Source organism: Pseudorasbora parva, chromosome 20 (genome assembly GCF_024679245.1).
Source record: "Pseudorasbora parva isolate DD20220531a chromosome 20, ASM2467924v1, whole genome shotgun sequence".
NCBI classification, from domain to species: domain Eukaryota; kingdom Metazoa; phylum Chordata; class Actinopteri; order Cypriniformes; family Gobionidae; genus Pseudorasbora; species Pseudorasbora parva.
The window spans coordinates 30,702,739-30,774,827 of record NC_090191.1 but is presented as its reverse complement, the minus strand read 5'-3'; positions in this window follow the sequence as shown (position 1 = coordinate 30,774,827).

Below are 72,089 nucleotides of genomic sequence, written 5' to 3'. Positions count from 1 at the left end.
AGTTCTCACCACAAGCTCTCTCTATTTGGCTGTAGATCATGAAACTGTTACAATGCCTTAGAAGTCTGTCTGAAATCAGTTTCGTGAGGTGCTTTCATGCACGAAACGCTGCCTTACAAGCCATTGTCTCATAAGGCAAAGAGTCAGCTACCTAGGTTTATGGACGCAGCGGTGCTTGTTGATCACGTCTCTTGTGCAGTAGAAAATACATGGCACAATCCCCAGACCAATTTTCAATCCTAAAAGACAACTTTAATTCTGCAAATATACATTCAATTGATCAAATGTGACCATAAAGACATTTATAATGCAGAGGTGTAAAGAGTACCTGAAAATCACACTTGAGTAAAAGTACAGATTACTTGCAGCAAAAATGACTCCATTACAAAGTACAACTCACCCATTCCAATACAACTCGAGTAAAAGTCCTAAATTATCTGATTTTAACAGTACTTAAAGTATTTTACTCATACTATAGACTTAATGATGAATTAGTCCTCGACTCCTGAGAGACATGTCAGTGAAAATAAGAAAATTGAATTGTAAGATGTGAAATCCTGTTTATTTTCTAAAATCTAAATAAAACTGAACACCTCAATATTGCATTAAATCAAGCTCTCTAAAACATAGAAACATTCTTAAGTCTCAGTTAAGCTCAAGTGCACAAAAAGGTCATAGGTAAAACAGTATCCTTAAAAACGGTCTTGTCAATATAGCGGGTAAATAAAATAATATTGAGTACAATTAAATAGTCAAAGCCTTCTTGCACTGGATGTGCTGGTTTCGGTCTCATCACCGGCTGCAGTCATGAACTCATCTCATAAATCAAACAATTGTGACTCGTCAACTCCCTGCTAAAGCACCTGCATTAACATGTTGACATGTTTGGGAGAGTAAAGGCAAAACACACAATATAGTACCTTCAATGCCCTTAGATGGCGATATTGCTTCTTTAATGCAGAAACAAACTGCTGCAGAAAAAGTTAGGTGTCATGCAAAATATAAGGTGTAACTGGATGTGTTGGAGTAAAACGTACATTTACTTGTTCAAAAATGTAGTCATGTACACTGTAAAAAATTATATGTTCAATAAGTTATGACAACATATGTTTTTACATTGTTTTAACTCATCAAAATAAGTTAAGAAATGTTAAACTTGTTTTTATTAGTTATACAAGATGTAACTCATTTTTTAAAGTCAGTTTAACTTAATTAAGGTTGAAATAACTTAAATATCCAAGTTGATTGTACTGAAAAAGTTAAAAATTTGCCTTTTTTTTTACAGTGTAGAGAGTAAAAGTTGCTAATATATTTGATACAACTACAAAGAAGCCAAAAAGATACTTTAGTACAGTAATTGCATTTACTCAAATACTTTACACCACTGTTATAATGTCACAAAAGGTTCTTTTGAACTTTGTATTGTTTTATTAAACCACCATGTCTAATATGTCCCTCTAGTGGCTGATACAGGCAGGCTTTTATTCTTCTTTTGTGGTTTTCAATTTGAGGGTGCAGTACAGGGTCGAGGGGGGGCAGTCGCTGCTCTTTCAGGGTGAACAGCCGGATCTGTGAGCACCGGCAGAGATAAGCACCTGGAGAGCTTTTATATATTTTTTAAAGTGTCCAGTCAAGAGGAGAGAGAGCGATTTGGTAGCACAGAGGGCCCTAAATTCCTTCACTCATGTCCTTCCTCATCCTTTTTGTTCTGCTCTAAATAATTAGCCTTTATGTTTGGCGCACAAATGAATGCCGTGTGGCTAATGATGTCTTAAAAACACTGATAGCAAATAAATGAAGTATGAGTGAAGACTAAGAAAGTAGCAGTTAATGGATTAAAACAAAAAAGAATAGATTAAAGTAGGAATGTTAATTGAACAGTTAATAAACCGAAGATGACGAGACCTTCATTCTCTGTTCGGTGTAGATGGTAAGGGTAATAACCCTTTTCTTTGCAGAGGCAGTGAGTCAGCAGTAATTACGAGCCCTGGCTTTGACTCCCCTGACCCTTAAGTTCTCCTCTCGCATCTATAAATAACAACATTGATGGGTCAGCAGCATCACCCACATGAGTACCGTCACAGTATAGCAAATGAGATCCCATGAGCTATGTGTGAGAGAGAATGAGTGTACATTTAATGATATGGAGTCTGCAACAATAAGTGTGTGTGTGTGTGTGTGTGTGTGTGTGTGTGTGTGTGTGTGTGTGTGTGTGTGTGTGTGTGTGTGTGTGTGTGTGTGTGTGTGTGTGTGTGTGTGTGTGTGTGTGTGTGTGCATACGCAGCACATGTGACCCAGGGCTGAATGTGTTATTAATACGTGTTTAAATTTGTAATTCAGTGTGAATGGGCTACCAGTCAGGCCATAAGTGTTAGTGTCAGGGTTGTAACAGAGAACTAATGTCTGCACGGTAACTCCCTCCACGATCGATTCGCATGCAGAGAGCCTGATAAAAGGATCGAGCCGGGCCAGGCAGAACCTCAAGATCTGCTGTAAAAGCAGTTGAAGTGTCAAGTGTGCTGGCGAGAGGGGGGGTTGATAACTTATGTTCGTCCTTGCTGTTTCTCGCCTACTTGTTAGTTGTGTTCTTGGTTTTCTGTTGGATGAGTGATTAAGCTAGGGTTCCCAACATTGGTCTGTAACCTTTTATGTTCCAAAATGTTTACAATCCTGCACCACACTTAGTGCTGGGGAAAATTGTATTGTGATTAGTCGCATCCAAAATTATAGTTTGTGTTTACATAATGTGTGTGTACTGTGTATAATTCTTATGTATATATAAATACACACATGCATGTATATGTGTGTATATGTTTATGTATCAGTTTTTGTGGTCAAGAATATCTTGTATGTACCATTCCAATGAATTTAAGGTCTGGACTCAGAGGTGCCAATTCATGAGTGTAAATGATTCTTCAAACTCCCTCCCAACCATTCTTTCACAATTTGAGCCTGATGAATCTTGACATTGTCATCCTGCATCCTGGAATATGGCAATGATTGGTCTTCCTACATGGTGGTTTAAGAAATGAAAAGCTACACACTCCATCAATTAGGGTTAGGGTTGCAAAATGGCTGACAATTTCCAAAATTTTCCATTAAATCCTGGAAATGTACACAAAATTCAGGAAAGTTTCTGGAAACTTTGCAATCATAGGGTTAGGAGAACTGTTGCAAAACATGTAACATACTACAAACATGACAATCACTGCAATAATGATCTAACTCTTTTGGCTTAGGCAGAAAGAAATAGCCAAGCATTTGCCTATTGAAATCCAATCAGCGACGACTTCTTTTTTTTGGCTGGGCAGTGTATATTTATATGTGTACACACACGGACAGACGGACACACTCGGGTGGACACACTCGGATGGACGGACGGACGGACGGACACACACACACACACACACACACACACACACACACACACACACACACACACACACACGCACAGACCCCAATTTTAATCATGATGTACAGTAATTCTGTGGTGATGTATTACAGACACGTTTATTTGGTATTTAAAGAATCAGTGCTGCCCTCAGACTTATGAATTTACTCGCATGTCTCATTGTGTTTCAGATAATGATTGTTTTATTGACAAGGCCCTTGTGTTTACGGAGAGAAGCTGCTGGCTTTGTTTGTCGCGCTGAAGTCTCAAGGACAGGGATGGATTTTAGTCCAAGTCATTAATATGTATTGGAAATTATTGTCTTCTTTGTTGAGAATTCTAACCGCTTTGAAGGCCACTGAAGTGTTGAGGAAGGTTAGAGCGCTTAGTCATGTTCTTTCTCTGGCACAAAGGTGCTCGGTATTAGACTTTCTGCCCTGATTCACAGGGCCTGGATCATCTCATTCTGTCTGTGGGATTTTTTTTTTTCCCTTTCTGCTTTTGGCTGCTGGGTTGTAGACCCATTCCACTGCCCTGACAAGGAGTAGAGAAGAAAAATTATATCCAGTTTGAACAGTTTGTGCCCTATAGATATTTGGAGGGATATAAACCTTTAATATAACCTGATTTAACTTGTGTTTAATCAATTCATAAATCTCATTAGTTACTTTAATACCATTTTCTGAGTTAAATGAGCTGTATATAAGAAATGTATTTCAATGAATCATAAAATGGCGCTGATATGTCACTAGACATTTAAAAACAGTAGTCCGGCCAGGATATTGTCATTTAAAAGTTGTTGTTGCAGCCCTCAACTGATGTTAGTGTTGACATGTTGTGTTTTAGCCTGATGCTCCACCCTCTACCTATCGACCAATCACGAAGTTAGTAGTGTTTCAGCATCCAGGTTGCCAGCTCTGCTCTAGTTACTACAGCTGAAGCTACAAACCTTCCTGCTGGATCCTGCAGACTATCTGGCAACCTCCAGTCCGGGTCGGAGGGGAGAGGGGATAGTGATTGCAGTACCAGTTTTGGCCACAACCTTGCATACACTTCCTTTAAGTGCCTTTTGTGATGTCTTAAATCTTCCTCTTGATTTTCATTCTGTCTGCGTTTGTATAATCTGTGGAGTGTTGTTGAAGAGAATGTGTGAGTGCTTCCCCCCCCCCCCCCCCCCCCCCCCCGATGAGGTGTGATATAGAGATTGCTTGGGACATAGGTAATTTTAATAACCCTACAGATCCTTTCCACAACTGTTTATTAATCTGTACAATCGCAAACAGAGAAGACAACCTCCTTGGATTCATTATTTCCAGAATTAATGAAAAGTGAAAGCTTTACATGGACACCAGTCTGGAAAAGGCTGATGTTATATTTAATTTATATTCTTCACATACATAAATGATCACAAATGTAATCCTACTTTTGTGTAAATGACATATTTATATTGCTTTATATATTAAAAGGTGCATCAGTAATCAAGACAGCACTCTGAGGAATGAGAGCTTAAACATAGATTTCCCATGATGATCTTGCTGATTTGTTGTATTATGGAGGAATTTTTAAAGAACATAAGTAATGTGTATTGTGAGACCAGTTTATAAAATCAATCAGTCAATGTTATATGAGCTAATTTTATAAGCACAGTATCAGAAAATGGCCGTATTAGATGTTTTAGGTAAATCAATACATTTCAAGGAACACAATTTTCCCTCAAAGTACCAGAATATAAAAAAACCATACAATACAATTGAATATCAGTGGATATCGGATACTATTAAATGAGAGATAACACTATTAGACATACAAGAAACACAATGTACATATGCCTAATTTACAAAAGAGGTATGTGCTGAAAAGAATGGCAATGTGCAACACTATTTTGCCGCATTTAACGCCTAGTTAAGCGAGTGGTTCATAAATAAGACGCAGGTTTTGCAATGTGAAGTGGCGCGACTGTTGTTAATTCAACCCCATAATATATCAAAAGTAAAAAAAAGTATGCAGCGAGAAAGCGAGAGAGCAAATGTACATAGAAGAGAGAAAAAGAGCAGTGATCTTCGGCCCGCATCTCTTTAGAAATAAGCGGCAAACATTTAAATGGATATGTCAGTTTGAAGATGGATAGGACTCTGTTAATGCATTTTCTCTCACACGGCGAGGAATTAACTCTTCACCGACTCTCCCGCCCCAGATTGAGGCTGTGTAATGAACCTTAAACAGAAAGTGCCGAATGTGTTTATCTTTCTTTTCCGCCTTTCCACCGCCCAAAATAAGAAAAAAAGGCAGGGAGAGCTTGAGAAAAACGCCTTGACACAGCTGTGACTGATTGAAAATGCAGTACTCAAAGCCCATTTGAGCCACACAACAGAAACTCGTCCTTTAACTCATTCCTGTGAGCTGTGAGAAAAAGTGAGGTGTGGAAATGAGAGCATGTGTTCTGAAGATGCATGGAGGGAACCTGTGAAGGATATCCAACAATTCGAGAGAGTGTGTGTTGGTTTGTGGGATAGATATGTATTTTCCAGTCTCCACAGGGGTTCAAATCAAATCTGTGTGTGTGTGCGTCAGGCCAGACAGATTTTGGTACTGGGGATGTGAGTGGTTTTGAAATGCATGGCTTCTCCACGGCGGCCACTGGTCATGTCTCATTTCCGGATGAAAGCAAAGACACCCCCACCCCGCTGTCCTCGTCCTTCCCTTTAAAAGCTGGACGCTAAGGCTTCCCATCAGAGCAAGGAGGCCCAGCTCCTCTTCATCTGTGTGTGAGGGAGGGGGGTCTATCTTCTCTGTCCCCCCATCAAGCTGGCCCCCTGCTGGGTCTTTGTCCCGTTTCAGGATCTTTTCTCCAGCGGTGTCACTTCAAACGTCCCTTGCGATGCTTTGTAAAAGTGTGAACGGTTTCAGCATGGGAAAGCACATTCTGCTCTATGGCAATCTATGTGTGTAAACAAATGTGAATGCCTTCAGACTTTTACCGCATTCTAAACTAGGATGACCAAAGAACTCCATGTGACAGTATAAGGTGGAATCTTCCCCGTACTAAGCCACTAACATCATTATATGCCAAAACAGGTTTAAGGGGGATACTTAAGTTGATTTTGCATTGTTAAACCTGCAATATAAGTTATGATTTTAAAAGTAAAAACACTAGAACTGTCAAAAAGTTAAAATTAATTAAAATTAAATTATCACAATTAATTTCAAGTTTTTTTTTTGTAGGGAATATTTGAAGTATTTATATTTTATATATCTATTTTATATTTGTCTTTTTTTACTTTTAGTTTTAAAATGAATGCCATCCACACATTTAAAACATCTTGTTAAATTTATGGTAAAAAAAGACAGCTGTGGTGGCCAGAAATTAACCATAAAAATGGGTATTCCGGGAAGCCATAGTAGCTGACAATAAACAGTAGTTTGTTAATAAAACATGGACATTATTCATATATAGATGCAGCACATGGTCACATACAGACAAAACACCATCAGGGTAACAAAATGATAAATATACGTTTGATATAAATATAATAAATTTCTTTTTGCATTGTTTTATTCTGCACATAAAATAACATTACACCCATACATTATGTATAAACAATGCAGTTACAAAATACTGTTTTCATGGTTGAAAAGACTTATAGATGGTAATTTTTCTGAATTGCGCACCCTGCACATTCCCATATTTCTTTTCTGCACTCTTGGCAGTTAAGCCTGTCCTTATAGACAGCTTTGATTGATATTGGTGCTAATTATTGCTTCTCTTGCAAACCATCCTCCACAGTTTGTACCTCTGCATGGTTCTTCCATCCATTAAAGTTTTTTAATGTGCATATTGAATATTTCTTTTTGTGTAACAAGATAACTCCTCATCTGTCATTGACCAGTATTGAACGGCTTAATGAATGTCTTTGGCTATAATCACAAATAATGCTTTGACCCTCTTTTGCATTAAGCATGAACAGCCTTATTGATGCTTTTAGCAGTAGTGCATTTGATCAGACTGATTAAAGGGATAGTAGATCATTCAGAAATGAGAACTTCTCACTCTCACATCATTCCATTCCTTTATGACAAAAGGAGAATATTTGAAGAACTGTACAGGTCGCACTTTCATTCTACATCCTGCAGTGCACCAGTATGTGCAAACATTCATTAAGACAGTCAATTTTAATTTCACGTTGTTAACTCTAAAATATATAGTAAATAACACTGTTAGACATTTAAGAGAGATTTTACAGTAACTTACTGGCAACACTGTTGCCAGTAAGTTACTGTATTTGAGATTTACAGTACAATAACCACATTTCAGTTTACAGTAACTACATGTTACTGTAATCATGTAATACAGTACCATTACTGTAAACCTTGGTTAATAGTACATTAATCCTAATCCTATTCAATTATTAATTCTTACTGAATTAGTATATTTTTTATTTATTTTTTGTATCTGACACAATTCTTACATAATCCAAACAGACACACATATTATGAAATATGAAACTCTTTATTTAAAACATTGCAATTGCTTACATTTAAACATAATAATAATAAAAATAATAATAATTAATAGATTTTATTTTTAACAAACTTTTCATTCCGAATCACAAAGTGCAACAAAGGGGGAAAAAAAGGGAAAAAAAGAATAACAATTAAAAATATAGAATACTACAAACAATCAACCAACACAGAAAACTGAACAGAAACAGAGCTGATGGTGGAAGTCTCTGTAAGCTCATTTGTAAACATGAGTGATAACACAATCACTGAAGAATGCTGAAACTTTGGCGCAAAATAATATACATAAAAAAATAAACATGAAAAACAAATTCATTTTTTTACACAAGTAGACTCAAGTTCCATGTCTGTGCCAATTTTTGAACGAGGAATCAGGTCCATTATGGCAAGAAGTCCCTCTAAATAAGAATGATATAAAGTTAGTCATACAATTTGAGTATACACATTTTTTAATTTAGCAAAAAAAAAAAGAAATCCTATTACAATTCATCATAATGTTAAAACAGTACCTAGCTTAGCTAACACCTAGCTAAACGCGGTCTTGCATTCATGAACTGTTTTATGGAAGAGGTGATTCACTGTTATTAATATTTTGAAGAATGTACTTTGTAGTGATGCTGAACTTGATTGTATATTACAGAGGTGTTTTTGTTATTTAGCTTAATAAAAGACACTAAAGAAAACTGTCAGTACATAATAGGAGCAGCACAAACTACATCCTCCAAAATTATCATATTACTGAATCACCTCAACACGATATCACTATCTATTTAATCAAAAACAACATTGTAACCTTTTTTTGCAGGATGGATTACATGTATACTGCATTAGCTTTAGTTAGGTATCCTCAAACGTAAAAGTGTCTGTGTATACTTTACATATCCTATTAAAAAGTGTCTTACCTAGTCCAAGTTTCTCCATTCAAATTCCACTAGGTGACGAAGGAAGGATGACACTCTGTTGTTGATTGCAGTCGTCTTCCTGTTGACAACCTCCCCTGTCTTCCGGCTCACTCCAGTTTTGGCGGTGCATTTTGTTCCCTCATCTGGGTTTATCCTAACGAAAAAGCTTTAAGCAAGAGAAAATTAAGTGAATTAATAAAGATATTTTAGATTTCTTCACCCTAAGTGCCTTTGCTTTAAATGCTTTTGGTAACACTTTAGAATAATGGTCCATCATTAAATGGATATAAAAAAGTAAATTATGTAATTTACTTACCCTCAAGTTGTTCTAAACCTTTTCAAGAATGTTTGTAACAAAACAGATTGAGGCACCATTCACTTCTATTGTAGGAAAAAAAAATACTATAGAAGTGAATGGTGCCTCAATCTGTTAGGTTACAAACATTCTTTAAAATATTTTCTTTTGTGTTCAGAAGAACAAAGAAATGTATTCAGCAAAATTTATGATGCTGCACGGGTTCCTAATCTAAAACGTAAAATAAATCCTGTCGATACGAATGTCAAAAATCTGAAACTAAACTGTGTATAAATGAAATGTCAAAAAAATAAATAAAACGACGTTATTTTTGCAACTGTGGCCAACGTAAATTTACTAACTTCGTTTTAATGTAAAGCTTAATATGCTCGATAAAAAAATCTTGATTTTGATCAGTAACGTTAGCCTATAATTCAATAAACTCACTAAGTCTTTTTTATTTATTTATAAAACGTTAGGTTTACCTCAATTTTTAGCACCAATGCTGAACCAAATGACATTCGTTATGCTGTCTGGGCCGTGCGAGCTCTCCTCGGGTAAAATTTACGATGCTGCACAGGTTCCTAATCTGAAAAACGTAAAATAAATCCTGTCGTACGAATGTCAAAAAAAAAAAAAAAAAACGAAAAACGAAAAATGTAAGTTAGTCTATACATGAAATGTTGGGGGGAAAAAATAACTTTTTGTATAAATAACGTTTTGATGTAAAGCCTATAATATGCTCGATATTTTTTTCTTTTTATTTTGATCGTTAACGTTAATTCAGTAAACTCACTAAGTCTTTTTAAAAATAAAACATTAGGTTTACCTGTATGACCTATATAGCTTTAATGTAATGTTGTCCGGGCCGTGAGCTCTCTCCTCGGGCAAAACTTGCGACGCTGCTGGTTCTTGATATAATTCAATAAACTATTTTTTTAATGAAACGTTAAGTTTACCTCAGTTTTTAGCACCAATGCTGACAAGGTAAAATTGGGGTGCAAACTGCGTCTAGTACAACCACTTAAACGTACCTTGCTTGTTTGCTGTTCTCCTCACGGGGGATGAAAAAATCTTCTCAGGGTGTCTGGACCTGGACACAGCTCATATGTTGTCTGGAGCGCTCTCCTCGGGTGAAACTTTTAACGCTGCACTGATGGTTCCTAATCGAAATCTTAAACAAATCCTGTCGTTTCAAATTGTGCCTAAGAAGCCGTTGTGGTGAATACAGTACTGTACTTTATTTTTTTAAAATACAGTGAATCACTGTATTTGGTGTTTGACGTCACAGAAAATTCCCATGATGCAACTGGAATTACAGCTATTTACTGTAAAGAGAATTTACAGTATTATACTGGGTGATATATTGTAAATAACTGTACAAATTACAGAAATGTCTAACAGTGAATAGTGATGACATCTTACACAGACCCCCATTAACCCTTTGAGGCTCTGACGAGCTCACAATAATCTCTTTCCTATAGAATGTGCAATCCATTCCCTTAAATATTACAGCCTCTAGTGAATAAATGTAAAAATATGCCCCCTTCTTTGGTATTTCCCCTGCCAGCTGTCCTGGAGTTAATCTCTGTGGGTAATGACCAGAATTTGATTTACCCCTGAGGAAATTTATTAATTTAATCCTTATCTCTTGTGTGTAATAGATCTGTGCTCTGATTGCTTTGGGCAGCATTTGACGAGATTAGATGTTGTTCGCATCGTGTTTCTGAGGATCTAGCTTGTAGAACGGGACCGCCATCGGTGTGGGTGGAGGGGCTGGAATGTTGTCCTGTACAATTTGATGAAGAAAAAATAATCTTGGCCCTTTGAATATAATGAATGAAGCATTTATATAGCTCTTTCATGTGTACTACTGTACACCCAAAGCACTTCACACTCATGTCTCTCCTCAACAACCACCAGTAATATAACATTACAAGTGTGCACACATTAAAACAAAACTGATAGAAAATGTTGCAGTATAACGTCATTATGATACTTTGGTGTAGCGGTTAAAAAGTGCAGTGACATTGATATTATATAGCCAAAAGTCATGTAGGAACAGAAAGGGCCATCCCCAAACTGTTCCTACAAAGTTGGGTGCATGAAATGGGTCCAAAATGTCTTGGTATGCTGAAGCATTAAGAATTACTGGAACTAAGGGACCAAGCCAAATCCCTGAAAAACAACCCCACACCATAATTCCCCTCCAACCAACTTTATACTTGTCACAATGCAGTCAGGCAAGTACCATTCTCCCATTCGTTGAATTGCCAGACAGAGAAGCGTGATTCGTCACTCTAGAGAACACATCTCCACTGCTCTTGATCATTTGATGATGCAAGGCTTGGATGCAGTAGCCTAGAAATCTAGATGCACCCTACGGCAGCAAATTTAATTTGCCCGCAAGTGTCGTCTAGGAACTCTCAATACCATTCTGAGCTGTGTTCCTCAAAATCTGGACGGCTCAATCACATCGTGTATAGAGTCTGCAGGCGGGGCCATAATGACGATGGCCTAGTTGCATTTGCGTGCTTCTAGTAAACACAGAAACTGGCGAACGGCGGCGGTCTTTCGAGAATCAGCTCTGACCGCGACTCTGGAAGACTTTGAGTTAAGCTTTTCTCTGAGAAAAGAACAAAGAGCGGCACTGAAGTCATTCTTAAAAAGGGAAGATGTGTTCGTAGTTTAGCCGACCGTATACGGCGAATGTTTAATCAGTCAGCGAGCTCCCCTTCACCGTCGTTGCTCTGGTTGGTGTAGCGCTATCCTATCGCTTGCAGAGGGAGTTTGAAAGACAACCGTTTATCCCGCCCCTCGGATTGAGCCCTGTCTATGGTGAGTTTCCAGACCAAACATCTTGATGTGGGTCTGGCTTGTCAGGCTATGGATGCAGCTGCTCAGCCATGGAAATCCATTCCATGAATCTCTCTACAATTAGTTATAATATCACAGTTGACCATAAAATATTTGGCATTGAGGAAATTTTATGAATGGGCTCATTGCACAGGTGGCAACCTATCACGGTACCACAATTGAATTCACTGAGCTTCAGATTCTTACTGTGTATCATTCTGAGGAAAAAGCCATTCAGGAAAAGCCATTGTCTTGACTAAAACAAATGGTGTAGGATGTACTTCGAAATAATGTTTGCACAGAAATTGCTAGTAAATTTAACAATTGTTTACCAAGAAATGGCAAGTGAAGAAAGTCTAATATATTTCTTTCCTGTAAAACAGTCTCCAGTAATCTCTTTTATTTACAGCTTTGAAAAAAAATTCTGTGCACATTTACACTTGTGCTTGTCCTTTGACAACTTGAGAAAATGCAACAATTTTCTAGTAAGAGAATAAAGCGAGCAGCTGAAACTCATTTCAGTACACAAGATTGATTTTGACAATGGCAAAGTGCACTAATCTGCGAAGCTGATTGAGAGACACCTTTTGTCTTCGTATGGTTGTTTTGGCAGTAAGTCCTGTAAAACAGATTCCAGACACATGGAAGGCAGTGAGACGGTGCACACGTTTGGTTTGGCATGCTGAGATTGCAGATTTACCTTTCATCCCTCACAGAATAATAACAAGATAACGCTGTTTGTCTGTTTTATTTCGGCTTCCTGAACACCCCGGTCTCTAAGTTTATGCTGGAAAGACTCTGAGTAAATATTGCACAGATAAGTGTGTGCACACACGCAAACTCAATCTTAGTCATAACCACTCATAAAATGAAAAACAAACAAACAAAAACAATAATTTTTAGCTCCGTGTTCTGGGATTGGAATTTAATAGCGGCTGCCTTGAAATATATCAGCCTGGTATTACTTCTGAGTCACTATAAGCTATCATTTCGATATTAAAGAAGGATTTTTAGAGGTGTTATGCGCTTGATCCCGCACTTCAGATTACACTGAAAAAGAGTGGTCTTAACTAGACTTTCATATTGTCATTCCGCCGTGACCTTCAGTAACCCACCTCTCCGTCCCACCACTATGTTTCTTTATTCTAATCTGCGGTAAACATCATATTGAGTTTTGGACCATGGAAAGGACTTCCTGTTTGTATTATTGTGATGATTTCTTTGGTCTGCTGAGTGTGAGACCCAGAGAAAGAGAGCTGATAACTCTCTTCACAGGCCTCACATTTCTCTATCAGAGATCTGTCGGCTTGCAGTGCACTCTCCGACTCGGAATGTCATTTTTATTACCAGCTTGCCACCATATTGGACTTTAAACAGCTCACTCTCACCTTCCCTCTGCCGATAGACACCGGCGCATATAGCACATGAAGACCCCAGCCAATATCAAAGATTAGATAAAAGACTGTTTGTGATTAAAGTAGGTAGGGGTATGGACGGAACGTGATGGATTTGATACAAATAGGCTCCTCTGGCTGTAATGCATATCGCTGCCTGGTGTGGTTTCAGCTCGGAAGATTGCTTTTCCCTTCTCCCTGCTGTTACAACGCACCCCAAAGTGACCAGCACTCTGTCACTTTCTCAAAAGGATTGGTCAAGATTACCGCATTACGCAGCGTACAACCGAAAGGCCCCAGGGTGACTTTAATTGGCAAGAACAGGAGTCGGTAGCTATTTTCTCTGAGAAATGGCTGCCTGACGTACACTATGATGTAGCATTTAATAATACATATTTATACAGAAAGCCTAGAGGACATCTATAACTTCCATTTAATTTTCTCGCATCTTATCTCTTCACCTCTGGCAACCTATTCAATTTTTTTCCTGCAAGTTTTTGATATTTCTTTTTTATTAAAACACCATTATAATTTCTCTTGTTATTATTGCTACTATTTTTCTTTGTCATAGAAAAAAAAACAGTTATGAATAAGGACAGTACATTGTGGAAGGTTCTTTGTACAGAAGAACTGAAGGAAAAGTACTAAAATTCTCAGCTGAATGTTTTATTTATTTTTTAGACTTGCATAAGTTTTTTTTATTTATTAATATTTAATATTATGCAAAATCCAGTCTTAGTTTAAAAAAAAAATGTATTGTAAGAATCTCTTTTCTCCATTCAGTTGTACTTCTGGATATGCCTTAAGAGGCACTGCAATAATCAGAGTGATGATTGGTTTATAAATCACAAGTCCAGAAGTAATTGGCTGAAGTGAGTATAATTTGATTGATAATTGGTCTGTGTGGCAGAATGTAATAATGAACTGTGTAATTATCTGACAGCTTAGATGTGGTGCCATAATCCAGTGTCTGGCAGAACTGGCATTTTTGTTTAATACTTACAGTCCCATGATTCTGGGTAACATTAACAAAGCACATGTGGAACTGATTCAGGAGTTACAGTGGCAAATGCAATTGTGCCAATTATGTTCTTGCTTGCTTGCCGATTCCTATTTGCGAAAATTGCTTTAACATTAAAGTCGTTTAGTCTCCTTTTCTCTGCCTGTATCTATGTAAATTTATCAAGGAAAGAAGTGAAGAAACTGGCTTTGTGTGTCTAAAATTGTTTGTGCTGAAGTGCTCCTTGAAAGAAAGAAAGATTTAACCGTTTTGTACATGGTGTTAAGAGTTTCAGTTGACCCAGAGTTGTTATTTCAAGAACTTGAATGTCTGTAGTTTTTAATATCGAAGTGTCTTTTGTTAGAATGTGGGTATTACAGAATGTGCCTAACTGAACCCATTAAAATAAACATTATACACTAGCAATCAAAGCTTTATTCATTAAGGATGCATTAAAAGTGACAGTAAGACTTTTCAAAGATTTTTGTTTCGCATAAATGCTGTTCTTTTGAACTTTATGTTAATCAAAGTAGACTGGGGAAAATGTATTATGGTTTCCACAAAAATGTATAAAACCACCAAATAAAATGTTTTCTGAAAGATGACTCTGCAGACCAGAGCAACGGCAGCTGAAAATTCAGCTTTGCCATCACAGGAATTATTTACATTTAAAGTATTTTAAAATATGAGTTATTTTAAATTGCAATATTATTTAAATATTATTTTAAATGTTTTACAATTTTACTGTATTTTTAATCAAATAAATGCAGCCTTGGTAAGAGACTTCCTTTAAAACATTATAAGAATCTTACCAACCCTTTGCACAGGAGTGTGAATGTGATGTATATTATTTTATATACATTTTCATACATTTTGTCTGTAATTAAGGGACAGAATTAAGGGTTCTACTGCAATTGTTATCTGACTGTCTTCATTTATTTTTCTTTTTATGTCAAAAGGGATTCCAGCATCACTTAACTACCAACTACTTTAGCCAGAAAGTTTGCAACAATTATTGATATTCGACGGTCAAAGTGAGAAGCACTGTAGAAAAAAAAAATCTAACAGAGGCTTTTCTCAGAGGTCCCAGGGTCAGTTGCTTAAACAGTCTCTATATTTTTTAAGTAAGAAAAAGTGTTCTATTCAGACAGGATTAAACTCACAAAATACATCTGCGAAATGTCCAATTTACCTAATCGGCCCAGTGAAAACTAGTCCAATCGGGTTTGCTCAGTCTCACCCCTATTTCCTCTCTCCCTCCCTTCCTCCACTTCTCTTTTCATCTCTCTCCCCCTCCCTAAAATAATCCTCCGTTTCCACGGTTGTTCTTAGAGCAGTAACTGCAGGAAACTAATCAGAGGATCAATACTGTGGATATAGCGGCCGGCTCATCCCTCTGATCGTCAGCAGAAACAAAGTGTTTATATAGCAGAACCCCTCGCGATGCTGCAGCGGTGCAAGCGTCCGAGGCGAAGGATGTACCGGCCCTCCTCCTGTCGATACCCCCTGAGTGTAAAGCATGCCTGTAGCATCTCGAAAGGAGTTTATCTGACAGCATTCTTAATTGCCCGATCCTTCTTTTTTCGCTTACACAAACACTTTCTCTGGTCACTGAAGCAAAATGCTCTTTGTTTTGTGTCTGACGCTGCAGCAGGGTTGAACTCCCGAGGGCAAGTTTAGCTCTCAGCAGCAGAGATTGATATTTCTCATTCCAATCGCTCAACTGATATCGGTGATTATATCAGACAGAGCATAAATGGCAGGTCTTTGTGGTCGGTCGTTGACAGCAACAATCACAGCCAGTCTTAACCTTTTCTACACAGAATTATTTCATGGCAGATTAAATGTGAAAGGAGGAAAATGATTTTCTGTGGACGATGGAACAGTGGCAGGATCACATGCGTGGAATTAACGATCGATTCATTCATTAATGTAATTTACATTGCACTAAGCGTTTCCATCTATTAAAGCACCTAGCCGATTGAACTTATTATCAGACACAATTTGTTACATGCATGTATAAATATCTATGAACAGCAATTACCCTAGATATATAATAAGGATCCACTGATGATAAAATTCTAGTTGATGCTAAGCTTTATTTTCATGTTTTGGCTGATGAAAATTCTATTCTATTTTATTATTTTCTATAAATATATTCAAAATCAACACTAAAAAGTTTTTAGGGCTATAGGGCTGATATTGTATATCCAATATAGATCAGCATGTCCTATAATATATGTATGTTTGCATGTGTGTATGTATGTGTATGTGTGTGTGTGTGTGTGTATATATATGTGTGTGTGTATGTATGTCCCTCGACTACTGGTTATCGATTCTAATCAGAGATATGGAAGAGTACTCTGGGTTTGGGCCAAAATTCAGAGACATACCATCGCACAGCACACCAAATACACATACATTTTATGCGCACATAATTTATCTGATTATTTGTAAATGTGAACTTGTGAAATACTTATTTTGACTGATGTCTGATATCTGAAATGTTACCAATATATTGTGCATTCAATAGATATACTTTAGCATTTACTATATAGGGACTTAAGTGCATGTTCTGTTGCATCTTTGCTTGGTTTTATTTTTTTTTAAAGGTGCTGGCATTAATCATGTTGGAATGAAACATTAACACACTATAATCCAGTGGAAAACTCTTCTTTGAACACTGACTTATGAATTCAAGATTTTCCATGCTGGAAGATTAAATTTGCATGACATTCTCTAATTCTTTGGAATGCATTTTTGAACTGAACGTAAATCCTTTGCTGTTCATTTTTTCACTTTTGGGAAGTTTCACTTGTAAGTGTAAACTTCCCAGGAGGACATACAGCCTTAGACCTAGCCTTAGCTCCATGCCCTGGTATTTGCCAATAACATGATTGTGCACTGCATAGCAAGTCATTCTGGTAAGAAAAGATCTGCTAAGAACTTAAATGTTTTTCCTTATTCATGTGATAGACAGAGGGAATACGTGCCACTCAGAGCTCCAGCAAGGCGGTGGAATAATCAATCTCCCATTAATGGACTAAGTGGCTGTGCAGGGATATTAAATGTTAATTGCTGTAAAGTATTGATCACGTTCATTGATTCTCATGATAATTGCGATCGGTGCAAATAAAGATACATTATACAGGGTTTGTGGGGCTTACCTTACAGTGGATCGTGGACTGGAAGAAGGCATAAAAGGGTAAAGAGCTTGAGACGGATGGTTTTGATTTATTGATCTATTAACATGTTAAAAAGTAATTTCCCATTACCAGATTTTCCACCAATTCTTTCCATTCCTAGACTGAAGTCTGCGATTAGTATGCAACAAAAACAGCAGAACCTATAGTGCAGTCTTGGGACATCCTGTGAATAGGTCTAAGTAGACAACTTGGTGATTTTATATGGTTTGTTTTACTAATCGTCCCATAAAGTGTGCGATTAGTGGCATAAAGTGTTCACAAACAAAAAAACAAGAAACCAGGATGACAAGTGTCAGTTTTGTAGTGTGTGTGCTTAGTTCAGACTTGCCATGCCAGGTCAGACTTCTTTTAGATGGTTGGTCTGGATGTTTAGATGGTTTTGTTCTTGTTGTTTTCCGCCCTCCACTGGGTCAGTGCAGGGGGGTGGTGATCTCAGATTGTCTGCTTCATTTTCAGCAGGTATAGACAACAAGTCTGTGCTCAGTTCATATATTAACCTCTGGCTGCTTTGGGTCGATGAATTCTCGACAACAATCTGGCTCCAAAGCGGGCTAGCCAGGGGCCAGTGGGTATGTGAGTGAGTGAATGAGTGTGTGTGTGTGGCTGGGGAGGTTAGTCACAGCTGAGCTCTTGTTGCCCTGGGATTGCTGGCTGCCAGTAGAGCTTGTCAGCTGCCTGTTGAATAATACATGGTGAAACGGTTTGGGTCCTAATACCGTGTGACTGAGACATCCCTTACAGGTCTCAGATCAATAGCACTTAGCTGCAGCTTTATAATCAAGAAGACTTTAAAATACCATCATCACGCAATTAGATTGAGTCTCCAGCCATCTTTATTTTTCTCTACAACATCCACAGCCTACTTACCTTCACCACACAGTCCATTCATGACCCATTCATGTCCCACAGGCCATCCATTCTTCAAAGACATCCCACTCATAATAAGAAACACATTTTAGTGGTGAGTTCCGATGAATTTATCAAGGCAAATATCAAGCAGTTTTTGTTTTGGGAGACTTTAGAGAGATCTGTCAGGAAAAAATGAGTTGCTGTGGCCTAAAGCCTGTTTCACCATGTGAAAACGGTGTATTTATCCTGCCACCCATGTTAAGAGGTTGCAGTATTGACACATAGCAGGTGTTAGTACCGCCACTGAGCCTATTTTTTCACACTGAACTTTGAATCTTACACAATCTTTTGAAATATACAGTGCACCTGGAAAGTCTTCACCCCCCCCCCCTCCACACACACACACATTTTATGTTACAGCCTTATTCCAAAATAGATTAAATTCATTTTTTTTTACTGTTTTCTACAAACAGTACCCCATAATGACATGAACTCCAACGTGAAATAAGTTTGTTTGGAATCTTTGCAAATGTATTGAAAATAAACTCAAAACATCACACGTAAATGAGTATTAACAGCCTTTGCCATGACACTTAAAATGGAGCTCATGTGCATCCTGTTTCCACTGATCATCCTTGATGTTTCTACACTGTAAAAAATTATTGTTGGTTTTTGTTGGTTTAACTTAAAAAAGTAAGTAACCTGGTTGCCTTAAAATTTTGAGTTTATTGAAATTAAAAATTTGAGTTGATACAATGATGGACATTTGTTTAATAAATAGAAACTCAAAATATTATTGTATCTGAACCACATAAAAAAAATGGATAAATCATGAAAATATCACAATTTGGGATGTTTCACTGCGTAATCAGAAATAAAACACAAAATTACCCAATATGCTTACAAAATATTTTAATAATATTTTAATAAAGGTTGTCGAATTTCAAAAAATGTTCATTATATTAACTCAAAAATTTAATTTCAATGAACTCAAAATTTTAAGGCAACCAGGTAACTTTTTTTCTAAATAATTTTTTACAGTGTACATCTTGATTGAAGTCCACCTGTGGTAAATTCAGTTGATTGGACATGATTTGGAAAGGCACACACCTGTCTATATAAGGTCCTACAGTACAAACCAAGTCATAAAGTCCAATCAACTGTCTGTAGACCTCCGTGACAGCATTGTATAGAGGCACAGATCTGGGGAAGGGTTCAGAAAAATGTCTGCAGCATTGAAGGTCCCAATGAGCACAGTGGCCTCCATCATCCGTAAATGAATGAAGTTTGGAACCACCAGGACTCCTAGAGCTGAGCTGAACCCAATGGTCACCCTGATAGAGCTCCAGTGTTCAGTCCAGAAGAACAACCATCTCTGCATAATTCCACCAATCAGTTTGGTAGAGTGGCCAGACGACACATGACAGCTGACCTGGAGTTCACCATAAGGCACTTAAAGACTCTCAGACCACAAGAGAAATTTCTCTGGTCTGATGAAACAAAGATTGAATGGCAAGTGTCATGTGGAGGAAATCAGGCACTGTTAATCACCTGGCCAATACCATCATTACTGTGAAGCATGGTGGTGGCAGCATCATGCTGTGGGGATGTTTTTCAATGACAGGAACTGGGAGACCAGTCAGGATCGAGGAAAAAATGAATGTAGCAATGTACAGAGACATCCTTTATAAAAACCTGCTCCAGTGTGCTCTAGATGTCAGACTGGGGGAAAGGTTTATCTTCTAAAAGGACAATGACCCTAAGCAGACATCCAAGATAACAGGAGTGGCTACGGGAAAACTCTGTGAATGTCCCTAAGTGGTCTAGCCAGAGCCCAGACTTGAATCCGATTGAACATCTCTAGAGAGATCTGAAAATGGCTGTGAACTGATGCTCTCCATCCAACCTGATGGAGCTTGAGAGGTCCTGCAAAGAATGATCCGAGAAACTGCCCACAAATAGGTGTGCTAAGCTGATAGCATCATACTCAAAAATAATTGAGGCTGCAGTTGGTGCCACAGGTGCTTTAACATACCGTAATTCCTCAAATAAAGACAGGGACATTTATTTACCTGAACTGAAGAAGGGAACAGACTTTTATTTGAAGCAGGCTTTTGTTAGGGGCAGGCCTGTATTTCTAATTCCATCTGTTTGAAAAAGAATTGCTTATAACCGCTTTAAATTAAAAGCGAGAGGGTTCCAGTGAACAGATGGACTATACTTTTTTTTTTTTTAAAGAAAAAATTGTAAAAATATCATCATTTACAACAACAGCCAGAAAGGCGACAAAACAATCTGGGTCAGAATTACGGTAGCCTAATCGAAAACCCCCATTGTGTCAGTTTGAAAAATGTAAAATGTTTATTCTGGGCTTAATTTCTATATTGCATGTGAGGTTATTTTAATGACTCAGTGCTTTATATCGGTTGCATGTGAGGGAAAAAAAGCTTCCTTTTGTGTCCTTTAAAACAAATATTATTTTCTACTTTAAAAAACTATGATTTAATTATTTTTCTACCCCACCTAATGACGCATCTGCGCTTTCAATATTGCACATGAGAAAAAAAAAGAGCTTTCGTCCACTTGAGAATAGTTGTGCACTTTAAAACAATTATATTTTACTATATCGCTTTACAAAAATAATTGAGTTAATTTTCTAACCCAATTAATGACTCCACGCTTTCTATATATCGGTTGCACGTGAGGAGAAAAGCTGAATTCCACTTAAGAAGAGTTGTGCACTTTTAAGCACTTTTTATGCAAGCACCTATGTCTCTTTACATATATATTTTTCATACTTTAAAACTATAAGTTTGTTATTTTATCTGACCCAACTAATTACCAATCTGCGCTTCCAATAGGTTGCGCAAACTTTTCTCCATCCATTTTATTTTGCATATTGTTTTTTAAACCGTCATTCCTGTAGCTTAGTTCATACACTCTGGGTTGCTGAAAATGCTGGGTTAAAAACAACCCAAATTGGGTTGAAAACGAACCAACCCAGAAATTGGGTTGTTTGAATGGGTCCATCCACTGGGTTCAAACAACCCAATTTCTGGGTTTGTTCATTTTCAACCCAATTTGGGTTGTTTTTAACCCAGCATTTTTTTGAGTATATGAACACTTTACAATAGTTCAACACCATAGTTTATTTTGTAGTCTATGCTGTTTTCTTGTACAAACTCAAATAAGTTAAATGCAGAGTATAACATAAAAAAATATATAAAAAATACGAGGCTAATATTGTGACGATCAATATTTGTGTAGCCTGCCTGACACAGTATTTTCACATCTCTTGTAGACTACAGTAGCCTACATAAAATTGCATATGCATCATTTATATTCTCAATTTAATTTACAGAGCTCTCCCTGCAAAGTTTTTAGGTTAACTATAGAAGAGACTAACTATGTCACACTCGCAAGACTCAACAGGGTTGTGGCATTAGGATGTTTAAGCTCTATCGTGATGTCAGTCAGCTGTCAAGGCACAACCCTACTGTACATTATGATGAACTTGAATACACATTAAATGAAAGGCATTTAGGAGATTATCCACACATTCCCCCCCCCCCCCCCCCCCCGCCTTTATTTGAGACCGGCCTTTATTTGTTCTTACTGACCACGCCCCCGGCCACTATCAGAGGCCCGGCGTTTAATTGACTACAGGCTTTTATTTGAGGAATTACGGTAGAGCAAAGGCTGTGAATACTTGTGTATATGTTTTTATTTTTATTTTTTTTAATAAATTTGCAAAGAATTAAAAATAAACTTTTTTCATGTTGTCTTAATGGGGTATTGTTTGTAGAAGTGAGGGAAAAAAATATGAATACCATATTCCAAAATTGATAAAGGCTGTAACATAACAAAATATGGAAAAAGTTAAGCACCATGAAATACTTTCTGGATTCACTGTAGGCAGACAGACAGAGTGACAGAAACATAAAAGGGCTGTTTCTAACTAATTAGACAATTTCAGCAGTTTATTGCTTCATTTCATGCATTGGGTTCTCTTTTATGTGGATTAATTACCATTTTCTTGTACATGTGGTTTTCATCATGTTAATTTGATTTAACAACAAAATTTATCATGAATTCTTTGGGATCTACTTCTGTTTTAAGTACTTTTCTGTATGTTTGAGTTGCACCAGTGTATTTAAGATTCAGCTTCCTTTTGTAAAGGATACAGTTCTGAAATGCATTTTCTACTACACTATTTTCTGTAGATTGACTTGGGGATTGTAGCCTCAGGCAGATGCAATAAAGTCTAAAGTCACTGTATGTACCGGGAGAGGTATGGACACATGTTAATGTGAGTTCACATCTTTGTGGTTTCACATGAATGGCTTTCATTAAATGGCAGGCCTAATGGTGCAATCCATGATGACCTGAGCAAATGAAAATGCCCTAAAGAAAAACAAATGCTTGATACATGAAACGTAAGCCTCATACTAGACTGATTTTAACAGTATTCAAAACTGGCATACTAGTTGTACCAATGTTCTGAAATTCAAACAATGTTAAAGGGATAGGTCACTTATAATATATAGAGCAGTTTGAGATTCTTCGGAATAAAAAGTGTGTTTTAAATGAAATCTATTATTATTATTGTGTTCCACATAAAAGAGAATGTCAAAAACAGAAAGTTTGGAACAACATGACAGGGTAAATGATGACAGAATTTAAATTTTTGGGTGAACTATCCCTTTAATATTTCAATTCTGTACAATGAATGTACACCTGAGAAGCATCTTAGTTTTTTCAGTGCTTTTTGACTTTGTCACAATGTCAGCACATTAGATGTTAGCACCCGTCTAGATCAGTTTGTAAGGTGGAGACGGGCGTTGGATATTGAGGTCAGTTCATTAGTACATCCTGCCAACATAAATACGGCACAAATCATTACAGTCCATTATGTTTGGTTACATCAGTCCATGTGGTCAGATCTAAGTGCTTCTTAAAGTCCCGTGATGGATGATTTTATCCACTGAAGGAGTCTTCTGCCTTTAGAGGGAGTCATTAGGTGGAAAATACTTTCAGGTGCATTTCATATTGATGCATTTTTTTCAGAAATTGAAATATTGCCCAGATTACTGTAACTTCATATTTTTAACATATTTTAACTATAGTATTTTAAATCTTTATTCAGCATTAATTTGCACTAAACTCAAACAAGTTGGAAAAACTGCTTGAAAGGTTTGAGACAATAAGTTACATTAAATAGTGGCAGATGGCAGATTTGTGTAAGCTAATTTATACATTTAACTTACAAACTAGCTAATTCCATAAATGCTAACTTACCATAGCAATGCAATTTTTGAATGAGTACGGAAATATAGAATATTCACCATACCTGTTCTCAATCTCAAAGTTCATGCTCTACGTGTCACCATGATGGTAACCCTACAAAAAACCCACACAATAGAAACTCTTCCAAATTAGCAAAACATTAAACACTAAATCTCTCACTCAACATTAATATTGCACTAAAAACATTATATAACACTTAATTTAAGCATTTACTCTCCCTTTCGAGTGTCATGGCAAAGCATGCTGGGAAACAGACACCCCAGCCCAGTTCCAGTTAAACAGTTTGTCTAAATTAAAAGAAAAGTTTATAAAACTCAAAACAATAAAACAATTCAGATTACTTAAAATGTGTCAGTTTTGTGAACTCAAAAGAAAAAGAGAGTTCTGAATACTCATCATTTTTTTTTAGCATTAGGGTTTACAGTGTCATCAAAAGAGGCATTCATAATGTTACAAAAGATTTCTATGAATGCTGTTCTTTTGAAATATTAAAATTATTAACATAGAATATTTCTCAATAATATATTGTCAATTAAATAGATGCAGCATTGGGGAGCATAAGTAAATTAACACATTTGTATAAACCTCAAAGTTTTGATCAGTCTATGCAAATATTCAAAATTACATTACAATTTCAAAGTTTTGAAATTAAGGCAATGGTGTTATTGACTGCTTTTCTAAAAAGGCAATAAGGGGCATCTTTGGCATCTACATAACAGCATGCAGAGCTTGCTTTTCAATGTCAATGACAGCTCTCCACTGTGCCACCCCCTCTATCTAATTCAAATTTGTCATTAACACACATCTTATGCACACATTTCTAGCTCATTTAGTTAGTATTAGAAAGAGTGGAGGAGTGGGGCCTTCAGTTGAAATTGGCCAGCTATGTGGCTTCTCATCACTGGGTGAGAGACTGGCATCACTCTTTAGTCTGCTCTGAAGAGCTCTACTCACCGCTGAAGACCACAAGGTTACACCCGCGGCCGAGGCCTATCAGTCAATCTGCAATAATAGAATAATCGCGTAATTAACAGGGAGGAAAATTGCCCCGGGCATGAGCGCTCAGACTCCGCCATTAAAGGAGATCATAGGGCCATAATTAGGTCCTCGCCGGCCACTAATTGTCATGCCGTTATGGCACTGGGGTGTTTCTGTTATTTATAATGAGGGCGCACACTCACCCACAGAGCCGGGTCACACTCCAGCACACTCAGGGGTCCGTTTCGGAGATGGCCTACTGTGTGTGTTTATGATGGATAGAGAGAAAATGAGAGGGAGAGCAACAATGAAGGCTAAAATATAGAAAGCAATAAGCCAAGAACGAACCAGCCACATTTTTTAGATGTAAGTTACTTGATATTATTGCTTTTTTATTGATATTGCAGTTTTAGTCAAGAGCTTTGCAAGTGAGAACCCATTCAAAATCAGAACTGATATTACCCAGTTTTTGTGTTTCGCAGCACTTTACAAGTAAAAAAAAAAAATGAACATGAATCTGGTACATATTGCAGCAGTTCTGAAAACAAATGTCCAGTGAGTGACGCTAAAATGTTTGTGCTCTATCATGTTTGAAAATAACATACAACTTACATCTAACCGATAGTGTTAAAGGGTTACTTCAGTGATTTAGCATCAAGCTTTGTATTTAAACTGGCTCATTAATGTAATAGAAATGTGAAATTATTTTTGAATTTGGTGCCTTCTAGCCTGAGAAAAGACAAAACAATTATTTTTGTCTCATTGGGATAAAAGACAACACCTCCCAGAATGCACTTGCTTTGCTGCCCTATACGAAGCCACTCCAAAAGCCACCACTGGATTACTGGATCACTTGCCCACCGCGTTCATTTTCATAAATTCAGTTCAGTTAGAGAACAGACACTACAATTAAAAACTGAACGTTCCTGTTCAATATAATGTGAGTGAGCCGACTGAGTGTCACGACACAAACGCAGCAGGAGTCAGATTACATTCATTACGAGAGCTGAGGTAAGCGCAGGCGCGGCAGACATTCAGACATTCTGGTATGTTTCTAGTCCATGCCTTTGGAAGCTTAACTTTCGTTCATTTGAAAAATTGAAACTCACTTTTCTCCGCACCGCTCCGTTTACATGAATGCCTGCAGCTGCCCGAGCCCCCATGGCCACACTTAAAGCCATTTTAACTTGTGTGCTCTTGGCTCTTTAGCCCCACCCATTGCATGACTTCACGAGTTCGGCTGTTTTCTGAAAGAATCGGTAAAGAATCTGTCTTTTATTAATATGATAAAACTAAAGACTCTTCAGAGATATGTAGGATGCAATAATACTCTATTGGCACTCAAGATTAACATGAGACTGGCAGAAACTTTATGTACCTTTTAATCAAATATTTAATTAAAATAAAGATTATTATATTCAATTTGATGGAATTTTACTATTAAATGAAATGCAGGAAAAAAAAAAAAAATTTGGAGTGTCCCTGCACAGGTGAGTTACCGAGCAGTTTACGGAGTCAGAAAAGCAGTAAATATGGAGCTAGTTGTGTGATGCTCACATCAAACTGTTTCAAAACATTGAAATATATTGGTTTACAAATAATGCACTATGATAAAGTGCTTTAAGATTTTAAAATTAGTGGACTGTATGTATAGGTAGGTATATGTTAAGAAAAATATGTATGTTTATGTATATGTATGTATGTATACATGTGTGTGTATATGTATGTGCCTCTACTTACAAAAAATGTAGGTAGAGGCACATTTTCATGTTGTCTAGTTTATGTTAGCTTTCTTTTCTATTTAAAATGTTTGAATAAATGACTGTTAATGTGCGATCTAATCATGAAAATGTTCCTCTGTTTGTGTTCTTAAGGGGGAAGCAAATCATTTGCATGCTTGTTCATTTGTGGCAGCTATGAATGTGCTCCAAATCAAGCTGCAAAATTGCAGCACAATGCCAATGAAGGGTTTCCTCCATAGGGTTTTTGAAGAAGGGATCAAGATGCATTAGGCAAACTCTCTCTGTGTGACTGATTACCTTTTTTGTGAGGAGACAAAATCCAGCTGAAGTAACAATTGACTGTAGATATTTGAAAAATGCTTTCAGCAACTATTGTTACACGTCGAGTTAAAATGGCACTGTCACATCGGACAAAAGCAAAAGGAGATGGAGGGAGAGAGGAAGAATGAGAGCATAATAATGAAAGGCGAAGATTAGGAGATGTGTGTAAGAGAGGGAGACAGCATTGTGACGAAGCGCAGGTTTGTGCTGTTCTGTTGTCATAAGTGCTGCTCCGAGAGGACTGTGCACGCAGATACTGGCGCATTGCAGTAGAGAAAGAAAGAGAGGGGAAAAAAGTGAGATGAGAGTTTGTGAGTGGAGGAAAATTTGACAAGCTTTTCATTTACTGTCTCTGTAAATCAACTCATTTCAGTTCTCTTTCTCACACACACTCGAACGCAGGCTCGCTCTCCCACGTCTGGGCTCAAAGATGTGACTATTGACCTTTTCGCCATGTTTTTTTTTCTTTCTCTGCTCTAAAGAAAGAAAATCACTTTGAAATGTAAATGTCACATTCAGTGCTTTTTTATTTAATGTGTGGAAAGAGGAAAGCGTTAGAGTTTGAGGTAAATAACACTCCTCAACTTTAAAGAGTTTGTTCTTCATGGACATTGTGTGGTGTCCATGTAGGCAGTTGTAACTCTGCCTACTGATGTGACCGTTCTTTCATGCATTAGAGGGGTGAAATGAGAATGAAATGAAACAAATCCATCAGAAACAGTCGACATTTGTGAAGCAGATTAAGTTAAGGCAGATTCTTTGAACCATTTCCCGGCTAAGGACCCCTTGATGGACGGATCAGGGATGCTCTGCTGCATATTGTGAGATAAACTGAGTGTTGCATTTTAAATCTGGCCTATAATGAAATGTATACATTTCCTATAGTACTGTATGCATGTACTTTATGATGCTTACATTGCAGAAGTCATTAAAAAGCCATAACATCACATTTTAATTTTACATTGCATTTTTACATAATTCCATTGCAAGGGACAACAGAATATTCAGCTGTTAGTTTAATGTATCAATATATTTTAATTTATTAATTTGTTTATTTATTCATTCATTTATGCATGTTATTTATTTTAAGTGTGAAATCTAATATAAATTGAACATTTTGGACACCCTTTTTGAAGACGATATACTAGACTATAGTGAAATAGCCCACTATAGTATTTTTTTCTTTTTCTATGCTATAGAAGTCGATGGGCCCATCAACTACTGACATTCTTCAAAATATGTTATTTTATGTTTAGCAGAATAAAGAAATTCACACAGATTTGGAACAGTCTGAGCTGTAGTCTTGCATTTGATTTACTTTTAGCATGCTGCATTTCTTATTTACAGACAAATGAGTTACTAATGGAGATGGGAATTTATTTAACACTACTGTCACTGGAATTGTGTGTTTTTTATACTATAAAGTCTTGTAGTGTGGCAGATATTGCAGCGGTTCACGGCCGGTGCTGCTGGTCTCTGTGTTTGCTGTAGAAACAGTAAAAGCCTAATTTCATGACTGGCTGGGCTTTATGTGTGAGACATTATTTAAAATGTGCAAAAGTCCACACAATATATCAACCGGTTTTCTCTCTCTCCCCCATCATCTGTCCTTTTTATAGCGCCCTCAGCGTCAGCTTTTTCTTTTCCCATTACTTTTCCCCCCTCTCCCTACCTCAAATTCTTCTTCTCGCTTTTTTCCCCTCACCGCCCTTCTTATTTTTTCACAGCTGATGACAGAACTCGACTTGCAGTGACCACAAATAGATGTGCAAAACAGTTTAGAAAAGTGTTTCATTCTATAAAAATGTTTAAAAAACTGAAAAAGAATGAAGGCCTGATGAACCCAGGACATATAAATGCTGTGCCTTAGTTTGCAGATTAAACAAAATTTTGTCTGACAAAGGCAGACATATTGGTGAGACTGGGGCTAGTTAGTTATTAATTGCTATATTTGTTGGCCAAAACAATAATTTGACATGGTTGTATTGTACATTTTTATATTTAATGCTGTTTATGTAAGTAATTGCTTTGTGTTTCATAATAGTTTATTTACTACCGTTCAAAATGTTGGGGTCTGTAAGATTTTATTAAATATATTTGAAAGAAGTTTAGGGGCTGTTTACAAATATGGTAAGAGTTAGCAAGTGTTTTGTGTGTGTGTGTGTGTGTGTGTGTGTGTGTGTGCTAGTTTCAGCCCAACGCAGTTTTCATTTTCACGTCCAGTGCCCACGTTTTTAAAATGGCAAATGCACTCACTCTCATCTTTTCGCCCATGAGCATGCTGGTCTGAAACGAGGCAACAGAAAACTTCTTTTTTTTGTTGTTATTTAAAGGGTGCACTAGTAATAAGCGGCTATAGGCGGGTGCACAATGTGTGTACACTCTTCTTATTACACACATAGGGACACGCAGCAGCATACAATTTTTTTTTTTTTTATATTAAAAATAAAAGTTTTCCTCTGGAGAAGGGTTCAGTCTTTACCCACCGTAAATTTTGCTATGTAAAAAGCGAATCTGCCATGGTGCAAGCGCAACTGGCTTTTAAAGGGAATGGGAGATAAGACTCTGATTGGTTTATTGTATGTTACACCCAAAACATACCCATGACTCATTAAGAGACTAGGTACAACCCTTTTGGATGCAAACATTTGAAAACAGGTTTCAAAGTGTACGTTTTTAAGCAGTACCATTTTCGTCTCTGTACACTACAAAAGCGTAAATTTGTGAAAACGGTGATGTCACGCGCATGTGTATTACGTGTTCAGTCTATAGGCGCATAGTGCTTCTTTACAAAGTGACATAGCCAGCTACTGTTCTGGCATGCATAATACACAGTTTTAAGTCTGTCAATGTTTTAGCAACGTTGTTGTAGGAAAAATGTAAAGGAAAAACCTTTCCATTTTTAGTACATTGTTGTATACTCTTATTCAACTATGCCAACAAAAAATGTTGACAACTAGCCCCAATCCTGTAACATAAGCCTCCATTCACTGAAAACTGAGATTGGGAATTTTCAAGATTTTTTACATGCAGAGATTTAAATATAAAAGCTTTTAATGTGCTCTAATAATGCTATTTAGTAAATCCCGAGAGAGCCTTATCCTTGTAAATACTAATGGTAAAAATGTTATATTTTGTGTTGCCTGATTCAGTGGAGGGATTGAGTTAACGCGTTTACGGTGGACTGCATAATCCTGTATTGCGCTTTGTCACATGCCTGCAAGGTCCAGCCTGAACCAAAGATCTGCAGAGAAGCTGAAGTGTGCTTACAGCCCTTAGCATTTGTTCGTCTTTGCTGCCAGAACGCAATCTTGTCAAAATTTGTTGCTGTCCTCGCCTTGTCAAATTTCACCGGTGCTTTACATTTGAAATGTGGAGAGAACCCCTGAGGCACTTTTACAAGACTAAAATAAAAGAAATAAAACTCCAAGACCTTCTAAAGCACAAAAATACTGAGGCACAAGTATCCTTTGTTTTTATTGGACAAGCCACTGCAAAAACAAGCTTCAAATGGAAACTTTAAGCAAAGTAGTGGGAAGTTTGGATCCTTTTTACGGACTATGATCTTTGAATCTCGTTCATGAACAAATCTTTTTTCAGTCATTTCGTTCATTTCAGCAGATTATGATTACAATAAATTCCCCAACACATCTAGTACTTATGCAAACGTTGATCACATTTGGAATAAAAGAGCTAATAGAGCCACGGCCAAACTTTAAGAAAGAAATGATTCATTAATTGCTTAGCTGGGTCTTCAGGTTATGCAGTCTGTTAACCTCAACTCCGAAGTCATACTGTCACTTCACATTTAATCAGGTCTGTTCCCTGGAAAGATTAATACAGCTCTTGTGTCTTTGGGTTCGAGTCGTTAGTTCTGTCATCCGTGTCTGTTTCGGGCCGTGACAGGCCCATATGCAATGCATGCAGTCACAAAAACGGAATTGATTAGTTAACCTCTCGGGTCTTTGCATGCATGGTCAACACAAAGTGAATGAATCGTTCTCTGAGACGACTCGAAAACAACGAGTTATATTTAAAATTAGTTCAAAAAGAATGAATCGTTCATGAACGACACATCACTAACGCATAGTTGTCAACAGAATTCAACTTGCAGGCACACTGGAAGAAGATGATTTAAACGATCTTTGCTGGTGTTGTAAAAAAAGAATAGCACAGAGTACTTACCAACACGATCATCATTTTTGAGAGAAATGGTAATGGTGAATGCATATACGAACAAGTTCTCTGTTTTGGATTAGAGCGAATTCAACCCAAATGCTCTTTGATGATCATCTGTCCATCATCGTATAAAGACCACCCTGACAATTTGATTGATCCAAATAGCTCCTGCTCAGGCATAGTTACTACACAATGGATCTCAAGTCCAGATCGAACTTCGCGACCTTAAATGTTGCGAGGCTAAGTTCAGCTGGCGTCCAGGCCAAGAAGCAGCAGTCTTACATTTTCAGGGAGGATAATTTGACACTGGAATAATTAACTTTTTATTTTTAAATTTTTGCACATTTTTGTAAATGCAAATGTCACATTTACTGCAACTTCACTCTTACTGCAAGTGGGAGAGTTATTTTGAATTAAAAAAAATAATAATTGGGACCTGGATGGATAACTCCTTTATAAAAAATACAGCAATTTTCCATGAAAAAATTGCACAACTCTTTTTGATTTCATGGTGAACTTTTATTTATTTTATTTGCTCAATAGTGTCAGCCTCAGACATCATGCCCATGGACAGCCCACACTGCATATGACACAATAAAGTGGAAACACTTTCATGAAAGAAAAAGTCTAATCGGATTTGCTGACTTCTATAAGTTTGCCGGGGACAAAATCCAACTGTGATGCACTGTGTATTCTGACACCTTTCTATCAGACCCAGCATTATCTTCTTGAGCAATTTGAGCTACAGCAGCTCGTCTGTTTGATCAGACCACACAGGCCAGCCTTTGCTCCCCACTTGACCCTGTTGCCGGTTCACCACTGTTCCTTACTTTGGCCACTTTTGATACTGACCACTGCAAACCAGCAACACCCCATAAGAGCTGCAGTTTTGGAGAAGTTTCTTACCTAGTTGTCTAGCCATCACAATTTGGCCCTTGGCCAAAAAATCCTTACGCTTGCCCATTTATCTTGTAACACATCAACTTTGAGGACAAAATGTTCACTTGCTGCCTAATATTAGGTACAATATAATGTAATGTGCCTAATATAATGTCACACAGGTAAATTTGTGGCAATAGCCAACAATACATTGTACGGGTCAAAATTATAGTTTTTTTTTTTCCTTTTCTTTTCCTACTGTAAATATGTTTAAAAAAATATTATTAGTAGTATTATGCATTAATAAGGATTTTGTTTGGACAACTTTTAAAGGTGACATAAAATATTTGTTTGCACCCTTAGATTTCAGACTTTCGAATATTGTCCTATCCTAACAAAGCATACATTAATGGAAAGCTTATTTATTCAGCTTTCAGATGATTTATAATCTCAATTTAAAAAAAAAAAAATGGCTGGAGATTTTGTGGTCCAGGGTCACATATAAGTGTTGTGATGAAGAGATAATCAGTGTTATTCACTTCACCTGTCAGTGATCATAATGTTATGCCTGATCAGTATATATTATGAAGTTATGAGTAGCTATTCTCTACTGATGTTCCATGATATTCAAAGCTTGTTGTGAGGATCTGACTCTGAGATGGCAAATGGGAAGATGTTTTGTGTAACATAAGCAACACTTTTTTAGCTGTTTGATAATGTAGTCAAGCCAAAGGCTAATCATATTAATTACTTGTGTCCGAAGTTGTTGACAGCGATACATAAAATGCATTGCCATTACATCAACTTGTAGATGAGCCTGTATGAGTGAGTGGAGGTTTCATTTGCATATTCAGGGATAAGCGTACACTAAATTAAGGGTGTAGAGTTATATTCAAGCTATTTTAAGGCATGAATACAGTTTCCTTTTCATAGAAAAACTTTGAATATATCATTGGTGATCAAATGTGAGGGATACAGTCATTGACTATAAGGGATACAGTCATTGACTACAGACCAGGGGGACTTTTAAAACATTTCAAATATATTGTAGCGTGACGAGGTTGTAGCAAGTCCACCAGGGGGCGTTTATTCTGCCCCAGTATAGTGATTGCAATACTGACTACTGCAAAAAAAGATTTATTGAATTATTATCATCCACATAAAAGCACCAACATTATAGTGAATGATGACACTGCAAGCATCTGTTAAAGCAACAGAAATACTTGTCAATTATCTCTTGGCCTCTTGTGTAGACTGTGATGCTTACATTTTGATGCCCCAGTTTGCTCTTCATTAAAGCTGAACGCAACATTTCAAGATGTCAAAGAGAACCTACGGCCTTCACATGTCTCAACACACTAAACTGAGACGCAGCTGTGACCAAGCACCATCCATCCACCCTAACTCGCCCTGCACGCGGTGGCGTCCATGACTGAGATGGAGGGTTTCATTAAGAATAATTAGATATAGCTGTTTTAGAGAAGTGCGTGGGAGGCAGGAACGCGTTTGTGTGTCGCAGGTTTGAACGCTGGCAATCGCTGGCTCCTCTCCTTCTGTGCCATGAGTTTTCTCTTCACACTGATGCACAAGATTCAGATGCCATCTGTGGTCATTCTTCTGCAGTGTGTGTGTGTGTACGTGTCTTGTGGATGACAGCGCTGTGTGTAGCTCAGATGTATAGTGGCGATGGATGAGCCGGGTCAGTGCAGAAATAGAATTTGGAACACATTGCGGCTGTGACTGTATCTTCTATTATCATAACAGTAACCAGAGAGACTCTTAGAAATCAGTGATTAAAAAAACAAAAACGAATGCACTTTCAGATTCTTGGCTTTGAGGCTGTGAATCACAGATTTGCTTTTATAGGCTTAGATTTAAAGCCTTGGAAAAAGAAATGTATTAAAATGTATTAAAATTAGTTCACATCAGTCTTTTAAAAAAAAAAACGTAGGCATTTTGATTTAATCATTAATACTAGTATTGATGTTTCCATCATATTTTAACTTTTACTTTTTACTGGCATTTTATCAGAAATGCATGTAAATATCACTCCAGAACAGACTATTTTTATTGTACACAAAATTTGTCACATTTTGTATTTGTAAAAAAAAAAAAAAAAAAAAAAAAAAAAATGTGTGTGTGTGTATATATATATATATATTCTAGCGGAAACTCTGATATATATATATATATATATATATATATATATATCAGGGTTTCCGTTGTCCGGTAATTACCGGACATTGGCCGGGAAAAAAATTAAATGTCCGACAAAATGAAATCTTTTCGGTCAAATTGTCAGATTAAAACTGCCTCTTATCGATACCGTAAGCCTGCGACGTTATGCCCTCCGTGGCTATGGAGGATTGCAATTCTCCACAGCCTGCGAAGCAGAGTAGGCCTATGTGAGCGGAGTGAGGAGTGGAGCGGCGAGATTTTGAATGGAGTGGAGCGTTGTGGTTTTTACTCGCTCCGAGAGCGCTCCACTACCGCTCCATCACGAGAACAATTTATGACAATGGGCCGGCACAGCACTACATTTTTCGCCAGAACTAGAGCGTAGATCGGCTCAAAAAAATAAAGCCCAACCCTACCCGAGCCCATGCACCCGAGAGAGACCGGCCCTGCCCGTGTAAGTATCGAGAACGAGCCTGTAATGAGCGGAGCGGAGCCGGTGTGATCAGCTCAATAATCCGCAGGTGCGCGCTCATGAACCCGCCGGTAAAATAATGTTCGTTCAAATCCAGCTCAGACATGACATAAATCTGTAGCTTACTATACTTGTTGTAGCCATTAAACAATGTTTTTTTTCTTCATATTTACGTTTAAATATTATAATATTATTTTTAGATTTCATCTGATTATGATAGGCTAAGTGCAAAGATGCAAGTGGGTCAGAAATTATTTTGGTGGTTATATTTAGTTTAATATTAAGTTTTGTTTTGTAAAAAGCCTTTCTTTCGTTTTGTACAAATTGTCTCTTAATTTTAATAAAGGTTTCTTCGGTTAATTGCATGTATTTAATAAATAAGAAATAAATAATTAGACTAGGTCGCTGAAGCCATCGCTTTCATTGCTCATGAACTGGAGCGCGTCTCAAATAAACTGAAACTCGGCAGGCTTGCCTCACAGACATGAGGAATATGTAGCCTAATATGTGTAGAAACGAAAAGATTTAAATAAGCACATGGTGCAGTGTTCAGAACTCACACGGGAAACAACCAGCCTGATACAGATGATCACGGCGATGGGCATGAGCGGGATGGTAAAGTTTAAAGGGATCCCATGGTGTTGAGACTTGTATGGCTTAATATAACATAAATGATGTCTCTTACTGAATTATGTAGTAGAAAACCCATGAAAGATCTACGTTATTTTAAAAATCGATTTTATATTTGGACCATGGGCGGCGCCATTTTGTTTGCGTTCTAGGTTGATGACGTAGAGTGGTTGAACTCCTCAATCAGCTGGCATTACCCGTAGCTATTTTTACCACAACGCAACTCGAAAATTGTTTCAGAGTTAAACAAAACCAATGAATTCCTTTGTAATTATACTTAAAACACACTCAAACATACATGTGCACACAAACTCACCTACACAAGTCACAAACAGATCGGCGGGCGCGCACACGACAGGCTCTGTCTCAATCGAGATGTTGGGCTGCTCAGTCTCCACGACAGGGGCTGAATCTGAAATCGACCCTATACCCTTAAATAGGGCATTATTTGAAGGGACGGACATTTGTAGTGTTGTCCGACACCATAGTGGACATGTTCGAGTGCAGTCATTCAGTCTCACGTTCCACCGCAATAACGAGTGTAAGCCGATTTACAAACAGCTGTCCGACTTCACGCACTCAAACATACATGTGCACACAAACTCTCTCTCTCACACAGACTCACACACACCCCAACAGATCGGCGCGAACACAGCAACACACACACACACCAACAGATCGGCGCGAACACACACCCAGCCCAACAGATCGGCGCGAACACACACACACACACACGCACGCACTGCGCGCGCATACATAACCCTCAATCTATTCCCTTTGTTGATATCCTGTTCAACACATCCTGTTCCCCAGATAGACTGTTGATAGTAGATTAACTATAATGCCTAATGTGACCAGCAGAGGGAAATATCTAGGTAGGACGATGGGATAAAGTAACGTGAGGAAGAGAGGCAGGATGTTTTGGTGATGATGCATGCGATTGAGACAGAGCAGTCAGGTGTGTGTGTATCTGTTTGTGACTTGTGTAGGTGAGTTTGTGTGCACATGTATGTTTGAGTGTGTTTTAAGTACAATTACAAAGCAATTCATTTGTTTTGTTAAACTCTGAAACAATTTTCGAGTTGCGTTGTGGTAAAAATAGCAACGGGTAACGCCAGCTGATTGAGGAGTTCAACCACTCTACGTCATCAACCTAGAACGCAAACAAAATGGCGCCGCCCATGGTCCAAATATAAAATCGATTTTTTAAATAACGTAGATCTTTCATGGGTTTTCTACCACATAATTCAGTAAGAGACATCATTTATGTTATATTAAGCCATACAAGTCTCAACACCATGGGATCCCTTTAAGGGATTTTTTTTTAACCTTCTACTGAATATGATCGGGTGCAAGCACATTTTAAACAGGTAGCACTTATTCACACACGTAATTTTGTGAATAAGTAATTTTGTCGTTTTCTCTAATGATTTCAAAAACATCTTGTAGTGCTTACCTGCTGACAGTTATCAGTATACTGTTATATTCTATTATATGATTTTGTCATTTCACACGGTGGCCAATTTAAATGTTACCAACTAAATGAGACATACTGAGTTTATAATTAAATTTATTAATTGCGTTTAATTATTGCATCTAAACACAATAGTGTTGTGCCAAGATTTTTCACGTGAATAAAGGCAAATAGATTTGCACACTTTGCTTAATCCCTGGTCTAGTCTGTTAAACTTGTCAGAAGTTCTCGTTTCTAATATGCCCTCGTATATGCCCCTATTTTTTCTCTCATCAAAACCGAATACCATCAGTGGTTGTACATCAAGAGCAGGAACAGTTTTTGGGCATTTTGTTTCGCGATCTGACCGGAACAAACAGAAAGTCTCTGCAACGGTGTTAAGCGTTAGATTAAAGCGCTCGTCTGTGTGAAGACTGCATGAGCCGCGAGAGAAATCTGCTCCACTGATAACAGCGGCGACAAGCGATCGCCTCTTATTTAACAAACGAATGAAATGATACTCTTCTAGTTAACCAGAGATGTTTTGTTTGTATTAGTTAGGTTAATCCGTGAAGCAAGATGTTTTTAAAAAGTGGTGGGGACATGTCCCACCTGTCCCACCCGCAAATTACGCCTATGAGTTAAAAAAATTGGTTGATTGACGCCAATCGGACGTTCATGTTTTTTTTTCCGTCTATTTGAAAGTTAGGCTAATAAACATGTTGCATATACGGCCTGATTATGTCATTTTTTTAAAGATACATAAACTGCTTTCAGGAGTTTTTGACCGGCATATCATCAAAATGTCCGGAAAACGAAACCTCTGGCATTTTTTTCTAGCGGAAACTCTGATATATATATATATATATATATATATATATATATATATATATATATATATATATATATATATATATGCACTCACCCATATGTATGTATGTAATATTTAATACAGCATTTCCATAGAAAAAAATAACATTTTAAAATGTAATAAAATAAATATAATACAGTAAGCCTTACCCTTAAAGGTGCACTAAGCAACTTTCCGTCCACTGGAGAGCGCCTATTCTAAACAAAGGTGTAGTTTGATGACGGCAAGTGTGAGCGCAGTATCTTGGGACATGTGGTCTTCACCTCACAGCCGGTGGAAAATAGGACTCGGGCAGAAATCATGTTCATAGATGCGGTTATTTACGTTACTGTAGTGTAAAGCAGAGCAAGATCGAGTGTTGTGGAGCTGACCACGGCTGCTGGAGCGATTGTTAAACAAACACAAGGCTCTCGAGCACCGGGACTTTTATTATGACGGGATGGGACACAGTCACCGGGTGCCTGCACTATTTCCGCGTTTCCGGTCATGAGTATGAGGTAACGGCGCTCCATTTATCATATTAGATACATTTAAGTGTGTTTAAAATGATGTTATGACATTACTCTGTGCGTTCGCTTGGCACTGATGTGACATGTTTACACTGCTAAGAGAAAAGCGCTTCTGCCAAATAAAACTGAGGGTAACACAGATATGACGCAATTGACAGGCGACTCCCTCAAACCCTATGCTGACACGCCCCGGGTCCTTGGTTAAAATAGCAATTTTCTCACAATTTACAAATAGTTGGAAACATTTTTGATATTGTAGGAACTCAACTGAACAAAATATATAACACTGGCCTAGAGGTTTTTGGATATTTTACTACAAGAATACAACATAGTGCACCTTTAAGTGCGAGTAAGAGATTTCTTTAAAAAAAAAAAAAAAACATTACACCATTTTTTTTTTTTTTTTTGATTTACAAACAGAAATATGAGGCAGTCAAGTCTTTAAAGGTAAAGCGATCTCATAGACATTGAGTTTCTAAGCAATAAAAAAAGTTTGTCCAAGAGATCATCTGGAGAGTCTAAATGTAATGATGAAATCTCAGCATCACAATTAATCCGTGCAGGCCCTTCACGCCACGTGGCATATTCTTCTCAAATCAGATTGCTTCATAAAGATCCTATGAGAAGCCATAGACCCAGGTTTCCAGAGCGATGGAATAATATCTGCCGTGGGTGACTGCAGTCATGTGTCTGCCCTGTCAAAGCAAAAGAGCGATATTTTCTTTTCTCTGCCCATGACTCCTTTTTGTCAAAGCCAATGTTTACCATCATTTAATCACTCCATCCGTGCACCAACAGATAATGGAATAAAAATGAGCCATGCCATCATCATGTCTAATTCAGTAAATCATACAAAATGTGTGTGTCTGACTGCCTTCTGTGCTGGCATGTAATTACAATCAAAAAAGTCTGAATGACGCTCGCTATTTTCCCCTTCTGCAGCACAGGCTCTTCTGAGTGGCTTCGTTAAAATTCAGCATATTTTCTTTTGTGTGGGCATATGGTCCTCCTCGCTCATCATCATTGTGTAGCGAACCAGTTCAGTTTTAGCAGTATTTGTCATCACGTTCAATCAAAGATGTAACCACATCATTATGCAATCATTTGAGAATAAACCATTGCATATCCCATCAGTTGACCACTTAATTTGAATATCAAGGGTGGACGGGTCTCCCTCAGTGTCTAAGGCGGTTACAACCCTGCGGTCAGTATTTGTTGCCATAATGGGGATGTGAAAGTGAAAAGTTATCAGAATGACTCATCAAAGTCGGCCCACTAGGTAGATTGTCATAGTTTATCTGGCCTATGAATGAATGTGGGCAGCCATTCTGCCTACAAAATGATTGTTAAAACCACACAGGCCTGTACTTCCAAGCAATTTTTGCTTCTCTGCAGGATACTTATATTATGATGATAGACCATACTAGAGCCAGCCCCCTTAGAAATCTATAATTAAGCTGTCCCTTAAAATTGTGCATTTATGTGATCTCTCCTCAAATTTGCTAAAAGCTGTGAGTGCAGTAAGATATCTGAGGTCATGTTGACTCTGAATCTTCCCTTCCCCTTATGGAAGTTTGATACATTAAGTATTATCTTTCCGCATAGACAGTGGTTGACCCAGTCATAGGCGACATACTGTAGGGCGGTAATGTTCGTCAAGCTCTTATTTGAATGCTCTCTTTTCTGGTAATAAAAACTAAATTGTAACCACAAATTCTGCAATTTGACTTGAGTGAACAGACTTTTCTTGAAAAGGTACTTTGATATGGCACAAGATGTGGGATATGGGGTAAATTATTTAACCATGCACATCACTATTTATTTAATTTATTATTTTATTCATGCACACTTGTAACCTTTTGTCAAAATAACTTACTCTTCCACTTACAGCAACTTAAATGCCGGAGCTGTCGATTGAAATATTTGCCCTCTGGTGCTCTGAAACGAACGCAAGAAGTTATTGACGTAGATTAATTAGAAAATGTATTTATTAGCAGTAACCCTTAGACAGGATAAAGCAATATTTAGTGGTTTGAGGTAATGTACTGGTGCAGTAACAACTAAAATCACTTTGTAATGTAAAGCTCTGATTATTTAGTGTCCGTGTTGGTTTCAGGCCTTAATGACACCATCTGAGAGGGTTTTCTCCTGCATAGGATATGCAATAAGTCAGGAGAGGTGTCAGATTTTACCAGAGAAGGCAAATATGATATGGTCATATTTCTGCAAAAGAATTTCTGGTTTGTAGCATACCAAGAATACAGACTAATTTGCTGTTAGTAATGTAACTGTTGGGTTGGGTTATGTTGGGTTAAGTAGCTTGTTTCATTGTGAACTTTTGTATTTACATATATATTAAAGTATACTTTTAAACTTTTTGTAATGTTTTTCAATTTAAAGAAGAGACTTTTTTTTTTTTTTCTCAGTATCGTTCAGGCCCTAATACCGTATTAAAAATCTCAATTCGGCACCGGTATCGTAAATACCCAACTCTACTCCCACTTGCAGCAACATCTCTTCTATTCCAACTGTCACTCACAGTCTAAATCGCAAGCTACAAATTATCCAATGATCCAATTAATTCAGAATGGACAAAATCAAGTCCCACTCTCTATTTGTTTGTCTTGTTCGAGAAGCCATTTTACTTGGATATACATCACAGTAGGGAAGAAAGTATATCACAACTTCCATTCCATGCTGAATTAAACCATGCAGACTTGAGTATGTTAATGGGGTCACATTTACCATTATTCTGCACATTTTCATGGGCAATTCGTCCCATCAATGACAGAAAACCACTTGGTTTGAGAGTGACTTCTGTGTTTCTCTGCTTCACACATAGCTACACTGCTGGCAATAGATAATGGACTTTTTTCTTCTGAGAAATGTTGCACGCACCTTTAAGCTAGTTTTGGTGTTGCTGGAATTAATGGACTCTGTTAGACTCCTGGTATTTATAACTGTGTTGCCGCTCTAGATGAAGGTGCTTCCAGCGGCTGTTGTTTTCTTCCGTTTGGAAGAATGATGGCTTGAGATGTTGTAAATTAGTTCACTAATCACAAACAGATTAGCTGCTCTCATATTACTCCCTCCCACTCCCACTCCTCTTGATTATTATGCCTGCGCTTTAATAGAATTTCTAAAACTCATCTAATTGAGAAAGAGAGATGAAGATATGGGAAGAGTGGGAGACGTGAGTTTAAAAAAAAAATTGACTTAATCTCTCAATTACTACAGTAATTTGTTTGTCCATGCACATATTGTTACACCTGTTTCCACTTTGTTTTAATTCAATTTTGCGCCGAACTTTGTAGCTTAATGTATAGGCTCATTCATATAGTAGTAATGCTAGCTGTGCTGATAAAGGTTTGGTTTGCAGTGTTACTTTATGCCAGCGTCCCACTAGCCAATATTTCAGCATGTTTTCTTCATTTATGTAATCATAGAAGTTGGTGTAAGTGGCTGGGTGGGTGTTAACAGCCTTGTTGACTGAACTCCCTTCTGTATCTTGCTCAGACCTGATCTGAACTTTTTCTAAACACAAAGCCACATATTGAAAACACTGATTGTTATTCATGATCATGTAACCAACCAAGCATTTTTCTTTATATCATGCAATTCTGACTTTATATTACATAGTTCTGACTTTATATCTTGCAATTCTTACTTTTGTTCTAATTTTTTCATCTATAAATGCACAATTGCGAGTTACAGTCAGAATTGCGAGATGTAAACTCACAATTGTGAGATATAAAGTTGCAATTATGTTTTAAAATGTTTTATTCTGTTGTGGAAACAAGCTTCCATATATTTGACTTCCACTAAACCGAAAATATTCATAAAATGAGTGACCGAGCTCTGACAATATAGGGCAAGGGTTCAACAAAAAGGTAGGTATCATGAAAATATTGCTGTTTTGTGTCAGTTAATTACAAGATATACATGCAAGCCTGTCAGGCTGATGGTTGGGGGTAGATTTACAGTTAAGTCACCCTGTCAGGCACAAAAAAGGGCACCTTCCACTAATGGGCGTCACTTTACTGCATCAGATGGTTGGACAGAAGAGGAACATTGTTTGACAGTTTCATACTTTCAGCACTCTTCTGTCATCTAGTCCACTAATAATAAGCACTGCAGCTCTGTTCCTTACTCTGTGCATCCTGGAGAATTCTTGACCTCCCATATTGCATTGTGGGATTTAGACGACCAGCCATTTATCAAGCGCAGGTCTGACTACCTTTCACAGTGCCAGTAAAAAAAAAAAAAATCCGTAATGCAGACTGATGGAGAGGGAAAGTGTTTGTGTGGCTGTGCACATTTTCAGCCCTTAAACTAGATTTTGCTTTTATTTGCTCGGTTGCATCTCACACTATCGTCCTTTTGCTACCTCAGGGAATTTCCACAACAAAATTAGCCTAAACGCAGAGAGAAGTTTATCGCAAACTTCTTCCACTTGCTCGCTCACTTTTTTCTTGTCTGTAATAAATCGCCAGAGGTCTGCACATCCGAGATTTATCGCATTCCCTCATCGGCTGCTTATAAACTGAAGATGAGTGACACAATCTAATATTCGGCACTTAAATGATGAATAATGTCAGACAACAACAAGCGGAGGGTGCCGAAACCTCTGAATATTAAACGCCCAAACTCAATTTGGATCCGAAGGGAAATGAGCCGTTAATGGGGAGAGAGAGGCACGCTGTCGTCTCAGTATGAGATTTCAGGTTGTTCCATCAATCCAGACGCCCAGCCAGGTAATGGCACTGTGGCCACAGAGTGGCAGCTTCAGCTTGACTGCCCTGTTAGGCCCTTAAGTGGCGGCCCCTAGTGTCACTGCTTGTCTTTCAGGTGCTATTTGGGGAACAGGGGTTTCCTATTAAAGGCCTGGAGGTTAAGAGAGGAGTAATAGCCTCCAGCAGGAATGCTGATAAAGCAGCACAAGGAAGAGTAATGTAAGGCATCAACTGCTCTTGGAATTCACCCTATAACTGAATCTTAGTATATCACCACCTCTTTTTTTTATTTATTTTTTTATCACAGTCTCTCCAAGGGTTGTGGTGATAAAGCATCAACAGACCAGCAGCTGTGGTTTTTCTGCTTTGCTTGCTGACTTGAATCCAGATCTGATTTCAGGACCACTAGCTAATTACCCAGACTCACTTTTGCATTGGTCTGATAAGGGAATGAATGCTGTAACGGCAGACCAGAAACAACGGAGACAAGGCATGATTAGCCAAATTAGTGTACTTTATCTTCTTATTGAATAGGTCTGACTCTTTTATTGAGTAATCTAGAAGAATGATAACAATGTTTCCCTTCAGTGCTGTAATTTGATTACTTTAAAGCTGTACTTAGCTACACATTTTGTTTCCATAATGGCTTTTTCACTGGACCAAAGTTTATTTAGATTTAATTTTTAAAGTATATGTTGTTATTATTTAATATTTGTATTGTTTTGTAATAGTTTTATAATATAATTTTTTTTTCCACACAAAGTTTGGGGTTAGGCTACTTTTATTCAGCTAAATTTATTGTGTATGAAAGTAAAGACTTTTTTTTGTTTAAAACGTGTTTATTGAGCATCAGATCAGCCTATTCCTGCTAAAAACTCACAGGAATAATTTACATTTAAAAAAAGACATTATACTATTTATAAAATAGACAGTTTAATAGAGTTTTTCATCCGTAAAAAACAAACAAAACTCATCTGCACAAGCAAAAAAAATTCCATCCACCTGAAAATGCAAAAACATGCCACGAAGCCCTATCAAGAGCATGCCAAACCAACAGATGCTGATATAACCCTAACCATAAAGCCATGCTTGCTTCTTGCTTTGTGTGTATGTGGTCATGTATTTGTCTGTTGTTGGTCCGTGTTTTTATTGTACATCTTAACTTAGTACTTTTTTAAATTGTATTGTAGTTGTTATATTGTTATGTAAAATGTAACTTTTTACTCTCTTTTAGGATGACATCTGTTTAGGGACTGCAGGTGAAAAATACATAATTTGGCTAAATGTAGGTATTGACAGAAATATTTGAAGGAAGGAAGGAAGGAAGGAAGGAAGGAAGGAAGGAAGGAAGGAAGGAAGGAAGGAAGGAAGGAAGGAAGGAAGGAAGGAAGGAAGGAAGGAAGGAAGGAAGGAAGGAAGGAAGGAAGGAAGGAAGGAAGGAAGGAAGGAAGGAAGGAAGGAAGGAAGGAAGGAAGGAAGGAAGGAAGGAAGGAAGGAAGGAAGGAAGGAAGGAAGGAAGGAAGGAAGGAAGGAAGGAAGGAAGGAAGGAAGGAAGGAAGGAAGGAAGGAAGGAAGGAAGGAAGGAAGGAAGGAAGGAAGGAAGGAAGGAAGGAAGGAAGGGTTGGCCAATCATAAGCCTAAAAAAATTGTGTAAAGAAAAGCGGTGCACAATATGACATCAAAAAAGGAGATAATAGTGCGCAGTCCGACGTCACAAGCTAAAATCTCTGGTTTCACGACTACACGACAACACTGCAACCGAAGTCAGAGAAATCTTTACCCTGGCAGGAGTTTTCAAAAAGGTTTCGATTTCAGTGGCCTGGATACTGTGTATGTGTGTGAACGAACGAACGAACGGCCAAACCGCATAGAAAAAGCTATGGTTTAAAAAATTACCCATGTTTGTGTGGACAGGGCCTTAAATTGTTAAAGGGGTGGTTGATTATGATTTCACTTTTTAAATTTTAGTTAGTGTGTAATGTTGCTGTTTGAGCATAAACAACATCTGCAACATTACGATGCTCAAAGTTCAAAGAAAAGGAGACATTTTATCTGAAAGAAATTGCTTTTTAAGGAATACAACAAGCTTCCTCCCAGGTTAGTGACATCACTAACCCTGAAGCTTACATAAATCCTGCCCCCAGTAACATGCAACAAATGGGGTGAAACCCTATGAGCAGCAGCTCATTTGCCTTTAAAAAGAGCATTTTAACATGCAAAAAAAAAAAAAAAAAAAAATTATATGAGGGGTATTCTGAGCTAAAACTACACATCAACTTATTTTACATCTTGTAAAAAGAAACCACCCCTAAAATATTCCACAATATGATTTTTTGTTGTTGTTGAGCAAATTAATAGTGAGCAACCTTGGTAAGCATACAAGGCCTCTTTCAAAAACATTAACATATCTTTCAGACCACAAACTTTTGAACAGTAATATATGGGGTTTATGTCACAGAAAACCAAATTAAGCACTGGCCCAATAAGGCCAGTGACGGTTCCATCAACTGTCCCAAAACGTCCTGTATTTTTGACCCCTGATATGAAATGTATAAATATGACTGGCTCAAAATAAAACCTGGAATCTAAACTGAGTGACCACGAGCAAAGATGGCAGATTTGAAATTTCATAAAAATCCAACTGCCATTGTGATGAATGGGAAAACGAATGGATCGCTTTCTCAATTCATTATATACCTCCTTGGTTCTTCAATAGGAGTACTGCAGCATTTTATTAATTGTCATCACTGTTTCTGTTCATCATTGGGTAAACTGCTTTCAGGAGAAGATAATTGGTCTGGGAATTATCGTCCTGAACCTGTGGAGTAAAGTGATGTAGGGGTTGGGGAGGTTCAGCGCATTAGTTTGATGGCCTGCTCATTGCTCATCCATTGAAAATATCACCACACACCACACTGTCAACACTGTCGGTATAGTACCATACCCCCCCCCCCCCCCCGTGCGCTCCCATCAATTGCTTTTTATATCTACGTGTTTGCATCTCTCTTATTGTCCCCTTTTCAGAAGTAATTAGTGCTTCTGTCACATTGCCATGAGCTGATTGGTCCTGATGTCACTGCCCGTGCTGGGTCGGCATGAAATGTGGGGTAGAAGCAGGGAAAAGCAATAAGTTGCCTCCCATAGCGATCAATGCTCAATCACCAGAGAGCATTTTTCTTCTGTCACGCCATATCTCATGTTTTTGACATCTTTCCTTATTCCACGATTCTGCACATGATTAAGGCCTTTAGGCAATTATGGTTCATCTCAGAGTAGATGGGGAAAAAAGTATCAATATCAATCTTCTATAAGCTCCCTCATTCTCCCGATCCCAAAGTGGACTGTCAAATCTTACGTGTAAAAGCTAAAATATTTCTTTATCTGCTAGATGGTTTGCATTGTAACACCCATAGTTATTTATTTGATCTTACAATCTGTTTGATTCAAGCTTTTATTGATTGTCTGATCTGACATTTGTTTTACTGAGATCCTGTTTTTTTTAAAGATGTGAAGCTGGAAGATGAACTAAACAGTTTGGATGAAGGCCAGATATTCATTCTCTACAAAACAGGATATTAAAATGCTCCCCTTCATGAATACAAGATCTCAAGAAAGATTGCCTAGAAAAAATAATAATAATACATTTTATCATACAGTGAGTTTCAAAAGTCTAAAACCACATTTGGATCCTACTTGTATATATTTTTTAATTAAAATTGCATTTGCAATCCCCTTTTAATTTGGTGAAAGTTAATGAGCAACATTTTAGCTTTGTGTTCCTTTAAAATAGTCTGTGTTCCCATTTAAGGCATTCTCATAACAAGCAATAACCCTGATGTTATAGATGCCTCTGATAATGCGCACTCCTCCCCCATCTACTCGTGATTCAATTCAGTTTCGCTATACAGTTTTTCTATTGTGTTTTTGTGCACAGGCCTTTGTGTACATGCTGTAGTGTGTACAACGTGTGTGATGTGGAATATGTGTGCATACAATTTGTCATTGTGGCTGTTTAGGGGCACAATAGCTCAGGTCCAGATCGTTTAAGCGAGGCAGGTTTGTGGGTCATTAACCTAGCTGGATAATGCCTTGGCAAGCGTTCATTACATTGGAATGGGCATACTTTTTTTTAACATGTAGGCTCATTAAAAAAGATAATTAAGAGACATGAGATTAAAAAATCCATACTTGTTTTAAAATGTAGGCATGTTGCCTCAAAAAATGTAATATTCTCTTTTTATCTTGTTGAAAGATGTTTCTATATATATATAAAATTTACACACATACTTACAAAAAAACTATATCTGTTAATCTGTGCCAAATGCACTCATTCAGGATTCAAACAAGTTTCGGAAAGTTTATTTTTCCAAGTATGGTTAAATTGTCTGTTATGTATCCTATAAAGATTGTTAATACTTTATTGACTTGCTGTGGGACTTTTCCCATTATATTAAAACAATTACTCATTGTAGATGTATTAAATCAGTCCTTAATGTAATGAAATCATGCTTGTATATTTTTCTTATATCATTTACAAATTGAAAATCTCAGGGAGTAACTGTTTGTGCCTCTAATAATGTAAGGTTCAGTGATCCATGAATAGTTCTACAAATAAATGTAAAATATGATCGCAAGAAAAATATTAGCTATGGGGTGTGGAGGGGACAATGGAACAGCGTTATTTTCAAGGAATAACATCACACAACAATATAATCCTTTTAAAATTGACATTGTTGCTGCTGCAGCAAACACTAACTTTTCATTGGATCAAAGCACTTTTGGATTTTCATGAAATGGCAAGTGTGAATTGAAAATGTTTGGGTGTCAGATAAGACTTGCCACTTAGTCACAGGTTTTAACTGGCCAGTGATTGCACTTGACTATTCTGAACCTTAACGTGCAATGATATTTGGGTGAATGTTTTTAAGGGATATTAACCATTAACTCTTAGTAGAAATGAAAATGAAGTGGGGAAATGATTTGGAGATAAAATGTAAAAAGAAGATCTAAAATGCAATAAATAACAATATAGAGCAAGGAAAGAACACAGATTGTTTTCATGTTTTATGGGGATATTCCATGATTATGGTACAAATTGTATATTCCCTTCTTGTATATTCAGAAATCTTTCTGCATTTTTACATTTTCAAAAAAACACTTAGTATGATCAGCTGTTTTCCTCATGGTGACCAAAAATTTCCCTATAAGAACACTTTTTGTCCTTATAACTTAGGGTATACCTGAACCACACACACGCATCAATTTGTCCAGGGAATGACAGATACAAGTCTTTCAAAGTGGCCAGAGGAATTTGAGTCATTCCTCTTCCAGAATAGTGGCCAGGTCACTATGTAATGCTGGTGGAGAAAAACATTTTAAGACTTGCTTTACCAAAATACCCCCAAAGTGGCTCAAATATATTTAGATCTGGTGAATGTGTCGACCATGGGAGATGTTTAACTTTGTGTTCATGTTCAGCAAACCATTCTATCACAAGTCTTGCTGTGTGTTTTGGTGCAATATCATGCACCTGTTGGGTACAATGTTTGAACCATTAGGTGCACATGGTCCTCCACAATGGTTCAGTCCTTTCTTGACAGTGACATGCCCATCAAGCACAGCAGGGAATGTCATATTCCAGCCCAAACCATCACTGATCCTGGCCACACAACAGTCCGGATGTTAAGATTCTTTGGGTCTTCTCCACACCGTAAGTTCAGATGTGGGAAACACAATAAAGGTGGACTCATCAGAGAACAATACACGTTCCACATTGTTTACAGCGCAATATTTGCACTGCAGGCACCATTGAAACCGACATTTGCTATTGGCACGAGTGACCAACGGTTTGGCTATAGCAGCCTGACCATGATGATTGACACTTTGGAGCTCCCGACCAACAGTTTTGATGAGAAAAAAAAAAGAAAGAAAAAAAAGAGTCAAGACGTGCATTTAATTCTACAGAGATTTGGGCTTTGTGGTTTTGTTTTTTGAATATAATCCAGGTTGTGGACATTTTTTTCCGACAACTTCCTGACGACAGTTATTCCTGTTTAATGTGGTTTTCCTTATACATGGGGTGTGCTGACATTACCCTGGATACCATAGCTCTCGCTACACCACAAAGACTTGCTGTCCTGTTCACAGATGAGCCAGCAAGACATGCACCAACAATTTGCCATCTGAACTGTCTTCCATTATGTTGTGTGGGTTGCAATATTTTATGTATAGCTGCGCTATTGCTCTGCTAATTAAAGCTTCACACTCTTATTGATGAAATGTAAAATCAGTAAAGATTGGCCACCCGGCCCTGCGTGTAACCTTCAACGCTATATTGGCCAGTGTTTCAGTATCATTGTCCAACCCCTATATATTAGGGGTGTAAAGGTACACACAACTGACGGTTCGGTACCTTGGTTTTGAAGTCATGGTTTGGTACAGCATTTTTACAATTATTATTATTATTTTTTATTAAATAGAGGTTTATCGAAAAAGTATGTCCTTAAATTAATTAAATTATGATATAAGTTATTATATAAGTCTCTTATATCTTAATAAGATATTGCTGTAAACTATATAGGGCACCCTTACTTACTATAATATTAAGGGTTAACAACAGAGCTCCAATATTAGCCTAAATTCAGTTGCTTTTTATTTTTAAATATAATAATTAACACTCAAATAACATATTGTATGAAAAATCTAAACTTCACATAAGGCAGTTTTTGCATTAACTTCTAAATCTAAAATTATGTTTTTCTCCAATTTGTTGCTGAAATATAACCATTTATACATTTTCACAGATTTATTTAAACATACATTATATAATCAAGACATCACAAACAGGTTAAGTAATTAATGTATATAGATAGGCTAATATAGTGCATAATATAGTGAGAGTTAATCTTTGTAGTGAATAAACAAGCTGTGGACACTATTTGACTTCTGAGGTAAAAGTAATGCTATGTTACATTGTATACAAGCTATTTTATTTACGTTTTTTTATCATTTCATGATAAAATGGACAGAACACTTAAAGGGTTAGTTCACCCAAAAATGAAATTCTCTCATTAATTACTTACCTTCATGTCGTTCGACACCCGTAAGACCTCCCTTCATCTTTGGAACACAAATGAAGATATTTTTGCTGAAATCCGATGGCTCAGAAAGGCCTTCATTGACACCAATGTCATTTCCTCTCTCAAGACCCAAAACCATGACATTGGTGTCAATGGAGGCCTGTCTGAGCATTCGGATTTCAACAAAATCATCTTCATTTGTGTTCAGAAGATGAATGGAGGTCTTACAGGTGTCGAACGACATTAGGGTAAGTAATTGATGACAGAATTTTCATTTTTGGGTGAACTAACCCTTTGATATGTTCATGTGGGAACTCAGATTGAAGTGTGTTCCGTGCTTAAAAGGTCATGAAACCCTAAAACACTTTTATTGAGATGTAAACCGATATGTATTGGCTGCACATCATTGAAAACACTGAGGTTACTCATTAATGTTATTCATATGTGAAAAAGTTATTTTTGTATTTTTCAGAGCGATTTCTGTCTTCCGGTTTAAATAGCTGAGTCGGAGCAACGTCACAAATGCTGACATCAGCATGTCGGTACAAATACATGTACTGTTACACCCCTAAATATATATATATATATATATATATATATATATATATATATATATATATATATATATATATATATATATATATATATATATATATATATATATATATATATATTGTTATTGTAGCCTTGTTTTCTCATGTACCAGTCAAGGTCTTCTCCAGTTGCCTTGCTAATCAATTTAGTTCCATGTGATGTCATTGGCCGTCCCACTAATTAGGCCAGTGAGCGGTTCAACACTGATCTCAATTGTCAGAATGTAAATATCTCCTGTTTCCATGACGAGAAGTGCCTCAGTCATACAGCAATGCAATTATGCGATGGGCCAGAGAATTTGCTCTGTTAGGAGACCAATTAGCTTATCTCCATGTCCATTCAGTCTTTGTTTTGATACCACATTACAGCATCTCCATTTGCATTGATGAGGGCTTGTCAGAGGAATAGTTTAATGCGAGATGAAGTTCTTCTTTCTCGGCTGAGTGGAATAGATGTCATTAATTAGAATAAAGGCTGTGACGAGGATTTATTTAATTTTGTAATTTAGTTCTAAAAATAGCAAATAAGAAATCCTACTTAAGAAATGCAACTATAGTCCTACAATATCTAGGGTTTTTTAAAGTATGCCCTCAGCTATTTGTTATCTAAAGTTATTTTATTAAAATGTATAATATTTTAGCTGCTGAAAATTTCACCAATGATGATCAACAGCCTTCAATTTAGTCTGACAGACAGCTGGAAACGCTTCATATACGGGTGAGGGGGAAACAATCCTGTTAGACAGAAATTGACTTACTATTCTCACTATTCACTATTCTTACTATTGTACGTCGTGGATGAATTCAGAAAATATACCAGCTATTGATATGTATTATACATTTGTCTCTGTGGCAACAGAATTATGTTTTCTTGCAAACTTGTGACAAACAATAGGTCATTGTGTCACTTAAGACGAGTTTCTGCATTCATTTTGAATTATATATGAATTAATTACCTATTTATTTTTAGTTTGTGCTTGGTGAATCATTCTGTGGAACTTATGTCTGGCTCAGAGTAAATGTTTTTTTTTATGATAGATTTTGTGATAATTGTGATAGATTGTGATAAATTAAATATGGTAGTCACATTTTGAGAAATACTTTTGCAATCAGGAGATAAGTAACAAAAGTTGCAGTTGTGATATTTTAGTATTATTTTAGTATTATTTACTATTATAGTATTTATTAACACTTGAATTAGCTTTTATCTTTATATTCTCAGTTTCATTTTAATTGTAGTTTTGTAATTTTATGCACTTTTGGCATTTTTATTATTAAAAAATATATATTTGTAAAAATTCAGTTTTAGCCATTTTAGTAGTTATTTATGAACTTATTTCAGTTAGTTGCCAAGACAATATTTTTTTTCGTTTAAGTTAATGTTTTTAATTTAATAGTTCTCTGCTCCTCCCTCATCACACTTTATATATAAAAAATGCATATATATACTTAAATCACTTCATATCCGCACTGGACAGTAAGTCCAACAACCATGGAATCATAGGAAAAAAATATATTTTTACATATGCATATGCAAATAAGTTTTTTGTCTTTCACATAAATTTGGACCTGTTTATATGCAGTGCAGAAATCAAAACCAATGTTTTGTTGGACCAATCATACACGTAGAAAGCCATGCAGACTGCAAGATTCCAGTTTAACAGAACAAACTCCAAAAGAATTTTGACAATTGAAGTATGATTTTTCTTCTTTTTTTCCCCAGTGGAGGATGGTTATTTATTTATTTGTGCTTATGAATGACAAGGAGAGTTTATCCTGCGTTCACATGGATACTGCTGTGTTATTAGAGGGCTTTTGAGTTTCTCTCACTTTGCATCCACTGAATGATGTTTTTCAAGGTTGACTTCAGGCTGCTGTGGTCAAGTCATAATTTAAATGTACTATCAGCAAGCTTCTGCCCCCAAGCCCCAACGGCCACAAATACTCTGCTTTAAACGAATTGGGCTCCACCATCTCTGGAGTCTGCTGTTATCAAGTCATTTCACAGGCCATTTCCTAATTGGCATCTGAAGCCCATTCGAGCGTGCAGGTGCTCTGAAGAACACTTTGGCATTCAGGGTTTTCGAGTCCTGCTCTCGTTTTTCGAAAGCAAACTGCTGGAATGGATTTCCGCCAAATTGGAACATGTTGAATAAACACGTTGGTCTGTGAAGAGGCTTCAGTGAAAGAAAATACAGACAGCTATTGAATGAAGAAAACATAATAATAATAATCACATAAGCTTAATTTATGCATTACGGCATATGTATGTTATGAATGTTAGTAGGTTCAGGTTGAGCCTTTGCAAACTCGTTTTGCCTTTTTCACAAGTTTTATGTGTTTTGCTCTCTGGTTCTGCTAGACATCAACTGTGATCTTTCCTTTTTTCATCCTTTTCTAAGTCAACTGTCAACCACCCAGAGGTCACAGTCTGTAATCTGAATGTTGACCATCACCTCTCCAAGGCTTTGGGTTGCATAGGCATTTCCATTTCCCACTTTCTGCTCCAAACCCCCAGAAACCACCATATGAGGTCTTGATTCTCTGCCCGTGACTCGTGACTAGCCAAGAAACAGATGGCCAGCTACTAGAATACACAGCAACATCTTTACCTCACTCTAGTGAACAACACAACATACCGGTATCTGATTCACCCTGATCTGAGAGTCAGCTAACACAGTGACAACCTCCTAAAATGCACATCGACATATTAAATAAAATTCTTTACTTATGTCTTCTTTTGATAAGAATTGTGGGATTTGTTCAAGTACCACTATTCCTTAAGTACAATTGTCATTTTGTCTAACAACGTAAATTCTTATTATAAACGTCATGATGGCTCGGTGGCTAAACACACGTTAAGTTAATAGTTTGTGATGTGGTCATGCTTAAGTCCTATTGTTATCATTCTGTCCAAGAAAGCACCCCATATGTTATCTCTTAATGTGAAAGTCATAATAGCTTGGTGGCTAAACGTGTTTGTTGAGGACAAAGTTGCGATGAGGTGGTGGGTTCAAAATCCACTATTGCTTAAGTCCAATTGTTATGATGTCCAACGAAGTGCCCAAAATGTAAACTCATTGCAAAAGCCACAATGGCTCAGTTGCTAAACAGATGTTAGTTGCGGACGAGGATGGGATGGATTCCTTATTTCAAATCTCACTATTGCTTAAGTCCAATTGATGTCATTATATCCAAGTGCCCAAAATGTCAGCTTTCATTGTGAAAGCCATGATGGCTCAATGTCTCAGTTGGTAAACACATGTTAATAGTAAACAAGGCTGTGATGGAGTCATGGGTTCAAATTCCCCCTTTTATTTAAGTGATTGTTGTCATTTTGTCCAACAAAGTGCCCTAAAACATCATATCTCATTGAGAAAGCCTTGATGGCTCAGTGGTTAAACACGTGTTAGTTGTGGACAAGGTTGAGATGTAGGCCTAAATTCAAATCCCACCTTTACTTAAGTCCAATTGTTGTCATTATGACCAACAAAGTGCTTAGAACGACATCTCTCATTTTAAAACATGGCTCAGTGGTTAAACACACGTTAGTTGTGGAAAAGGTTGTGATGGGTTCAAATCCCACCTTTACTTAAGTCCAATTGTTGTCATTATGTCTGGCAAAGTGCCCTAAAATCTCTTATTGAGAAAGCCTTGATGGCTCAGTGGTTAAACACACGTTAGTTGTGGAAAAGGTTGTGATGGGTTCAAATCCCACCTTTACTTAAGTCCAATTGTTGTCATTATGTCTGGCAAAGTGCCCTAAAACATCATCTCTTATTGAGAAAGCCTTGATGGCTCAGTGGTTAAACATGTTAGTTGTGGACAAGGCTGTGATGGAGTCCTGAATTCAAATCCCACCTTTACTTAAATCCAATTGTTGTCATTGTCTAACAAAGTGCCCAAAACCTTATATCTCACTGCGAAAGCCACGGTTGCTCATTGGTTAAACACATGTTAGTTGTGGAAAAGGTGGCAATGGTTCTAATCCAGTACCTAACTTTAGCTGGTTTAATAACTTGGTGAATAGTGAAATATAAGTTCTTTCACATGTCCTAACGAGATCTGTGGCTCACGGTTAAGGTCAGAGGTTGCTGGTTTGAGTCCAGCCAGATCTCTGCAATATGAATGAATAGTGTGATGTAAGTGAGAAGCCGTGGGGGATCACGGTCCCCCCCGACCTCCAGCATGATGTCCTGCAGTGGTTATGCTTCTGCCTGTAAAAAATGAAAATGGTTACCAAAAAATGTATTCCCTGTCCTTCCCCAACTTCTTAGGTTACCATAATTTGCTTTTCAATGGGGTGGCCCTTCAAGAGGAAAATGATGTAACCTACACATTTACACGCCAACAACACACTGACATGTTATAAACATTACCTGTCCATAAGCAGAACAGAGCTCTGCTTCTGTTTGCTGGATGTAATGGTCCAAACATCTCTTATTCTGTAGAGAAACTACATAAACTGAGATGTTACTCCCTATTGTACTTTTTTATTTTTATATTGTAGGTTTTTTAGGTTCATTTGCTTGCTTCAACTATGTTGGATCGGTCAGTATTTTGATTCTGTCTGTTTGCACAGGCTGCTACAGTGGATGTTAAGTACAATACACAATTATCTCACTTCCTCAGGCATTTGGACTCCTCCATTCCATTCTGTCCCCTAACATTCCTCCATGTGCCCAAAGGATTGTGGGAAATCTGATAAGAATACAGACTGCCTGAGGTTTTCTTCACTGAGATAACACCTGTGTTTTCTGAGACTGCAGCATCCTGTTGTGCAACAAGGCTAGACTGAGCTCATGTGTTCATGTATTGTCAGGCTTTTCATTCAAACTGCTGAAAGTGATGGGTTTTCCCTGTTCTTTGCCTGTGGTATATGGACAAAGGGCATGTTTACAGCATTTTCAAACATTCACGGATATGTTTAGATGTGTGATATGTTCCAATTTGCTGAGAGCCTTTGGTATGTGGTGTGGCATGACACTGGCAGACATGCACATATCGCTTAGTGCTCTAGTGGATAACATTATGATATTTAAAGATTAGAGAGGCAGTATTTCAGTTTTAATGAACTTGGCTTTTAATCTGTACAATGCAGAAACATAGGTTTGGTAAGATGTTTTTAAAAGTGTCTTATGCTCACAAATTATTTGATTTAACAAAACCTGTAAAACTAATAAAATAATTTGTTAATTTATTTCAATTATTTGACCTTAGGTGATTTGAAGGCAGAATATACATTTTAATATTAAACATGACTTGATTTGTAACTCGGCCTTGGATGAATTAAAGGCAGGTGACAATGTCACCTTTTCATACATTTCAGTATGAAGACATGAAACGACTGTTCAAATTTCTGCCCCAGTCCTCAGTCTTTGTGCAGTGAGTGTGGAGACAGGTGAAACTGATTTGTCTGCTTACAGGGTGACTGTTGAATTTGAAAGGGAGCGCTGCCTTTATAGCCAGTCTGAGTTCTCTTTTTTTTGGTGCGAGTTGAAGTGAGAGAGGAGTAAGATGACAATCCAAAATATAAGGGAGAACCTAGAGTGAAAGGCTGCACATATTCCTTCCTCAAAGGCAGAGGATGGGTATTTGGGCTGCACAATATATTGAATTTATCAAAATATCGCAAATGTGTAATGCATATCGCAGAGGCTTTCAATATCTGAATGATTTTAATAAACTACTTTAAAAAGTTGTGGAAAATTTTAGGTCAAATCATAGCAGAGAATATATTGTGCGCACAACTTTTCCTAATGCATGTCTTGCTGGTTTTTAAAAGAGTTAAGCACAATAAGCTGCAGAAAATAAATAATTGTGGAACTCTCACTGTCTGACACACACACACACACACACACACACACACACACACACACACACACACACACACACACACACACACACACACACACACGTAAACAGTTGAGAAAGAAATCGGTCGTGTGTCAATAGGACTTAAAGTGACAGCAGCGTAATACAGTAAACCTGCTGCTGTAAACATCTCTCACTGCTCTTACTGAATAACTTCTGTAGCTTTAATATGAATTTTTATTTTATGTGAAGACTATACATTTAGAAAGACTATTAAGACTAGTTTTATTTTTACATTTGATTATTCAGGGCCCTGTTTTAATAATCTGAGCACATGGTCTGAAGCGCATGGCACGTGCACTTAGGGTCTGTCCGAATCCACTTTTGCTAGTTTAACAAGGGAAAAAACAGTCCACACGCCAGGTGCTAGGGTTGGGTACCAAAACCCAGTACCAATATGTAGTCTATATAATCTATATAACTGGTATGTAACTGGACCGAATCAGAATGCAGATTTTGGTGCCTCATTTCGGTGCCACTTAAATTGAAACGTGCTTTCTTGCTCTGGTTGTCGCCAAGCTAGAGACAGACGTGCTCAGCACTCTTATATTCAGTGTTTTCAACCACATGTATTTTAGATTTCAGACATTTAAATGCACATAGGTACTAGCAAGTCTCCGTGCTACGATCGCCCCCAGGTGGCCGGTCGCAGTATAGCCGAGGACGCGAGGCAAACTAAACAATCAACAGTGTTGGGCAGTAGCGTTGCTACAAGTAGTGACGCTACTAGCTTAACTACATTTTTCAGTAGCGTGGTGGTAGCGTCGCTGTATTCTCAATGAAATAGCTTTTCAGTAGCGAAGCTCTTCTGTTGATCAAGTAGTGTGGTAGCGTCCACACAAGCTAACGTTACATTTTCCCAAGCATTTCTGAGGATCAAGCTCAAATTGGAAACACAACTGATAAGAACGCGGATATACTTCACTTTCTACGTTCCTTTCTGCCTCGCGCAGACGCACACAGATGCGCGCGCGAGCCTTTCAAAGTACTCATTTGGCAGTGAGCGTGTAAAGACGGGATAGGCGCGTGCACATTCGCACTATCTAGTTGACGTTTTTTTTCCCTAGTGCTCAATTCGCTGTTGCACGTGCATCGTCCGCGCGGTGACAAAAGAGAAACTGCAAAGGTTTAAAATCTATTGTGTCTCTTGAATAAACACCTCTTGTTAAAAGTATCAGGGTCCAGCCTGGCTACCTCTTGAATCAATGAATGAAACTTGTTTCATGTGTGTGGGAGACACACACACACACAAACACACACAGGCTGTTTTGTTTTTCCGCATGTTGGTACTGTTTGGAGCGGGTCTTAATTATTTTGCTACTGTACTTTCTGGACTGGACTTTTTTTTGTACAAGTTGAGTTGTAAATTAACTTACAGCTTGTCCTGCAAAAGTGCCCAAGTCTAAATTGAGCATAAATGCAAACACACAGTTGTGTATGCATATCATACACATACAGATGAACATACACACACACACTCGACACCAGGGGCCTATTGCACAATACTAGGATAAGGGATTAAGCTGGGATATTTTGGTGATCCTGGCTCAATTTATCCGCTAATATAGTTACCTTTCATTATCGTTATCGTTCTTGGTATGAGTTTGCCTTCAGGGTATGTTTACATGACAGCTGTGTACTAAATTTTGCATAAAAATTACAAGATCACCAAGATATCCCGGCTTAATCCCTTATCCTAGTTTTGTGCAATAGGCCCCTGGTTTTGTTAATATTATGGATCACATGTTTTTGTTGCCGAATTGATTTCGGACAGTTTTTGTATAACTAAAAAAAAAAAGTGTCTATATGCTTGACTTTTATTGATCACTGAAATAGCATTGATTGGAATGAAGTGGGTTCAATATAAAATTAAATAAATAAAAAGTAGCTTAGATGTAGTAAACTACTTTTTTTCAAGTTGCTGTAGCTTAGCTTGCTACATTTCCCAGGGGGTTAGCTTCAGTGTAGTGAAGCTTAATTTAATGTAGAGTAACTGGTAGCTTAGCTCACTACATTTTCCAAGTAGCTTGCCCAACACTGACAATCAAATTACACTTTTTTTTAACTTATTTTACTTATCACTTATTTCATTTGATGCTATAAAAACAGGGGGTGTGACCTCATGATTGACAGTTGAGATCAACGTCTTCTCTGAGTGAAGCACTAACAGACGTTTTTCTGGATTTTTTTGGAGCAGACTGGAGCTTTATCTTTAATTTCTTCATTTCCATAACTGTTTATTTCACATCAACATAATTAATTGTTCTACATCTGTGAGAGTGTGGGTGGGCTTTTGACATCACGGCTGTACTTCCTGCACTCTACTGCGCAACTCCGGTCCGGAAATCACTACTGCGCAGACAAGATCCGGTCCTAAGATGTCAGTGCCTTGCGGTACTAGTGATGTCCCAATCAAGTTTTTTTGCTCAGTCATTAAGTATTGAGAGTCCCGCTCCAATACTTGTATTTTCCTAGTGCTTGGTTCACACTTCAAGTACGTTGAAGTTATTAAAATCAATCCAATATTTACAAGGATGTACAGAGTTTCTCAGGGGCTCAAATGTAAAAAAAAGGGGGCATTTAGAAGTTTGGAGTAATTTCAAAATAACAATTGCTACAGTAATTATATTTGTATGCCTTGTCACCAACTGCACAACTCCAGTGTAACAAATGATGTAAAATAAATAATTGGGGTAAGGATAGTAAAAAAAAATGCTTAATCGGCTGCGATACAAATCTTTGAAATTGGCTCAGGACATCCCCATGTGGTGCTTTAAAGTCATACACGTATCGGTCTGTGCAGTGCCACTTTAAGTCGAACACAGCTAGTGCCTCCATAAGGGAGTCATTGAATCATTCAGTCATCTGATTCGTTCAAAAACACTGATTTATTTAGCAAGTGACTGTCTGCATCAAAAATCACATACTTCCCTACTATATAGCAGGCGAAAGACAGTAACAAAAGAAGTATGTCATTAGTACTCCTTAAACAGTAGGCAAAAAGTACTTGGATGAGCTCCTTTTTCCGGCGAGATTCTAAAGTGTGCATACAAAACACTTTACTATCCAGTGAAACTACGGGAGGGGATTGGTGAATGGCAGTGAAGCAACGCAACTGATGCTGGTAATTTAATTCATTCAGATTATATCCATACTACTCACATTCATACAGCATACGTTTTTTAACAGTTGCAAAGTTATTATTTATTTAAAATAAGTACTACTCAGAATATGCGATTTCAGATGCAGCCACATGTAGGCAATGATGAGTTTACAGTGACAAATTGTTTTTCTAAGGTTTTTAATGAATTGAGAGTGGACATATGGATCTCATCTCAACAACAGCTGCAATGCTGTTCCAGCCAAAAGTGACAATATAGAAAAGGTCACTTTGTATAATGATTTTTGAACCTGTCTGTAATTGGGTTTGTCTGGGCAAATTTAGTCTTCTTCTTTGCTGAAATATGTAATCACAACTGTAGTTCTGAAACTAATAGTAGTTGAGTAGTTCTCTGTTTTTTTGTTTTCTGCATGTACAAGTACTAAAATGTTCCCCTGATACTTCCTGTGCTGACTAAACGAACATTGCTGGATTAAATCAAAGAGTGTTATCATTGTAAATGTTACTGCTAAAGGTAGAGACTTTTCTTAGACTTTTGCAAACTTTCCTTTTTTTCATTTTACAGTAAGCAAAAACGCAATCCATTGATTTATCTTGATTATAAATTAACCCTGCAAAGCCTACTGTACCATTTGATACACACATTTCTAAGGTCTCTAAATGATCAACACCATATTCAAAACTTCACTGGAAATTGTTGTACACAATTTTTGTTACATATTTTAAGTTGTTTAATTGATGTTTTATACTTTTTAGCAAGTAAAAGGCCTTTTAGTATCATTACATATACTAATCATTTACATTTTATGAAGAACTATGAGTGGTACTTGCCCATGCACAATGTGGTTGCTAAAAACAGAAGTTCTGTACTGTCATCGCTTGCAACATTTTTAACCCTTATACAGTCCTAATTTCTCTTTTATATTCAGGATTTTGTGGTCCATTTGTACCACACATATTTACAGAGCGATTGTATAAAAATATATATTTATTTAAATTAAATATAATATAAATATTACGTTTAGAAGTAAATAAAAAATATGGAAAGCTTTATAGTTCAGATAAATGCTGTTCTTTTGAACTTTCTATTTATCAAAGAATTCTAAAAAAAAAACTGTTTCAACATTGATAATAATCATAAATGTTTCTTGAGCACTAAATCATATCAGAATGATTTCTGAAGGATCATGTGATACTGAAGACTGGAGTAATGATGCTCAAAATTCAGCTTTGCATTACAGGAATAATGGCATATTAAAATATATTCAAATAAGTTATTTTACATTTTAATAATATTTTACAATGTGTGTTTGTGTGTATCTGTATATGACAGTGTTTGTGTGAGTGAGCATATTTATTCCACATTGCATTTGTGCTCTAGTGCCAGGCCTTCATTTCCGTGTGATAATATTCAGATTTGTCGAATTTATTGATTTTATTGAAAACATACCTTTAGAGCAACTAAATCAAGCCAATTGTTGTTATTAACCATCTAAGAAACTTTTTGTTTTAAATTACACAACAATTAGTTTTTGTCTTCAAATTAAATTGTCACTGTCAGTCCAGTAGGTGGCGTAAGTAAATGACTTGACTTCGAGTCTTTATAAGTGAGTCATGGAATCATTCAACTGATTCAAAAATGGGATTCAAGAACATAAACTGGCTTTATTTTTTACTATTATATATTGTTTTTGACATATTCCCATCGGCAATGCATTTATGGTTAAGGTTTATGGTTCATTATTATTATTATTATTATTATTATTATTATTATTATTATTATTATTATTATTATTATTGTGCATTATCTTGTCAAATACAACTTACAAAACACATTTTTATTATCAGTGTTAAAACCGTTCAAAAGCTTAATATTTTTGTGGAAACTGATTTATTTGAAAATTCAAAAGAACAGCATTTATTTGAAATAGAAATATTTTGTAACGGTAAACATCTTTACCCCCCCCCCCCCCACACACACACACACACTTATACATAGGAACGTATCGTCAGCAACAAGAAGACCTTCACAACGCAGAACAGCCTGTCATTCATATAAGTAAACAATAAGTAAACGACAGCTTGAAAGACCCGCCGAAGTCTGCTTAAAGCTTATCCACTTGCACGCATTATATAGCAGTATGACGGCTTAAAATGTATATTTTTTTATGATAAAATGTCTTGAACGCATTTGTGTTTTGTCCATATCATTCCCCTTAAAATCCCAAGACAAAGTCACCCATGCAGACGCACGGCACAGCACTTGTACAGTGCAAATAACATGTCATAAGATTAAAATGCGCCTAGTACGCGAAATTGAAATTATGTCAATAAATCACATCTTGTCTTTCTATTTTAGTTGTCACTGTATAACTGAATCACTTAGGAATTAAAGGTTACTGTGTTGTCCACTGTTCTGCGTTGTCTAAAATCTAAGTTAAGCTACTCAAAAATTACATTGTATAAAAGCAATATTAGGCAACACAATGTTTGCTGCCCTTTTCGAATTAGTTATAGAGGCTTTTGAACTAGCAGCACCAAAAGAAAGCTGAAAAGAAAGCAGTTCAACACGGTTCTACACGGAAGTCTTTAAGAAAGGCTTTAGCTCTCCTTACTTGTTTATAGAAGGTGTACTCGCAATATCACATTTGCAATGTTGTGATATGGGCAGACCATAAACTGTAGAAAAATAGGCTCAGACATGTAATAATTAGTGATTAGCTTTTTACCTTAGCCGAATCACAGGCGTGCTGTCAAATGTCTGTGTGTGCAGTTCTTGCTGTTGTACTAAAGACATATGACTATAAAGAGTTTTATAGCAGGTTTATAAAAATATTTGTTATTTTTAGTGATGTGAAGGCAGTCAGAAGTTTAATGAAGGTTTGTGACAGACTCTGTTTACATGCTGTTCTTTTGCTGAATATCAAACTGTAGTTTACATAACCTTAAAAGCTTGATGAGAATCACTGCCTTATGGTTTTATTATAAAGTAGAATAATATGCAATTGTGTTTTTTTCCCTTGTAGTTGTAGTGTTGCTGTGTAACTGCCTACTGTATTCATGTTTTGTCTATAGCTGTTTGCTGTTGTGGGAAGTTCTGATGTCCTCCTTCTACTTGAATTATTCATATAATTGCTATAATTATTGAAGTATAATTTTTTCATGGTTTATTGTCTTTTAATTGTGTGTGTATGTGTGTGTGTGTTTTGTTGGTATAAATCTAATGCAACTTGGCTGTCTCACCAGAGTAGCCAATTTCACATGTGCTGTTTTCTGGCATGAGCCTCAATTACTCGCTGCCATCTTGCTTTACCTCTCCAGATATTCAGCCTTTCAGGCTTCTTTCGGTTGCCAACCGAGTCCTTCTGTTGGGTAATTCCAACTTGTTGAGGTGGGATTTGAACCCACACCTCTGTCCCAGCCGTATCCACAACTATCGTGTGTTTAGCCACTAGCACCATCATGGCTTTCACATCAGGTGCTGTATTTTTGGGGCCTTTGTTACAACGTGTATATTATGAGTTTAAAAGGTGCAGGATTTGAACCAGGGGCCCGTCCCATGAAGCCGGTTTAGCTGGCTAGCCAGATTTGTTTAAGCTTAGTTTGTGCCAGTTTAGGTACCATTAAAGTAATTTGGCTTTTAGCTGTGTTCATTGCCATAGTAACTTATGCTATTAATGGTTTTTAAAGACTAAAGCATCTGGCTTTTAGCAATGCTTATAAAATAATAATTTTGACTGATTTAGATATAATTTATGTAATTATTATACCCTTAATCAATTACACATTTATCATTTTAGTTAATTAATCATTAATAGGCTGCTGGTAAAATTAATATAAATAGCCAACATATTCATACCAATAAGCTTTAAATCAATAAATAAAACTATTAAAAAAAAGAAGCTTACTGAGCTTAAATGTTACATTTTCTCTATATCAACTAAACTAACTTTATAACTTTTACTTGCATTGATGTATAATATTGTTTCTTTAAGTTGTCCTCTTTCATAGACAGCTCTTTTTTTCTTGCTGTGTAATTTTTTTAAAATTCTTAATATTTTTCAATCATGTAATATTCATAGAAATAGAAATAGAGCATAGAAATCTGGACGCACCCTAGCGACAGCAAAGGACGGTCAGGACTCACGAGCCGCTTTACTGAACTGCTGTGAGCAGCTGAAATAAGCCAATCAGAGCAGAGCTCAACATTAATATTTATGACCCTTCCAAATAAGGCAAAAACAGAGCATTACATCCTAGGGACAATTTATAGGGTTGTAAATGGACCTGTAAAACTGCATCTGGACATTTTTTTCCCTTAAAAAAGCCACATACCCTCTATGTAGATATCAGAGAACAATTTAACACATTGTTTCAAATCATTCTAGGGCACCTTTAACTACCACACCAGCTTTAAGCTGAACCGCAACTTTCATGTCAGAAGGCGAACAATCAGCCCATGGCTCCACTGAATTGCTGTATATTAGCTAATACTTGTATTGTGTAAGAACTTAGACTATTGTCAAAAAAAAGAAAAGAAAAGAAACAAAATTTGCCTCTGGGATTTGAACCCACACTTGTGTTGCGACTTCATTTGTCTAAGACCTATACCAGCAGCCGCCAGACTAACAAACCTTTCATACATAGTTGTGCCGTGTTTTTGTGTGTAAACACAAGCCTCTATGCTTTGTTATATAAAAGAAGCTTTAAAGGACATGGGATTTCAACCAGCTCTTTCATGTCAGAAGACCAACAATAATTCCAAGCTCCACTGAATTGATGTATACTCGCTAGTACTTGTGTATGTGTATGAACTTAGGCTATGGTAAAAAGAAAGCTTTGCATCTGTGGGATTTGAACCCATATTTATTTAGCAATTCAATTGGTCAAAGAACTGCCATTAACCACCCCACTAAATGGTCTTTTATTTAATTTCTTGTCATTTTTCGGTGAAAACAAGCCTCTATGCTTAAGAAATTCTAAAGCATGTGGGATTTGAACAAATCACGTTGGAAGGTAATCAATTATCATTTGTGCTACAGATTAGCTGCAGTGGCTTTAATTGTAGAATTTTGAATGAATTAAGTGTAGGTTTAAATTAAACCATCACATCTGGGCTTTGAACCCACACTTGTGTTGTGACTTAATTTGTGAAAGACCTGATGTTACCCACCACACCAGTATACTTTAAATAATTTTGAGCTAAGTGTTTAATGTTGAAAGGCAAACAAGGATGCTTTGTGCCATCCCTTGAGCAGGTCCTTGTACCGTGTGTGTGTGTGTGTGTGTGTGTGTGTGTGTGTGTGTGTGTGTGTGTGTGTGTGTGTGTGTGTGTGTGTGTGTGTGTGTGTGTGAACTTAAGCTAAGGAATAATAATAAAATAATAATAATTATTGGGTTTTGAAATCATGCTTCAGGTGCAGTTTTGTTTGACAAAGATAATCTACATTTAGCCGCAACATCATTTGGTCTTTCACAATCGGCTGTGGCATTAGTTTGGGTAAAAACACAAACTTGTATGCTTTGTTTTATATAAAAGAAACTATACTGGCTTCCCCACATGCCCTTTGAATTTTGAAGATGTTACTGAAATTTTAAGAGCACCACCTTCAGACATAAATGTAGAAATTAATCTTTTTTTTCCTTTTTTTTTTTTTACCCAGCCCGACCTTTCAATTTTCACATACAAAACACAGAGATGGTGACACGATCACATATTGTACAGTTGACATGATCTGACATAATTCAAAGACAACAACTACCACAACAACTCCAGAGCAAATAATACAGTAAACAGGATACACTTGAATAAATCATGCAAATCACTGCCTCATTGTTTAATAACATCCTGAAATGAGTGTGAAAAGTCTGGAGTGTTATCATTTGGGATTAGCAGCACACAAGACTAGTCTAGCAACAAAATAGTGCTCTCCAGGTTACTTACATGGGCAACCGAAAACAGTGCCATCATGTGTTTGACATGTCATATGCATTGCCCACTGATGGGGGTTAGATTCAATAATTTACTGGCCAATGTACTGGCCAATCCTAACTACAAGAAGCCTCTGTTTGCAAGGATGCTTAAAACAAATGTTGTTCCAAACCTGTAATGATTTAAATGAAAAGTGTATCCCCTTTTTCTGGTCCTAAACCAGCAGCATATGCTCCACAGCTGGGACCCCAACCCAAACTTCTCATGTCCGAAGAACATAGCGTTCCAGTCTGAGCTACCAGATCTTTAAATTGCTTCTCTTAAAGTCTGGCATTGCTTTTTGGCATGAGTAAAAGCATAATTTCCAAGCCATATCTAGAGTGGGGCAAAAAAGTATTTAGTCAGCCACCAATTGCGCAAGTTCTCCTACTTAAAAAGATGAGAGAGGCCTGTAATTTTCATATATACTTCAACTATGAGACAGAACGAGAAACAACCCCAGAACATCACATTTTCAGAATTTTAAAAAATGTATTTGCAAATTATGGTTGAAAATAAGTATTTGGTCAATAACAAAAATCTCAATACTTTATTATATACTCTTTGTTGGAAATAACAGAAGTCACAGTTTTCTGTAAGTCGTCACAAGGGTTTTACACACTGTTGCTGGTAGTTTGGCCCATTCCTCCATTCAAATCTCCTCTAGAGCAGTGATGTTTTGGGGCTGTCGCTGGGCAACATGGATTTTCAACTACCTCCAAATATTTTTTTATGGGGTTGAGATCTGGAGACTGGCTAGGCCACTACCGGACCTTGAAATACTACTTATGAAGCCACTCCTTCACTGCCAGGGTGGTGTGTTTGGGATTATTGTCATGTTTAAAGACCCAGCCACGTTTTATCTTCAATGCCCTTGCTAATGTAAGGAGGTTTTTACTCAAAATCTCACAATATACGGCCCCATTCATTCTTTCCTTTACACGGATCAGTCGTCCTGGTCCCTTTGCAGAAAAACAGCCCCAAAGCATGATGTTTACACCCCCATCATTTACAGTAGGTATGGTGTTCTTTGGATGAAACTCAGCATTCTTTCTCCACCAAACACGACAAGTTGAGTTTTTAGCAAAAAGTTCGATTTTGGTTTCATCTGACCATATGACATTCTCCCAATCCTCTTCTGGATTATCCAAATGCTCTCTAGCAAACTTCAGACGGGCCTGGACATGTACTGGCTTAAGCAGGGGGACACGTCAAGCACTGCAGGATTTGAGTCCCTGGTGGCATAGTGTGTTACTGATGCTTTTGTTACTTTGGTCCCAGCTCTCTGGAGGTCCGTCACTGGGTCCACCCGTGTTGTTCTGGAATTTTTGCTCCGCATTCTTGTGATAATTTTGACCCCAAGGGGGGAGATCTTGCATGGAGTCCCAGATCGAGGGAGATTATCAGTGTTCTTGTATGTCTTCCATTTTCTAATAATTGCTCCCACAGTTGATTTCTTTACACCGATTCTCAAATTCTGGTGTCCTTTGACAGCTCTTTGGTCTTTGGCCATAGTGGAGTTTGGAGTCTGTCTGTTTGAGGTTGTGGACAGGTGTCTTTTATACTGATAATGAGTTCAAACAGGTGCCATTAATACAGGTAACAAGTGGAGGACGAGGAGCCTCTTAAATAAGTTGTTACAGGTCTGTGAGAGCCAGAAATCTTGCTTTTTTGTAAGTGACCAAATACTTATTTTCCACCATAATGTGCAAATAAATTCTTTAAAAAAATCAGGCAATGTGATTTTCTGTATTTTTTTTCTCATTCTGTCTCTCATAGTTGAAGTGTACCTATGATGAAAATTACAGGACGTTTTTTACACTTTTTTTAAGTGGGAGAAATTGCACAATTAGTGGCTGACTAGATAGTTTTTTTGGCCCCACTGTATATCACAGTTTGTGTATTTGCCCGACTAATGGTATGACCTGTAGAACCTTCAAACTTCAAGCTTTTAAAATATTTTTTTTAACTTTCAGACAAGGCTGTCAAGCTGATATCAAAGTTTGTCTTGACAGACTTTACCTATCCAGTTGAACTGGTTTGTCTTCAGGCCTCGCTGAAGTGCTTTTTTGTTTCCCGTTTTGTATCTTTATCCATCTAAATGACCAAGAGAGAAAGACAACCATTTTTCCTCAGTATCACACCCTATTTTCCCATGCAAATCGATTGGTTTTGTCCATCTATTAATCATTTAAAGTATCACTCAATGACAACTGGAAGGTCCTTGCCTCCCCTGACAGGACTGATTGATGTGTTTTGAAGCCAATAGGAGGTACAATGTCAAACTTTTAACTTGATAGTAAATGTCAGATCAAACATTAGCCTCATGGAGAGCTAATAGTCAGAGCTGCGCATTTTTATTGTGACATTCATCCGCTCGTGAAAATAAATTAAATGTTTTATGTTAGCAGGCATTTAAGTTATAAAACATTCATTATATCAATGGCTATAATGGGCAAACATTATAGGCAAATTGCTCATGAATTGTATTGTCTAGTCATAAAAAAGGTTTCTGTGTTTGCCTGCTTAGATCTAATGTAATTTCCAGATGCTAACATCTTCATTCACATTCATCACAATCTTTGACACATTAGTATACATGGAGTATGTTCAGAATAGTACTCCGCAATATGTGCCAATCTTTCATAAAATAGAGGGTATGCATTGATGTAATTTTCCCATTGGAACACAGACTGACTGGCAAAAGAGCCTGTAGCACGACTGGATTTAAATGGGGAAACTGTGATAATGTGATTTAAAACAAACTATAATCAGTTTCAACTAAAATTTGGACTCCATATAGTGTTCCTTACAACTTACCCAACATCCAGTGATACATGAATATGGACATGCAGCCAGGAATCATGTTTCCTGACATTTATATGTACCTGATTTCGATTCCAGGAAAATACATGAAGCAAATTTGCCTGTAAACACTTTACAATATTGGTAGGTCATCTGGGTGATCACTTACATCAATGTTATATGTCGTCCAGCCCTAAAACTTGTGCAGTTTTTGTGTATTTATCAAGTATTTATGTTGATGCTAAATATTTATAGGAACTGTATGTAAGAAATGTATTTCAATTAATCATAAAATGGCCCTGATATGTCACGAGACATTAAGAAATCATGTTAATTTCAAATATCACTGAAAACAGTAGTCTGGCCAGGATATTGTCATTTAAAAGTTGTTGTTGCAGCCCTTGACTGATGTTGACATGTTGTGTTTTGGCCTGAAGCTCCACCCTCCACCTATCGACCAATCATGACGCCAGTAGTATTTCGGCATCCAGGTTGCCAGCTCTGTTCTAGTTACCACAGCTGCATTCAATGCACAACATACAATTCCTTAAGTTTATTAGTTGTCATTTCCATAGATAATGCCATATATATATATATATATATATATATATATATATATATATATATATATATATATATATATATATATATATATATATATATATATATATATATATATATATATATATATATATATATATATATATATATGTATATATGTATATATATGTATATATGTATGTATGTATGTGTTCTCAATAAAAATTAAGCCCCGTCCCTTTTTTATTGGCCCAAAGATGAACGCTTTAAAAATTAAACTATTCAGTTTATGTTAATAAGCTTAGTTTCTCATCGACGTCCTGAACTTCTCACCGTGCCTTGACCTCTCAGCCATCACAGTGACAGCGCCATCAGCAGAACGGATAACATGCACACAACTTGCTATAATGATGTACTTTTAACGCTGAGGGATGTGAGGAAGGTGCACTTTGCAAAAAGGGCACTGCTGTTGATTCATTTTCATGCCAGCCTTCGCCACAGAATCCATGTGAATGATGACTTCTCCATATGGGCGTATATATGGAAACGAGCTCCGACAAAATATGGTGTAGCAAACTTTCTTGGACGCACCTATCTGCTTCACAGCGGCCATGTGCCAACAATCTCTGCATTTTAATCTCAAACCCAGTGGGTGGAAGAGAACTTTATCTTGCAGATGAAATATGAAGAGTGCCATGTGTGCAGGGTTGTGGGGGGTACCAAGATGGTAGCATATTTTATTTAGTGGAGTGCCGAGAACCCTGTGCACTTCTCGATGGGTAGATGTGACATACGGGTGAGCAAATCCTCTTCCACAGATGTTTATTTGCTGTATCACAGTCACAATTCATCAGACACACACGCACTTCTCTACGCTTCCTCTCAAAGTCATCCTGCGCGGTCTACGAAACTCATTGCCGTTGTATTGATTAAACACGTTTGAAATTTGAATAAATGAGTCATAGCATCTGTATGGAGCTTTTGTAGACACCCAAAGCACTTTACATGCAAATGAGACTCACCTTACCACCACTGCCCACATGTGCGCATCGCAATCATGAATATGGATGAGTGGACAATTTTAAGATACACAAAGCTCATCACAGGTAGCAGCAGAAATGCTCCACGGCCCAGGTTGTGTACATCTTCTGTTCTTATAGCAGCATCTTGCAGCAGAGGCTGTAAACCTTTGTAACTACCTGAAATATATCTGTATTGATATTCAAATTAACAGTGTGGTTGCTTTTCATTATAAAATATTGCTTGTTCTTTCCAGTGCACATATCATATTCCCAAAGGACCACAACAAAGATGTGGCGCTCATGTCTGTCGGCTTTCCTGATATTAATCAATAGGATAAAAATTAATGCACAGTCAGTCATTGATGTTTGAGATGGGTGTATTCAGACAGGGACGGCAATGCTGGGAGAGGGTGCCCAGACACAGGTGATGGGCATCTTTCCACTATTTGACTGACGCGATGGAGAATGAATTTAATTACATCAACGTTCATACTGGAGAAAAGCATCGTCGGCATTGGAAAAGTGACGAGAGAGAGACAGATTCAGAGGGATTGAGAACGTGTTAAAAAAAAGCACAGGTAGCCAGTTGTGATCAAGAGCTGTCGTGCTTTCTGCAGAAATGCTTGTGTTGATTTTTGAAGCTTTTTGCATAAAAATATGCAAAACTCCTATTAGTGCGCGGCATACAGGCTTTAAGATCGACAAGCTGGCTCGTGTGTTATGGAATGTTTGTTGCTAGGCGATATATTCCGAGGGACATTTTCAATTTACACCAACATCAGTCAGACCCTAAATCATTTAGGGTTGTTTTACAGTGTTTGTGCATAATGTCCCTAAAGCTGCATAAATGAATCTGGTTTTGTTTTTCCCAGATCCCCCCCTCACCCCCTTTTTGACAGTACAGATTGTGAAAAGGCTGCGTTTCAGCAAACAAAACTATCATATGTCCGGCCTATTTCACCAGAGAGAAGTCTGCACTTTTACAGAAAGATTGAGGCCTAGCCCACACATACACGGGTATTCGTTATATTTTTCCTCCTCCACTTTAAAAAACAATCGCGTCCACACAAGCACGGTTAAAAAAAAAAAAAAACTACTACTACTACATCTACTACGGCACCGATGAAACCATCATCGGCTCGGTGAAACCCAGTTCCTTTACTTTGGGCTCAGTGACAGGTAACCGTATATACACAGGGGCAAGGTCCAAGTTGACTGTATTAGCTTCACACACTTGCCTTACTATTTTGTATTACTTCATTATGGCCCCTCTGTTCTAAAATACAATGAGATAACTGTGCATGTATCTGTTTAAATATGATAAGCGCTGTTAGCAGAGTTATTAAACGCTACGTCTGCCACTGCATAGACTAGACTCAAATGTAAACAAAAAAGATAATGGTGCACAATCTGACGTCAAACAAAGGAGAAAACGGCACACACTTCGACTTCACAGGCCGAAATCTCCGGTTTCACCTTCTACGATAATGCTGAAACCGGAGTTAAGCTCAACGGTTCTCAACTCTGGTTTAATTTAAAGGGTTAGTTCACCCAAAAATAAAAATTCTGTCATTAATTATACCCCCTCATGCCGTTCTACACCCGTAAGACCTCCGTTCATCTTCAGAAACACAAATGAAGATTTTTTGTTGTTGAAATGTGATGTCTCAGAAAGGCCTTTATTGACACCAATGTCATTTCCTCTCTCAAGACCCATAAAGGCACTAAAGACGTCGTTACAAAGCCCATCTCACTACAGCGCGCAAAACAAACGAAATAACGACGTGTATAGTGATGGGCCGATTTCAAAACAAAACTTTGAACCGTTATAAATCAGTGTATCGATTCATGATTTTGGATCGCGTGCCAAACTCCTGAAATCACGTGACTTTGGCGATCCGAATCATTAAGCGATACACTGATTCATAACGGTTCGATTTCCTTATCTCACACACACCCTTTTATCCCTTAAAACTCATCTTTAAATCACAAAAATTACATATTTAAATGTTTGCATAACAGTAATTGATGATTAGCCTTTTGCTGGATGTTATCAAACAGCTAATCATGTGTTGCTTATGTTCCCATTCACTATCTCATCTAAAAACCAGTTCCAGCATCCCAAGTGGATGCTGCACACTGGTGGTGGTTGAGAAAGGAACCCCTGACATGTGTGAAGCGCTTTGGGTGTACAGTTGTACATATGAAAGCGCTATATAAATGCCTCATTCATTCAATTATTCATTCATTCATTCATTCATTCATTCATTCATTCATTCATTCATTCATTCATTCATTCATTCATTCATTCATTCATTCATTCATTCATTCATCCTTAGAAACGCTTTGAACAACCCTCAGTGGATTTCATAACACCGTAATATACATCATATACATAATTATTCTGCTATAATGCTAAAA